Below are 70073 nucleotides of genomic sequence, written 5' to 3' on the forward strand. Positions count from 1 at the left end.
TCCTTGGTTTTCTTGGATAATGATTCCTCATTCAGATCTTACCTTTACGGTGTAGTGAAGAAGGAAGTACTGAGTTCTGCAAAAAATGAAGCTTGCCTGAAGGAATGCTTGGGTAGAAATAGGATTGGGGCTGGGTGTGGCTGAAGGAGAGCTGAAGGGGGCCTCTCATGGCATTGAGAAAGGCACTTGGGACTTCAAACATGATGCAGGTAGATTTAGATGGTCAGAGTTGCTACTGCAAATCAAGTGGGATGGAGGAAATAAGACTGGAGACAGGAGGACCACTGCGATGCTGGAGTGCTCTGGTGTGAGTGGCTGGTTGCTCACCAGATGGAGACGAGACTGATATGTGGTCCAAGCTACAGCCTTACATGGTCTTGAATGGGGAAGGAGAGGAACTCATCGTTGATTGTCTAGTTTAAGTTGATAGGTGGGTGAGCCCCGTTATTTAAAGGCAAACCATAGCCTCAAGGGCCCTGAATGTAGGCACTGAGTTGACTATTCTGTGTTAGCAACTTCTCACGTTTTGTTTTTTGTGTGTCGTATGCTTAAAAGCATACTATCAGCAAAAATGTTGCATGTGAAATGTTTGTTTAGAAGGAATATCTGTTAACTTTCATGGAATAATCATCACAGTTCCATGATAACAGCTCCATTTCTCTTACACTGAGGAATAATGAGTACTGGCATATGGTAGACTAATGGCAAAATCTTTGGGTATTGAAGTGATAGCAACATCAGCCTCTATCCTGGGCAGGTATCTGTCCCAGAAGGCAGGGAACCAGTCCTGCTTGAGTTATTTTGAGGTGGGTCCTGACAGTGCTCTTAAGAGCCTGTTCTAGTGCTTTGTGTCCAGTATTGTCCTTACTTGGTACACATTGTTGAAGAACACCGCTGTCTTTCTGACCATGTACTTTGAAATGTGGCCACTTCTCCTGGAAGTCCTTCCATACTATTTTCAGTGTTTGTTGAATTTATAGTGGGAATGCTCTCCTGACTTTGATCAGAACTAAGATATCTGTAGACTTTGCTTTGTATTCTGAGGTTCTCCATGTCTCTGAAAGCATGGAGAATAAGTGGAAGTTTCTCTGCAGTTTTTTTTGGGGGGGTGTCCGGTTGTGGCGCCTGAACTCTGGGCCTGGGCGCTGGACCCCAGCTCTTCAGCTCAAGGCTAGTGCTCTACCACTTGAGCCACAGCGCCACTTCTGGCTTTTTTTGCTTATGTGGTGCTGAGGAATTGAACCGAGGGTCTCAGGCATGCAAGGCAAGAGCTGTACCACTGAGCCACCTTCCCAGCCCTCTGCATTTCTTATAAAGTCTCTTCTATGTGTTTCTGACCTAAAGCTTGTGTCTAATGTAAGCTCTGAAAGTCATCTTCAAAGGTAAATTCACATGTGGATTTTCCATGATGATAACTCCAGGAAGAGTGTTCTTCACAGCAGCCTTGAGTCTATTAATTCTCCCTACTGAATACCTTGTTTTCTTCTGTGTTGTTCATAGTCTGCAGGACTTGTGATTAAGACAACTTTGGTTTTAAGTTTGCTTCATGTCCAATAGGGACTTGTGACCTTGAATGCACTAAGGCTTCTGTTGGGCTCTTTCATATCTTTATTTAAAAAGATAATCTGATATCTTTATTTAAAAAGATAATCTGATATCTTTATTTAAAAAGATAATCTCTAGAATTCAGCCATAGTTGTATGCTGCACAACGAGAAAGAGTTCTGGTGGCACTCTGGCTGTGAGTCCACCAGCCACAGTCTGAGCTTCCTGGAAATGCTCCATTAGGGTGTAGGTATTCCTTGTGGAAGTGGGGTCCTTCTGGGATATGACAACCATTTGCTGTTTGAGATGGCTGTGGCGTGAACCTGTACTTCTTGCCTGGCCAATGTCAGAGTTGTCTTCTGCTATGTGAGGGGCTCAAGGTAGGAGACTGTGTTATAGGGTGTGCCTCTGGAATGAAGACAAACTTATCCTCATCATCCTGTTGAGGACTATGATCATTTTACGAATGTTTAAGATCACTTTATGAATGTTTACAGGTGTGTGGGCATTGGGATGCCTCTATATCAAGACATATCTAAATGCAATGCTTTATATCCTGGGATTCTCTCTGAATAGGAAGGTGACTATTGATATGAGGGACATCAGGAAGGGAGGGCCATGCTCTTTCCATCATCCTTGAAAATGGACTGTGCTCAGCTAAAGGCTCTTGAAGTTACTTTGTGCTCTATGGTCTGCCTGAGCAGACCTGGGGAGGTTCCCTCGGCCTGCTGGGGTGAGGTGAGCCCTTTCTTCCTATGTGGTTCCCTTATCACTTCTGAACAAATCTTCCTGGATCCCTGAGATTTCTAAGAAGTCACCGTTGATTGCTTTTCCTTACATAACTTGATGCATAAGCCCTTCTGAATATGAGTACTCTGGTAGAATTGTGTAAAGTGAAAGGAAAGGAGGGCAGTCCAGGTGGCCTATGGATAGTAATTTGAATGTAGAACACCCCCCACACACCCTGCCACAGGTCTCTAGCTTAACACCCAGATTTCTGCAGTCACATGCTGGCATGATTTAGACAGTCTTCTGTATTGCTTATAAGTTCACATACTAATCTGACTGTCCTAAGAACTTGTAGTTGGACAAAACTTGAGTTCAACTTGAAGATTCATGAGCTTAGCTTCATCAAGGTGATCTATGGTAATCCAGGTCTCCTCTGCACTTCCAGTAGTGGGATTATGATTGAAGAATAAATCACGAAATCCCTTCAGCTTAGATGTATGAGGCCTTTCAGCTCCGCGACCTTTAACAAAAGCTTTCTCCAAATCTCACCTGAATAACCTGGTTGGTGTATTCAGGGATAGTGGGAAATTTTCTATGATAAGCAGATGCTTTGTTTCTGGTAGGCTCAGTGGCCTTTGAAGATAAACATCCTCCAATCAGGGGTGTTGGTGCCAGATCATCAAGCCACTCTACTCACAGGAGTCATCCAGAAGGGACCTGCAAGCCCTGCTCAACGTGATGGCTGGGTACTTGTATGGCAAGGCAAGCACCCATGGCAAAGACGACGCACCTTTCTAGAGAAGGGGTTTCATGATCTCAGCATGTCTCATCTGCATGTATGCATACATGATGGGGGTGGTTCTTTGTATTTCCCCACTTTACTAGAAGTGTGGGCTCTAAGCTATGTAGACTAAACCAGTGGCAAGGAAGGATATATAGCTGGTACAATGAACATTCCCAGGTGTATTTTTGAAGCTGAGTAGCTGTTGAGTGGTCTAGGATGGCACTTGAGAGGAAGCTGTTGCCAGGTCTGGTGGTGCCGGACCTTCTGGAGAATTGTCTTCTGTGGAGTGTGCCATTTCAGGTACAAATTCTGCATTCAGTTTTGCATCTTCCCGTTCAAAACTAGTAACTTAATGTCTTCCAGCAGAAAGCCCAGGCAGTCTCATGGAGTGTGCACTGGGACCAGGTGGCTCCCATGATCTCTGTGGGGTGGGTTGTAAGATTTCAGAATGACATGATCCCTATGAGAGCACTGTGTTGCAATCTACTCCATATTTTTGTGTACATTAAACATACAGACAGTTGTGAGCCACACTGGTGTCTTACATGGACTCTTGGAACATGAGGATACATGGACATATAAACACTTGATTTTAGGCTGAGGACACGAGGAAACCATCTGAAGAAGTGGCTTTGGTTTGTCTTCAAAGACTGTCTTACAATGGGTGTTTTCCATATCAGTGACTCCTTGCTCCTTACAGCTCTAATCTTATACAATGATTGTTCCTCAAATCACAACTTGGCAAGAGAGTTGCCTCGAGAGGGGGCAGCCCTGTGTGCAGCGGGCCCAAGGCTCATTTCTCTTGACTGCCATGGGAGGGCCTTGCCTAGCTCAAGGGACCCTGGTGATCTGTTACTAAGAGGCTCTGCTTTCAGAGGTTGAGGCCTGGCTGATGCAATGGTACTCCAGTTACTTCCTTCTAATGAGGTGCTGTCTGTGCCCCTCTGCTGGGGAGACTGAGTTGTAAAAGAGCTTTGAAGTTGAATTTCCACTAGATGCCATAGGCTTTTCTAGATTGGTATGTGTTGATGCATAATACAGCTCTTGGCTCAAAGAGTTTGTTAGCCAGATAGGAGTGCTTATAGCCAGGGAACATGGATTTCAGGTTACCCTGGAAATGTTCCAGCGTAGAAGAGATGAAATTTCAGGACAAAGTCATAAATACAGTGATGGAGGCATCAAGTAGGTGAGTTTAATAGCAGAGGAAAAATCTCTTCTATAGATTTCACATGGTACGCTAGACTAGCTTTTAGGTTTCAAAAGTGGCTTCACCTACAGACATTAGATCAGATAGAGGTCTGGTGGTAAAGTAGCTGTTACAGTGCATGTAGATGAGTCAAGATGACTTTGGCTGCTAGATCTGTAACATTCCACCAGGAAGTTCTACTGTCCACAGGATCTTCATGGGGAAGAAATGCAAACTTCTAAGGGTTTCCAGTCTCCATTTTTGCGGCTGTTTTACCTCATGGCCACTAAGTGGCACCAAAGAACTCCTTTGAGCTAAATGCCAACCGGAAAAGGAAGGAATGGGCTAAGTGCTCTGGAGGGGTAGGGGGAAGAACGATCTTTTTGGATGGATTTGAGGATGGCAGTGTTTGATATTTCAAACACAGTTCCTTCTTCTAGGAGAGTCTTCATCCCGTGTGAACTACTGTATTACTAAGCTCAGATCCTTTAGAAACACAGGTGATTCTGTCTCCTGGTGGAGATATGGCTAATGAGCAGGATGGCATACTCACAGAAACCTGGGCACATCACTTGGCCTTCTCTCTGCCCTGCCCCCTCTATTTGGTGGTGCACACTAAGCAGATAAACTTCTTTACTCTGAGTGGACATTTTGTGTTGGATGTTAGTTGTGACCTTAAGAGCAACTTGATCTTTATTGAGAATTTTAAGTATTGTAAATTCAAAGTTTGGCTTGGGAACTACATTTAAAAAATCTCAACTGGGCAAAGGTAAATTAAGCAAAGGGAGGATGTGATGCTATAGAATACACTCTTAAGAATGGTAAATGCCTATATGGTAAATTATAGTAAATCCATCAAGCAGCAATCACAACAGTATATTGGTCCTAAGCGTAAGTCTTATAAAGTGTTGGGAGATGCTGTATAACAATGAAGTGCATACAGATGAGGAGGTAATAGACAAATGCTGGCAATTGCCTGTAATGATGTGAACTGGAGCTGAAACCTTTTTACTGATGTCTTACAAATATAAAACACTGGCTAGCCACACTCAATGGTCTAGACCTATACTCAGTGCATGATGGCAGTTGGCTAGGGGTGGAGTGTTCGCTTTTCATCTGAATCGGTGACTGGCTCTTCTGTCTTTGAGGGCTGGAACAAAGAGTGCCACATCCACAGAAAGCTACCTTTTAGCCCTGGGTTCTGGAAGTATACCCTGGCTGCTAAAGTTTTGCTGCTACATTCTTTTTTTTTTTGGTCCGGTTGTGGGGCCTGAACTCTGGGCCTGAGCACTGTCCCTCAGCCCTTCAGCTCAAGGCTAGTGCTCTACCACTTGAGCCACAGCGCCACTTCCGGCTTTTTTCTTTTTGCTTATGTGGTGCTGAGGAATTGAACCCAGGGCCTCAGGCATGCAAGGCAAGCGCTCTACCACTGAGCCAACTTCCCAGCCCCTGCTGCTACATTCTTGCATCTCCTTGCTTAGATGATTTTGGGAAAGACAGATCCAAGTGGTGGGGCTGTTGTCTCCAGACTTCAATCCTTTTGGGTGACATCACTAAGTAGATTTGAATGATGTGGAAACTTCAGATCTTGTTCTTAAATGCAATTGTATTACTGATTATGTCCTGATAAACACAGAGGGCCTACTCTATACATTTGAAGAACAAGATTTCCCTGATTGCAGGTCTCATTTGTATTATGGGACTAAAATAGTAGGCATGTGAACAGCCACTAGTGAGTAATTCGGGTTTCTTACAGGCAGACGGGGACATGACAACTCACAGGTGTTAGGCGAGTGCATGGAGACAGGAAGATTATAGCAAGCTTGTGGAGTGGGAGTCAAACCTTATTTTGCCATTCTCACAGCGAGCTGTGTATCTGTGGCAAAAATCCTGGAGTGAATATTCAAACACAAAAATAAGCATTCTGCTGCTGAATGGTATTTTACTAGCTTAATAATTTGGGCTTGCCCTTGGCATTGAGAAGCTTGAGCACTAGTCACGAGATTTTCGTTCACAAGTGGAGAACTTTTATTTTTAAAAAATGAATTTAGAGAAAGGGCTTCTCTGGGCCTGCAGTGTCAGTAGGCTTCTCTTCACGGGTGATGGGAATGGTGTGTCCAGGGCCAGAGGTCTGTTTCCTTGGCCCATTCAGAGTGAGGATCCCATCAGAGGGACAGGGTCATTGCCGTCGTCGTCGTCGGGGGTGGGATGAGAGGGTCCATTTCAGCTGGGATCCAGTATTTCATGTAGCTCCGTGGAGATAAAGCCAGGCCCCTCCTTGTCCCGAAGGCTTTTGGATGGGGGGTGGAGTCATGAGATGGCAAAGTCTCCTGCCTGGCGTTCTTCATGCTTGCCAGGTACCACAATCACATCTCCTAGCACCTTGATCTTGAGTTTCTCTGGAGAAAACTCCTTTCCATCCAGCTTGACAGAGAACCTATCTTTCTCCATGGTATCTACTCAGTTGGGAATGTTCTGCTGGTATTGCTTGTTCTTCCTGAAAGCTCCATCCTGGAAAAATGCAAAGGAACCAAAACATATCTGACTAGGCTCAACATATTGCTGAACTGGACTCTTAATTCCAAGGCCACATCCTTCCTATGAAAGGTAACAAGCTGGAGGAAGGGGGCTTCTAGGGGGCCACCTCCATTTGCACCACTGGGCAGAATTCGCAGCAAGAAGAGTAAGGAGGTGAACAGACTGAAGCAGATATGGAAGGGGAAGGGCCTTTGCAATGCCTTGAGCCTTCCATCCTGTTTGTTCATACTCTTAACTGTCCTTGCTAGTGTAAAAACTTGCTCTCTATCTCTGAGGCTTACATCCAACTTCAATACTCACCTTCAGTTTCCAATGAAAATCTGATTCTTCACACTTAAAAACCCAGACCACTCAAACAGCCAAATCCCAGGAAATCATCTTGGCTCATAATGAACTCGCTGTTTGTCTGGCAACTACACTTCACTGGATTGTAGTCGTTAAGTGGAGAAATGCTTATCCTGCTTGCCTTCTTGTTTTACAATTATCCAGAACCCTCCAGTCTTATCTACAGAAATTTTGGGAAACACTATCTTGATCTTGGGAATGCCTTGGTAATTTGGGAGACTGACATCATTGAGAATGATGTTTCCCTCATTTTGAGGCTAGCCATCAGGAAGGCTGTGTCCACATTCTGGGCTCAGGCTAGAAGGAGTTGGTTGTCATGGTGGACAGGAAAGGCAGCCCTGGTGATTGCTTTTGAAACACTGTGCCATAGTATTTTCAGGACACCATCATGGGGGTAGGCAACAGGTAGGCCACACTATTGGTGTCAGGACCTATTGTTTCATTGAATTTGTCCTGTACAATTAATATTTCATATGGCAGTTGTCACCAAAGCTAAGTTCTGTGATTTCATGGGCATCTCCGAATTCAGACTCTAAGCTGTGTAATCCTGACCTGGATCTGCCTTAAGTACTTCTCTCCTGCCTGTATTCTTTCCAGTAATATAGCAGACAAGCTCTGCCAAAGGCTAAGCATTTGGTGGATTCAGAATCTAAGCTTCAGTGTGTTTCCCACCAACTGGACAGACAACTGTAAGTGATGGAAAGTTGCACCTAAGTAGGTACTGCCTAGACAAAAGCCATCTTGCTTCTGGAGCCAAAAGTGTTCAAGAATCAGAATTTCATTGGAAACCGAAGATGGGTAGTGTTTAATGCTTGAGATTTGATCATAATACCAGGGAGGTTCAGGATGTTGATAGGCTTCAGCTCGCATGATAGTGAATACGGGCAGATGATCAGAAAGGATAGGCTCTCTCAGAAAATGCCTACAAATGGACTACAGGATTTTGGACACGGAATACTATGTCTCTACAGACTTGGAATTATTGAAGGAAGAGCTGGTGAATCTAGGGAAGCTGACTTGGAGGCCAGATATTGATTGCTGTATTTGAGCAAGTGATATGTTTTGTCCTAAAATGGGACACTGGGTATGAGGAATGAGACTGAACCCATGAGGCCCATCTCTGGTCAAGCAGTTTCTGTGGAGACAAATGGATTTAGGCCTTGTTAAGGTCTGGGTTTTCTGTGCTTGCTGTCCTGCAGTGTTCTTCCTGTCATCTTGAGCTGGAAAACAGGTTTTATGTCCATTCTCTTCTGATTAGAAAGGGTAGGCCGCTGCATACCTTGGGAATGGAAGAGGCCAAGCTGGAAACGAGACTCGTTATCTACAAAACTGTTTCTCCATAACATAGTATCTAGACCTTCATAGGATCTAGGAAATAGCTGGGTGGTTTGGGAGATTGCTGATATCATTGGAGCATAATCACCCCTAAATCCATCAAAGCTGAAAGCCAACCCACTTGTGTGTTATTGTTCTTCTGATTTGTCTGATAAATTTTTGCCTCCTTTTTGTACTCAGAAGTAGAGGCAAGAATCCAGAGAATGTGGCTGGATACTTTAACTCCTTATTTTCCCCCGACTTTTTAACTAGAGATAAATTGGGGGTAACTTTCTGGAGTTATTTAGTATTTTCCTTTCACTTTCTTCATGATGGGAGATATGGCTACTATTTTTGCTGTAGGGCACTTAGGAGTTTGTACGAAACTTCTTACCTGCAGATGTGAAACTACTTACCTAATGATGTGGCTCTTCTGACCTCATGTTAGGCAACCTTTGTCCATTTGGGATGATATATTGAGTGGCAACTTGCTATAGCATTTTCAGGATTGCAAAGATGGCTTGCATGATTCTAAGATCAGGACCCAGGAATACCTTAGTTATCCCACAGGGAACAAGTTTTCTCACCCTTTGCACAGAAGTTGCCTTCAATAACAATGATGGGTTCTTGGGACTACTGAGGAATAGACTCTGACTTCATACTGTAAAGTTGTTTCCTATGCTGGTCTGCTTATTTTCAAAGGAAATGCATGTAGTATATGGAAACTAAGCAGAACAAAGTGTATTTGGCAGAACCACAGGGTGGCACTATGGGAGCTGACATCTGGTCAAGTGGAGTAGGTTCCCCAGGTTGTTTGCAAGACGTTGAAATGTGGCTGCTCTGGAAAGTGGGAAATAGACACCTTCACACTGTTACCTTCATATATGTATGAACTATGGAAAGTAGCATTGCTCAGCAGAGGACAGGTGTTGAGCAAATTTAGCAGGAATTTAGCTGAGTCATCTCTGGGATGCTGCAGTCCCTAAGGTAGCAATTGTCTTTTTTTTTTTCTTCAATAACTTATTGTCATAAAGTAAAATGAACAGAATAAGCAACTTCATCAGGAAGTGGCCATTTCTATAGAACCATCCAGGAAACAAGGATTCCCTCTTGTTCCTCCCAGGCTGAATCCACTCCAGATTCCTTTGTTGAGACCATTGTTCCTAGCATTGAAACTAGAAAGCAGAGGAAACTGTCCTCTTTTCTTTATCCTTGGGGATTGGCATGGGGTTTGTGACCATTCTAGAAGGTACAGTGTCCTAAAGAGCACACTCACGTTCATTTCCAAGGGACCACAGGAAATGACATGGACTATTGACATGCACAAACCTACATTGTCTAATCTCCCTTGAAAAGGGATATATATTCCTCTGTGATTGCCCAGTTAGCACTGGGTGCAAGGTTGTAGAATTGGCACTCATTACAGCTCTTAAAGGAGTGCAGATCTGGACCTTAGGGTCTGGCTGTATGTCCCTCAGGATCTGCTTCAAGCTCACAGAAACCTGAGAAAATCTCTCCTTTTTTACTTCACACCGATACAGACATGGGTGGTCATAAATCTCCAGAAGGGTTGGATACAACCCTTGGCTTAACCGGCTTAGTCTGGCTGTGTGGCTCGGCAGGTTCTGCAGGGAGGCCCTGGAGATGCGGTTCCCATAGAAACTGAACAAACTGAGCTGGGAGCACTGGCTTAGGGTGGGCAGGATGGCAGAGAACTGGGCCTCAGTGACCCCACAGTGCTCTAAAGCCAGGGTCTCCAGGGTGCCAGCCACTTCCTCCAGCAGAGCTCGGAGGAGCTCAGGACTGAAGTGATCCATGCATGCCCTGCTGAGATGCCACTGCTTGAGCTGACTGGTGCAGGGACACTGGGACAGATACCTCAAGTCTGCACCATTCAGTGGGCATGAGCTCAAAGTCATCAAGGGCTTCAGAGTCCTGAACACCTTAGGCAGCTCTCCATAAAGGAAGACATGTGTATGAAGTTGGGAGATTTTTGTGCTGCAGTAGTTGGATGAAGAAGGAATCGAATCCAGAAGTATGATGTTTGCACTCATTTTGGAGAGAGAGAGGATGGAGAGGTTTGTCCAGATTAAGGACCATGTTTTCCATTGTTAATCCCACAAATCGCCCATGTCCATCTCCAGGATGGAGTCCAGATGAAGCACACTCAGAATGCTTTGTATTTTAGAGGTGCAGTTTGACAGACTCTGCAGCTTCTTGGAGCATAGCTGAACTTGGACTTTTCTTGTCTTGACCCACCGGAGCAAGTGGGCTAGGACAGACACAACCCCGTATCGTCTTTGACAACATCTATGAATATCCCAAAGAGCGGCTCCCCCATTTCTGTACACTGAACTACTGCTTGTTGGGGCCATCGCTGAGCAGGCTAGAGACCCCACTATGTATCCTGAGGTCCAGATGGCCAGGGACATATTCCACAGATCTATCACCTGCTTTTTGCATTTACTGGGCCACACTCTCTGCTCAAGCAGCCTATCGAGCCCCTCCAAGGTGACTTGTAAGATCTCCAGGTCAGTCTGCCATCATGTGCCCCAGGGGGAGGCAGGCAAAGGGCCAGGTCTGCACCCTGGCCTTCAGTACCTCCATATGTCTCTGACAACCACTGCCCCTGAACAAGGTAGAAAAGAGATCCAAGGTTAGGACATCCAGAGCAGAGATGGCCAAGGCCCGGTCCTCTTAGCAGGCTCTGCTACAGTGTGGGCGGGGACATGGTGGTCAATGTGGTGGACCAGGTAAGAGAGGCTTTCGGAAGGCAGCAGGCTCAGGCAGTGACTTGCCAGGATTCCAGCAGTTACCTCTTGTCTGTCTGTCTGGCATACAATCTGAAAGATGGGTGGTAGTACATGTGAACCTGTGCATCTTACAAAGACTTCAGGGTGTTTCTCACTTGTTTATTGTCATCTAGAGTGTAAGAACTGATACTTGAGAGAGAGAGTGATTCATGATCATGAAGCAGGAGGCAGGGGGCTGTCTTGTGCACTCTTGACAATACTCCCCAACTGACGAGAAAAAATTTCTGCCATTACCATAACTTGAGAACCATTTTGATTTTACTTGAGCTCAGCTCCCACTAGTGCCTGATAGTCTTGTTTTTCCATGGTGTCATTATGGATGGAGTACTAAAAGCTTGTGTATTTTTTCTCAAAGTTGAAAGGAAGATATTTTAGAGAATACAACTCTAGAAATTTCGCCCCAGAAAGAATCCATTCCTCAATTTTTAGAAGCTAGGCCAGGTAGATCATTTACATAGCAAGATGGCAAGACTGTACTGGAGTCTTGTCATCAAACTCACAGCTCAGGGTTGAAATAATACTCGGGCACATCTCCATGTCTTACTCTTGGATCTGACTTTGACTGACCTTTTGGTCCTCTTGGGACTCACTCTGGGTCTTGATTAGGATGACACTAGTGGGTCTGTTGTCTGCATTGGCCTAGATAGCTATGGATGACATGAAGGGTATCCTTGAACTGTTTTCCTTGTGCTTTGAGAAGGCCTCTTGTACTCAAATGGCCCCAAATAGTCTGTTAGTTGAATGTCAACAACCAACTATGTATCCTATTTGAAACTGTTTCTAATACAAGACCTATAGATCAGCTCTGCTTCTTAGCTGATAGCAAAAGAGGACATTTTTAGCATTTCTGTGTTCTTTAGAGAACAGCATTTCTGGGGGACAGAGTCAGTGATAGTCCCTTCATCCTCTAGCTCTTTGGTTAGGGATATTACTGGGACTAAAAGGTATTTTAATACCACATGTAATATCAAGCCATCTGTAGGCTTTAGGGTCCAAGTAGGCTGGTGGTTGTACAGTATATCTGTTCAAGTAGCCTCTTGGTAGGGTTGGTACTTCACACCTTCAGCGCTCTCTCTGCTACAGAGAATAGCAGAAGCTCTAAGAATTGACTTCATGGTTCAGTGAAATGAAGATTGATAAGATAGTGGGGTGTTAGAAATTGAGCAAGCCTCTATTCTGTGCTGTTTGCTCCTGGGTATAAAGTTCATCAGGAAGTCAGAGGATTGCCAGGTTTGAGGTTGCTACGACACATCTCTCCTGGTGAGTGGACAGGGTGTGTTGTGTCTTACACAACACAGCAACTCTATGGTGATCCTTGGTGGCAGTGGCCGGATGACTCAGGGATTCAAGTAGCTGGAGAGATGGGAAGAAGCCAGATGCATCTTCAGACGTGAAATGTCTCCCCACAGGCTCCCATGTTATATATTTGGTTCCAGGGTGGTGGTGCTCTCTTGGGAATTCTGGACAGTTTAGGTGGTGTGGGAAATAGGTGGCTGGGGGGTTGGACCCTTTGTTTCTTGACGGCCACGATGTGAGTTGCTCTGTTTTCCCATGCCATCCTGACCCTTAAGTGCTAGTGGAGGTTTTATATCTATTGGGTACGTTGGTCCCAGGTATGAAGACTTTCCATGAGGTTCAAGTAGCTCACTTGATCCTTAGTGATGCTCTCATAACCTCCACACGTGTTGGGCAGTATAGCTATATGGTAGCACTTCAGTTGAGGCCTGCAGCCTACGCTCAGAATCGATAAGATAGCAGTCATGTGAAATCAGCAGAGATAACTCCTGACACAGAAAGGATATGGCCCAGTGCTGTTTTTGATGCTGACCTGAATGCAGGAAAACGTTTTCGTTGTCACTTACAAGTGGAGGCTGAGACCAGTTGGTACAGGCCTTTTAACTGCCTATGTACATTCCTTTGAAGGCAGAAATGCATGGTATAGGAAGGGATTTTAGGGGGAAGTTTTGAGGAGATGAGCTAAAGATGCTTTATCGCTTTTCTTCTGGGTACCAACAGTTGAGTTGGTTCTTGTTCATCTTCCAGCTCCTGGAGAAACTGCAAAATGTATGATATTCTCTCCTGAAAGAAGATTCTTGTCTAAGCTCAATACTATTGATGTTAAAAAGTAGGTCACGTCTTTGTAGGGTTGTGCTGTGTACTGTAGGAGTATCGGCATCCCAGACTGAATGCTATTAGCATCCATCTGTGGAGGCTGTGGCCACTGATGCATTCGTGCATGGTGCAGACTGGGGTGGATTGCCAGTGGAAGCCAGCAATGTTCTTGCCTTTCGTAGCATTTCTTCCAAAGGACAGACAGTAGGAAAAGGCTAGATGATGGAATAAGTTTTCTATTGATTCCAGAAACTGGCCAGTTTGGTCTCTTTTATTTGTTGTTGGAAGCCATATGTTTCCCAAGAGAACAGGATCTCGAGCTTCTTGCATTTTTCCTTAAAACTCTAGTAATTCTTTCTCTACTATTGTGTTTTGGAAGCTCCTTAACCTGTTTTTCAAACAATTTGGAGTTTAAATGATATCTTCATGTTTCTTTACTCAGTACGGATTTAGAATTGGGATTCATTTCCTCATAGAGGCTGCTGTCATGTCCTAGCTGGTCTGAGTAAATGCAGCATGGGAGAAATACACGTGTCTTGTGCTGTAATTTGGTTATCTTAAGCGACAGACTCTGCTTTCTAGCTGTTGCAGAGACAATAGCCATCCTGGGCTAGTGGCTGACCACCCCCAGGAACTTGATAGATCATCTCTGAGGACAGTTGTACAATTTTTTTCTTTCAACATTGGTCACAGTCTAGCCATTCCTAGCAGAATGATAGAAGTTCCTATTCTTAGTCCATACTTGCCTGGATGCTTTTGCTCATGGAAGAAGGCTTACTGAGAATAGAAAACGAATGTTGGGAAACATGGTAGTTGGGTATTCCTACCCATAGAGATGTGTTCTAAGCCAAGGGTAGATCAGATGTACTGAAATGTCCCAGAGGCTATTCAGTGTGAGGTGAGTGTAGAGGAGGGGGATATGACCTTATTAAAATAGGTCAAAGAGCTGCCTGGTCACTGGGCAGATGATTCAAGTGTTTGAAGAGCTAAGGAGAAGAAATCTTTAGTTGTCTTTGGATCACTTGGGCCTGACATGAGCCGATGAATCATTGCTCAGTGCAACGTGAATGATTGTTGGCAAGTTCATGATAAGATAAAATTGTTGGAAAGAAGTTGGTGATCATAGCACAGGTGTGGTCGTAGAATGCTCTAAATGGAACCGTGACAAATGTTCTGCTTTCCCATCCCTTTTCTCTCTGTCTCTCAAGTGTCACCAGTCACCACTCCATCTGAGAGTACTCTAGTGCTAGGTTGCATAACGTTCAGGTAGATAACCCCCACACAGTTAAAATAAGGGCCTACTTGTTTCTCACACCTAATAGGAACCATGATCAAAACATGAATTCTGTGATTGTTGCAGTTGATCAATGTCTACTCCCTGACAAATGGAGAATAGTTGTCAGCTTGTGGAATACTTGGGATTCAAATATCCAGCCATCTCTCTGCGTTTTCCTTTATTCCCTCACACCGTGTCCCTCCATGAATATAGGACTACTAACTTTATTTTAAAAAGCCTAGGTGACATCTCATAGGTTTTGACCTCTGTTAAGAGACTTAGCTGGATCTAGAACCAAAGGATTCAGAGATATGGAATCATTCTGTGATGATGGCAGAGCACGGGAGTGGCCCCTATCACCAAGCAGCTGGTATAGAAAGCAATCAGCTTACTCTGACAGTGGAGGGGGCAGGTATGTGACTGGAGACTTTCAGCTCAAAATGCTTGCTTTAGGGCAAGTAGTGGGGTGTTGGGACTTCGAACCTGATCTTCTTATCTTCCCTGATCCGTGGGGGACTTGAATTACTTATTCTGACATTTAAAGGTAACTTCTACCATGAGCTTTCAAGACAGGAGCTTTCAGAAGGTGGTAGTTGTGTCTGTAAGTGCAAATTTTGGGCAGACCCTTTGTTAGTATGCCTGGGCTTTGGGAAGGTAGGGTATTAATGCACTTGAAGTACATCTGACTGCAGTCTGGATTCAGATAATCCTTACCTGAGCTCTGCAGTGAGTTAGCGATCACTTGTTTATGATGGGATTTGTCTTGTGAACCAGACAATGGCCTGTTGAATGTGAGGGGTGATGGACTTGGACTCTGTACTCACCAGGAGAGACCTCTGTGCTTTTACATGTGCAACATGACTGGTTTTGAGCTTCAGACACTGGTTCCTTTTCTATGTCTTCATGGCCAGTATAGCTTGAGCTCTATTTCCAACAGCTATGGCTCTTGGTGGGCTTGTGTGTAGGGTAGACTTGAGGTGTTTGCAGGTGATTCTGAACCCCAGAACAAAGATCAGTTATATATAACTCCAAGGAGGCATCGAGACTGCCCTTCAGAGTAGGAGATACTTGTAGGAGATATGTATCTCAGTTCCCATAGTGAGGTCCTGGGGACCTCATCTAGCATAAAAACATTGCAGGCCTGAACTTGGGGGGGAAGAGAGCATGATGGACATAGATAAGATACCACTCTGTGGTCACCATCATCAGCATGCCTAGCAGGAAATGGAAAACACAACATGTTTAGTATACCTCAGTCTGTACCCAGATTCTCCAGGTTATAGGCCATGGCAGAGAGGAAACAGTGAATAGCGGGTGCTTGTCTCTAGACGAAGGCTTCTACAGGGGCTCCCTTGTGAACTGCTTTACTGTGCAGAGTTGTTAGAAATATTCAAGCACTAACTTTTTTTTTGCCCCTGTATGATGCCAGAGTCTTGAAATGAGCATGCTTATCTGTGTCAAAACTGCAAACTAGCTCACAAGTATTTAAGTTCTTGAATGACTTTGAGCTGGAAGATTCTTCATTGTTACAGATGCCCCTGGCATGATGGGAAGTTCCAAAGTCCCCCTTCACTATGGCACTGTGTTTGTCGGAATCCCCCGCCTCCCCAGCATGAAGTGGGAAATTTTCTTCTCACGTGGTTATATTTTTACTGGCTTGCAAATTATAGCCAGGCCGATAATACTACCTATAGGTTTCCCAAGGAATACCTGTTTGGTATTTTTATCTCATGGTGCCTTCACTAAATGGGTGCTTGAAACGTGTGCAACTTTCCCCCCATGATCTGAGGCAGGAAAATAGAAATTTTGAAGAGTCGTTAGTTCAATACCTCCACAAAAAGTTACTTCTGTAACTTATGGAAATGTCCCCTAAATTAGGGCACTGGGAGTTTACTTTGTGTTCCCCTTCAGACCAATATTGCTCATGGCTGATGTGATGAAAATGTTCTCATGTCTCCACTGTATGTGTCACACATTCTGGATGTCTTACAGCAAGGGTATAGATGGTGTCCCACGGGAAATGATCTAGGTAATTCCCATTCTGCTTGTATTGTCAGGTGCACGCTGAGTGAGAAAAGTGTATCCCCATGATACTTTGCTATGTCTGAATCTATGTCTGAATCTTTGGTGGGTGACCAAAGGAAATTGACTTGCTACAGGCCTCACATGGCCGAATTATAGGCCTTATTATCCTCATGTGGATTTGGGCTGGGGGCTCATTCAAAATTACTTGATGGGGTTTCAGGGGTCCTTGGGAAGGCATGGGCTGGGACTCTTTGGAGGTAAATGTGGAATCTCTCCACCAGCATTACAGGCAGGTCTTCAGGAAAGACTTGTCTCTGCTTTTCAGGCCCCTCAACTGATTGAATTGGGCCCCTCAATGCTAAAATGATCTTTCCAAAAAATCAACTGATAGATGACACTGATCACTTCTCCAGGTACTAATCCACCGTAGACCAGTGTTTGGTTAGAGTTTGGGAACTGTATCCACAACCAACAAATAAAATTGGTCATCATGGAAATACAGTGATCTCTTTTCTGGAGAACCTAGTTTCTGAAGGGAAGACAGATCTGTTTTACGGTGTGACTCTTCTGTATAGCTGCATTTCGAACTCTCCAGTTATTTAGTTACCAGGACACTGTGACCAGAGCAGAAGTTAAAAATCCCAGTAGGTCTCTGACCTCTCTAGCAGCATCTCAGAATACTTGAACAGAATGAACTAGCTTCTGGTATCTAGGTGTGTGTACAGTGTATATTTCCAGTTGTCCTGTGAATTATCCCGTATTGCTATAGCCAATGCCATTTCTGGAGGCATCTATGGATCTAGACCTATAGATGATACAGTAAAGTTTCAGTGGTAGATATTTAACTTATCTAGCATACTGTTGGGCATCTTTACTTTTTTATATGATTAGTAGTTGTCTAGCTCTTAGGTGGTTAATGTTATATGGCCTTGGTAGTTACCATGTGAGTAATTTCAGAACCAAGGAAGTAGGTTCTGTGCCTCCCTAGTGATCATATCTGGTTTGTATACTTCAGCCAGTCTTCTGTACCTTGCACATGTCTCTGGTCTACAGAAGTTAGCTGTTAACTGTAGGCAGACCATTAAGAGTTCTGGAATCACCTCTTCAAAGATGAAGACTGACCAGGGGTGAACCCTGGGCATGTGTGAAGATAGATCCAAGCACCAGCTTGGCCCAGGGATGAATCTTTCCTTCCCATTGCAATTATTTTTGGAGTACTGGTGAAATGCAATGGGTTTAAACATTCTGCTCAACTAATGTGGGGTTTCTTGCTGGTCTCCTGTACCTGTGCCTGACCTCTTGCCAGAGTGGGAAGTTCTCTAGTCACTTCCCTCTGGGAGATACAGCTAGTCATTCTCAGTGCAAAACCTAGGTGAGCTGTGTTAGGCCTTGGTGACATGGACTTCTTTCTGGGCGAATCCTATTCTTCTGTGTGTCTCCAGGAAATGTTGGCTTGAAAAGTATTTTTGTAATCTTACCCATGGCCATTCTGTGTCCTGCTGGTTCCACTCCTGAGATAGAAACAGAGTGAGGCTTGCTGGATCTATTTCCTATCCTTTTAGGAATGTCTATAAGGTGAATTGCAGTTTCCTGGCCAAATATGAAGCAGTAATTGCAGGCTAGCTTTGATAAGTACTGATTGATGTTGCTGATTATTAGGGCATACTGTTCAATTTGTTGTGCTCCCAGTAGGCAGAGGAAACAACTTGAACTATCCAAGAATGCACTAGTGACCTTCTCTTCGGTATCAAAAGACAGGAGTAGGCCCAGAGAGGCCGGTCTGTATTCAGGCAGTCTGTAGACATGGGTGGTGTCTATAGATGGTCTCATATCTGATTTTACTTAAGGTGTGGTCTTGCTGTTATTGGCATCATAGAACCTTCTCTCTGTCCAAAAATACCTTCTAGATGAGATTCTTATCCCATGACTGAAGAATAGACCACTGTAGCTGGAGGAAGTGTGTGCGTGGGGGGGGGGGGGGGGGGGGTAGATGCATGCCTAAGCTGGCTGTGATGTCAGCTTCTAGGGATAGGTCATGTAGATGTTAAAATGTGGGCCATTTGATACATTCCTTTTCAGTGGTAGGGCTGGGAGAGGCCCAGGGCCTGCTAGGGTGACATAGCCTGGGTGGGATCTGTGTCTTAAGTGCTTGTAGATCTCTCTGAAAGAATGAAGATCTCTTCTGTCTCAGGATGGTTGGTATACTCTACTCTGTCCCTGGAAGGGTGACTTGTATGGTGGTTTCGTCTTCCAAATACCTAGATTATACATAAACAGTGTACACCATAAGCTATGAGGGAGGAGATGTCTACTAAGAATAAATATCTACCACAGCATTGAAAAACACTTCTCCTGGTTTGAAGGTCAGATGCAATCGCCATTCCAGTGAGAGGCAGTTGAATGATCTCAGTGTGGTACCTTATGGAGAGTTTGGAGTCTGTGTCATTTGCTGACAGGACCAGAGTGGGAAGTCTGAGTATGGACTCATTGGGTGCCCAAATGCAAAGCTGTCTGAGTGCTAGGCAAGTCGTCACCCTGTCTACTTGACAGTAAGTACGTCCCAGGTTCTGGCCTTGGCACACCCTACTTTAAGTTACGATAATCCCGTAATTCCCTCTGTCTCTTCAGACTTACTTGTGTTTCATCTTCTAGGCTCTGACAAGCCAGCCAATCCAATGGCTATTAGTATACATGATTGACTATCCTTATGTTAGACTGTTTCTCTTAACAAAAGATGAAGTATATCTTTGCTCATTGGGTGGACTTTGAATAACTGTTTTGGGTGCCTTCTAAAAAGCCACAATATCATAGCAGCTCATTTTTGGTTCTATTTTACACTGAGCCAATCTATGTAACAGGACTCTTCCTCCTTGTCATAGAAATATCACCATGAGTCCGAAGGTGCAGACTGAGATCTGATATCCGGGTCATTGGGAATCTGAGCTGCCTGTTCTTGAAAGTTAAATGACAGATTTGCTACTTATAGTAGTTGTATTCATTGGAGCTCCCAATAGTCAGGAAAAGAGAGAATGGTTTTTCAGGTATACCTTTCCTACTGATTCCTGCATGGACCTCCTTCCAGTATCGTCCCCTTTACTCTGTCAAACCCCATGAGAGTTAGGGCAGAAAGTAAAGGTAAAAGACCAGTTATCTTTTGCTCCTTCAGACTGACCCCTAGTTTCTGAGCTCACTCGAAGATGTCTTCGAGCAGTATTCCAAAATGTCATGTGTGCTATAAATATCTTCAAAACTGGAGGGTCCTTTGACTTTGTGGTAAAGGAAGAAAATGCATCCTTGTTACTTAGGTGGAAGTCAGAAGTGATATTTCTGTGTACCTTAGGCGTCTAAAACCATCACTAAAGATAATAGGGCTCCAAGGCTTTCCTTGTAGCTCTATCTCCCATAATGTAGTATCTAGGTGCTTTTCAGAGCACTTGCTACTTCCTCATCCTAAAATCTAACTGCTGCAGTGTCAGTAACATGTTCTGTGGTATATTAATGATCAGTGATTTTTTCTGTTGACCATGTTGGGACAGGGAACAAGAGAGCTGGGTGAAACTGAGGGCCTCACCTAAGGCCTGTTGGCCTTCCCATAAAAACACCAAAGTAACACAGTCACTGAGGAATAAGAGAAGGTATTGTCCATATTTATTGATATGTACTAAAAGGCAGGGAGGATGGTAGTTCTCAAGGTTTCTTGGGCATGACAGCTATGAAAGCTTAATATGGGCTAGTATCTGCCTTTCAGCAAGAGACTCCATATTCTGAACTGGAAAAAACCTGGTAAAATGCCAAGGGGGACTTCCCTTCTGCACTTAGCTTCTTTTTGTGCATCTCTTCCAATAGTTACCTTGAACCACCTTTTAAATGAACTTCCTCGTTCTAGATGGCCATAAAGGAAATGCACGTCATGACAATATTAAAATTCCCTTTTGCTTCAGTCAGAATGACAAGAATATGAATCTGATTTGGGGTGTGTATAGGGAGGAATTTGGTAATAGTGGGAATGTAAATTAGTATGACCACTATAGAAGACAGTATGAGATTCCCCAAATTAAGAACAGAACCATTGCAAATCAGGATATAGTAAAGGCACCTGCCCACACGTTCGTTGCAGTACTCACAATAGCCAAGTTATAGAAGCAGCCCAGGTGCAAAAGGATCAAGAAAATATGTGTGTATATTTATATATCTTTATATAGATTGCCACTGACCCCCTTGACTGCACTTGTGCTTATTACCTTGTGCCTCCTCAGATTGAAAGCTTGATCTACATTTCATCTGGTGCAAAGCGTTTCCTGGACTAAATTGGGCTTGAAATATATGGAATATACTAAGCCTGTTCCTGAGGGGATTTTGCATTGTACAAGCTGACACATACTGTGAATGTGAGAGAAATTCTTCAACTACAGTCCCTACACTCACAATGGAAGGAGTGACCTTATGGTTAACATCAGCTTCTTAAATTTCCCGAAGCAGACTGGGTACTTCCTGCAGTCATCCCGTGGCTCATGACTAGTTTGGGTGAAGGGCAGACTCAAGTTGAGAAAGGCATCTCTCAATTGACGAAGATAAACTGTCTCCCCTTAGGAAGGAATCTTGAATGCCCTTCTGGGTGGGCAACTTTCTTCACCATGGGTCAAATTGCCCCTGCTCTAATTTTCCTGTGCCTATTTTGAACTACCTGAGTCTTGAACAGAATTATCTTTAAGTAGTTGTACAAAGGGGTTTCAATTCCACTTGTAAGTTTGAGTACAATGCTTCTTGGACAATTAGTCCCCTTCATCACTCTCCTCCATCTCTCCCTCCCACTCCTTTCTGTGCTAGTGAAAGAATGCCTGTGTGTAGCATTGGTTTTGTTCAGGAAGTACCACACTTGGTCGAGTCCTTTAACTTTACTGATGTTCTCACAATCTCCACTGATGTTCTCACAATCTCCACAGGAGTTTTCACTCCTATGTTATCCCAGAATCAGAGTGGATATTACCTAAAGTGCCACATGGGATGAGGCTAAACCAAACCATAGCAAGTCAAACATTGGTGCCTCTTCAGGTATGTCCTATACCTAATTTCAGACATTGGAAGCTCCAGGTCAACGGTAGATTACAATGCTGTTTTCATGGTAGCTGCCTTCCATTTTCTTCAGGAAATTTTTAATCTTTTGCCAGGCTGTAAAAATTGCCTGGGAGGCAAATTGGCAGGATCTACCGATAACCTGCTATTGATGCTGCCATTTGCAGACTTGAGGAATGTCTTTTCTCTGAATAGTCTGGTTGGTATTAAGCTGGGGCAGAATCTGGTATCTATGGCTATGGAGATTTTAATTCTGAGTAATCCTGGTAACATTAAACACACTGCAGCCCGACTTCTGTATAACAAGTGAGTGTTTTTGATACCATGAGTCATTCTGTAGGAAACCAGAGCTGTCAGCCTGAGGTGCTCCTTTCTGAGAGGCTGGCAAAGAGCACTTCGGATACAGACAGCCAATAATTGGGTCCCTCCTCCTCACTTTGGAGTGACATGCCATTTGGTCAGTCACGACCATAAATGGTAAGAGGACTCCCTCAAGGTAGCTGACCTTGTTTGGTCAGCAGCAGCTACATGGTGGAAATGACAGGTCCCTTATCTACCATTTGGGCAGCTACCAAAATCTCAGCCACCATAATGAAGTCCTCTGCTCATATGGCTGCATGAATTTGCCCACATCTAGCATCTCCAGATGGTAAAAATCACCCCAGACAAAGACAGGTGAGAGAATTAGCCTTGTCTGTGTCCTTGTGGGTTTCTGGGCTGGTACTTTCCAAAGCTACTTTATTAAGAACAGATGTGCAATCTCCAGCTCAATGTATGATACATTAGCTGCTGTGTCAGTGACTTAGACACTGGTTCCTACCTGTATAATAAACTGACCTGGGCTTCACTCATAACAGAATATGGACTAGTTGCTCCATAGTGGTGTGCTGCTGGGGTCTTGAATTCTAGGATGTCTACTTTTCTCCTGTGGATTTCTGGATTACTTCATAGATCCTTAGTTCCTCTGTCACTCAAGACTCTGGGAATATACCAGACAAACGGCCTGAGTGATCTTGAAATATCATTCCAAGTGGGTGCTTGACTATGCATTGGGGTAAAGATTTTTTTGTCATTATGGATAAGAACAGAAGACTAAGGTAGCCTTGAAGGACAACTCACAGTTCCTTATGGGGCTAGGTATAGCTTCAACAGCAAATGAACTGCAGGTCATTGACAAAGCCTTTTTATTCTATTGAGATTACATGTATTTTCTACTGAAAAGGGGCCTCATCTTGGCTTGGGGTCTATTAGAATATGGGCCATCCTTGGAAGAGCTGCCTATCATCGCAGTACTCATCCAGATACCAGGAAAGAAGGATCTTTTTTTCCAGAGGAAACAATGTGCAGTGTCCATGGATGAAAGCTTGATAGTTCTCTGGCTGTGTCTTCCAGTATTTGGTGAGAAGTGTAGGCATGCCACTGCTTTGAGGACTGAGCACATTTCTTTCCAGGATTTCCAGAGTGTGTGTCTATATCCTTGTTTTAACCTGTCTTCCTGATTTGCACAGGGAAATGCCTTGTGTTGCATCTAAAGGAAAAGCAGACAGGAAGTGGGCAGAGATTCTCTGGCTGTCTTGATCTAGTTCCTTGTTTGTCTAGAAGTAAGTTGTGTGGTTAGGTCAAACTGTTGACCTTTCTGAACTCTCTTGTCCTTTTGGCTTGATAGCAGACATTATCCCTGAATTTTAATTGCGAAGGGGACACCACGTTGATCAGTGAAGTTTCACTTGGGCACCAGGAGTTGTTGAATGATTCTGGGTCACAACGTTTTTAGGACACCTTCCTGGGTATAGGTTGTTGACATGACACTGTCAGTGACCAGATGTGGTGGGTCATTGAATCTATCCTAAAGATTTGTGATCCTGACTAGAGGCTTTCGATACAAGTGCGTAGGTCCCTTCTGTATTCCTCTTAGCAATATGTAGCAGATCATCTTGGCCAAAGTCAAAGCACTTCTGGGTTCAGAATCTAAGCTCCAGTAGTCCTAGACACCTGTGATATTGGGGAAAAAAGGGGGCACTTTGTGATAATTCTAAGAAAAAAGTGCTCAGAGCAAATAGTGGGAAAGAAACTCGCTTCTGCAGTTGTATGCTGTTCTCTCCATAGATACTTTTTTTGGAGGGGGGGTGTGATTCTTCCACATCAAGAAACTTAGAAATCCTAAGCTGTATTCCTATGCATCCTTCTGTTATATGGGAAACTGATTGTGAGATACACAGGACCCATGTTTTGAGAGGTTGAATTGTGAGTTTTTATTAGAAAGCCAGTAATGCAAATGGACCTGTGTCCTCCAAAGAACTTGCAGCCTCCAGTACATTTAATACTCTTGGGAAACTGAGATATGAGGGTATTGAGCTATGAAGGTACTAAAGAAAGAGCAGAAAACAATCTCCGCAGACCAGATGAACTCCAATGGAGTGTTGAAGCAGAGGTAGAGAGGCTTAACTAGGGTCACGGTTAGGGGGCAGTTTCCCAGGGAGGTTGAGAGTTCAGAGTCTTGCACGTTCATGGCACAGGTCTGGCAGGTTCCAGGACCTGTTGTCCAAGTCCCCCACCCCATCTGCCTCGAGGAATTCAAGTACCAATCACCCAGGGGTGAGGGCGGGGAAGTGGAACCCACCTCCAGAGTTTTTGGAAAGTCCACATCATCCACCAAGATGGCACTGAGGATGAGCTGGCAACACTGAACCCTGTCCATACTTCTAACATTGCAAAGTGTTTGAACTACAAGCTCAAACTACCAATTTGGTAGGATTCTTCAGCCTTTTTAATGCTGACATTTTGGGGCTGGATCTTTATCATGGTAGGTGTCCTCTGTGCACACTGTAGGGCATTTATCAGCAGCTATTGACTAAACTTCCTAAGGACTAGCAGTTTATACCTCCCTGGTATGGCAAAACGAGCTTCAGAAGTTGCAGGACTTGAGTGGTGTTTCAGAGGCCTGTTTGTCTCAGTCATTATCCTTTGGGATTTTATGACTGGCACTTTGGATTCTTTTACTCATGACGATTGAGTTCGAGGCAAGTAGCACATGCAAGATGGTTCTCTCCTCAGAGCTGTTGATCTTCCTTGGAGAGTTAGTTTAGTTTGGTTCATCCTCTAAGCTAGTGGTCCTTACTGGGGACTTTTTGCATACAGAGACAATGTGTACTCACTAGTCCTTCCACCAGTAACTAGCAGACTAGCTCACTCAAAGGCTAAGCACTGGCGGGTTCAGAATCTAAGCTTCAGTAGTGTGGTCGGTCTACCTGACTCATACTGAAGCTGTGGGCGTTATAGAGGCCACACCTGAATAGCTAGTACTCGGAGCAAGACATTTTTCTTCAGCCCAAATGGTTCGATCATTTCCTTGAAGTATGAGAAGACATAGGTGGAATTCTTCATTAGGATATTACCAGAGGACCAGGGATGTCAGGACATTTGTTGTAAGGACTGTCTTCATGTGATAGAGAAAGAGGCGGAGGCAGGTGATCGGATAACGGGTCAATTGCATTTATTTCTATAGAAAATGCCTATAAATTGCCTATTTTAGCCATAGAATATGAATTTGTGTTGACTTGCCTTGAAAGAGCTAGTAAACCCATAGCAGCTGGTTATCAGGAACTATCTGCCTTGTGTTAGAGCAAGTGGCATGTCTTGTCCTATGATAGGCTCAGTGGCTTTGAGTTGAGACTGAACCCCGAGACTCATCTCAGATTGGATCAAGTAGATTCTATGTAGATACAGATGACTCCAGACATTGTCCTTAAAAATCTGTTTTCTTGATAGCTGTCATATGGTATTCCCCTTATGTTGAGCTGATGTGCAGGTTTTATATGTCCATCCTAGGTCAATGAGTACCATTGGGAATAACAGGAGAGGCCAGCCTGGCTAGATGTCTATAACATTGTCTTAGTATCTAGACCCTCATTTGATCTAGAAAAATATGGATGTTTTGGGGGTACTGCTGGTATTATTGGAGCATTATCACACCTAAAATGCTCAAAGCTCAAAGTCTACGCAAGCACCAAAGAGCTCTGTGGGCTTCACTTGCTGTTAAGAAATAATCCTATAGGCTCTTGTCTCATGAAGCCATCCCTATGTGCAGCCCCAGTGGCTCTCACACATGGCCTGACCTCTATTCTTTGGTGTCGCAGGATGTCCCTGTCATCCTGAAGCTGGCTGGAAGGAGGGCTTATGTCCGCTTTGTGTCCTGTCTAGGAGTTGTCCATTGGAAAGATGGACATGCTGATTGCCATGGCTCTGTGGTGGTGGGAGTTCAAGTACTGGCTCTTGGGTCTGCCCAATGCTGTGGTTTTGGTCAGGAAATCTTTTCTGTGATATGTCTCTGATCTTGAGTGACTGCTAGGAGAACTTTGGGATGTGGTGCTTTGTAAAGGTCGTTGTTCCTTTTCAGTTACTTCAGTAAGGCTGAGTATCTGGAAATTTCCTCATGTACTTGGGCTGAATTACCTATGATGATTTCCATAGGAAGGTCAAGCAGGTTCTCACTAGCAAGAAGGTCAGACTAGTATTCATGTGCTGGACAGAATTAACCACATTTTTCCCTTGCTTGTAATGAACAAACTGTGCATCTCTGTCTGATGTTGCACAAAGGGAGTATTGTGAACAGCTTATGGGTTTCTTGGGTTCATGAAGAGTATCCTGTTGGTGGAACTGAGTCTCTTCAGAGAAGTGTCCCCTAGAGTTGTTCATGCTCTTACAGTGAGCAAATCCTCATGATGATGAGCTGCATTACAAGTGCCTTCTGCACTCTGAGGGCCCTACATCCACTGTGAAATGCTTACATGGGGGAAGACATCCAGTTTCCATAAAGGACTTGCTATTTCTCCATAGTCAAAGATGCGGCTGTTGACAGTCTGTTTTGTTTGGATTTTAACAAAGGTAACAGAAGTATCTTTTCAGCTTCCTGATTCCATGCAGGTGGCGAACCTGCTCTTCAGGGTCTAATGACCTCAGCTCATGTTAGCTGGCAGCAGCCTGGCTATTGTATTTTCAGGACATTATCAAGCATGTATTCTGTAATGTGCTACATTGCCAATCTTGTAACCATGTCAGCATCTTGAATTCTGCGTGAAGCGAAAGAATCATTTCACTTGCAAAGTGCCATTGAAGTATTCCTTAATTTCCTGAATGCTTGAACTATGAAAGGCAGAAGTGACCTTACTGTTCAGAAGCTCTTGAACTAAGATGTCCTACTGATTGTTGGATAAAACAGATTTGCAGAGAAAAGGCCGTTGGTTAAGACTGCAGAGCTTGCATTCCTGGGGTCTAAGACTTGTCCTAACACTAAGGAGTAGCCCAGATGGAAAGCATGATGGGAAATGGTCCCTCATCATAGCTTGTAAAGACATCACTGTTTGGTCACTGCATTGTACACATTCCTAGAAGAACACAGAACACTAAGCTCACAATTATGTGCAGTGTCCAGAGGACAGCACTCTATAGCTGAGGGAACTGTTGAATAACAGTTCAAGGAAAATGAGCAAAAGTTGCTTCATCTCTCAACCCCAGAAGCATAAGCCTCAGCAAACTGAGTGGGGCTGTGTTACCTTTGTGAACTCCCTTAATGCCTCCTATTCATGCAAAGTAGCACGGCTTCAAGGAAATAACAAAAGCTGTTGCTCTGAATGACCATGGCTTAGGAACAGATTCAAGTTAGGAATGATAGTCTTCCTTGGCAAAGGGTACTTGAGCTTTTGAAGTCATAAAAAAGTAGGTGGGCACGCCAAAGAGGGATTCTGATAATTGCCTTTACAAGGCCCGAAAATCTATAGGACTTAACAGATTTTGTCTTTACAGGGTGAAGAAATCGTTTACCTAAGTTGGATGTTCTTCAGTAGAAGATCTGGCTTTTTCCCCAGAGAACTCTGCTCACAATACTGGTAATCAGAGTTTGAAGGAGCTGCCTGTGGTCCTATGCAGCAAAGACCTCAGAGTATTTGGCCTTTCTGTGTGAAAACTGACAGCTATGTCAGGACCCTTCTACCTCATTAGTGCTGGGCTACCCTTTACCATTGGGACCTGTCCTAAGCATTAGTTTAATTCACATCTTCTGGATAATGGAGGTATATTCCATTGTGACAAAATGTCTATAGACATCTAACTGGTGGAGGGGTGAGTGTTTGCAGAGAACTGAGTGAGATACTTCTGGAGCACCTCTGTGGTAAGACATGCTGCACAGCTCTCGTATGGTGCTAGATGAGGTACTAGAATGTAAGCATTTCCTCTATAAATTAGGAAGGAAAGTCTAATATTCTAGAGAGGATGTGTCAGTTTCTCCACTGAAAATAATTTAGACCCCCTTGGAAATACTTTCTCTAGTTGGGCCTGAGAGTTATTTCCTCTTCCAGTTTCCCATTCACTGCTAATTCTTGTGGAACTTGTTACTCATGTCATGTTTTCTGGACTGGGCTATGCACAAATATACCTACTAAGGGATCTGAATGGCCATGAACTTCATAGCCTTGTGTGGGCTACTTTTGCTCATATCATCTGCCTACAGGATCTAGATAAGAGGTGCTGGGCCTTATTAATGTTTTTCTCTGCCTGAGTGACATGAGAACTGCTTCTTAACTACCTTGCCCAAGCCAGCTTCACAGTTTTTCACTCCTCTCGAGTCGTGGTGCTACTTCTGTATTGTGCCAGAGGAGCAAACATCAGGCAACTTGCTTCAGGGAGCTGTTTGATAGTTGTGGGGGCTTCTTAGCACATGTTTGACATACTGGGACTGGGGGGCATTCCTTGCTGGAAAGGGCTTAATTATTGCAGTAGCTTCCCCCCTTCCCCTTACAAGATATCTGTGGCCTGAATCGATTTATTTGGACCTCAGAGTATGAGAATGAACCATGAAGTTCTAGTGTTATGAAGAGTTCCCTTCAGGTAGAGACGGATGTCTTTGGACCTGTGCCTCATTGTGAGAAGGTCGAGCATACATTCTTGGTTTGTTGTATGCCTGTAAGTGTTCCCTTGAACATTCTGGTTGGAAGAATTCCATCCTGTCTCTCACCAGGACAGGCTACTGTGGCCGGTGATAACAGAAATAGGTAACAAACTGGTTGTGTGTAGATGTGAGCTTGGGTGCATTTGTCAGACTCCTTGACTGAAATGGCACATCTCTCTAGGGTAGGATGTTTCCCTGCCCTGTAACTTCCAGAACATGGCCCAGGTGAGGGCTGCCCTGTGAGAAGGTTTGGGATTCCATGCTCCTTTTTCCACTGCCGCCTTGGTTGATTGCTATGGAGCTGAAATGTCTTCCTGTGCTAGGCTTGCTATATGTGCTGTGCTATTTTGAAGGAGAATGTCTTTTGTCAGGCATGTGATGATTTTTTAAATAAGTTTTTTTATTGTGAAAATACTGTACAGAAGGTTTACAGTTACATTAGAAGGTAATGAGTACATTTCTTATCAAGGATTTTTGCCTCCTCCTTTGTTTTTTCCCCTACCATCCTTTCCCTCCCACCTCCACAACTTGTGATGTTTTTATATTAATGCTGCTAGGTGCCTCTTGAGTTTCCTATCACAGGATTAGGGCTTCACGTGCTCATCAGGTTGTGTTGCTTTGTGAAACCATTCTCCTGTGCTCCAGTGTATCCAAACAGAACATGACTCATTCTTGGTGCTGGAAACCCAGCTTTGTATTAAGGACATCTTTTGGAGTCCTCCTTTTGCCATTCAGTATGACAGATCTGGTTCCAGGTTTGATGAAACTTGGAACTCAGTATTCTCTCTTTTAGGATGTGTCTGATTTTTGAGCACATGGCCAGTTCAGGCTCCATTGATCTCACTCCAGCCCTCTAGACGCAGGCTTTATTTGAAACAGGGAGTAGTATAGCCAGATCGATTATCAGGCCAGCTACTTCCACCAACACAATTAGCCAGGGGGATCTATGGTCTCTGCTTGGGTGTTGTCACCTCAGCTGTGACCCTCCAAAGTCAGACTTCGCATGATGTGGATGCTACTCCAGACTTTTAGCTTCGTTGATACTTCAGGCACACGTGATGTTGTAATGGTATTGAGAGAATAAAACACAAAATGGCAACAGCCATTTTGAAGGATGGAGGACTGCTGAGGTTAGAAACTGAGGAGCCTTTTGTTCTGGGTGTTTCTAGGACCTGATCATCTACATCAAGGAAAGGGAAGACTTGGTCAGGCTTGAGGTTGTTGCTAAAGACAGCTTCTAGTGAGTACATGGGATATTTAGTGTCTTCCATACTGATCTGTTACCACTGCTATTCAAAGGGTTATGATTTACTGCATGGTAGGAGACAATTGCAGCTTCTGGAGGTGGCCCATTCAGTTCAGCTTGGCATAAAATGGTTTGAACCTTATCAGAATGAGGAGGATATTGTCACCTGACTTTGTAATTTTTGACCAATGTTGGCCAGTGAAGTTGGCCGATTGAGGCCATTTCATCTGTGCCGTCCAGCACATCTATAGGATTTGCAGGATGGCAGCTATAGAGAGGCATAAAAGATCTCTCCTTCCACCAACGTAGCAAGACCCAGTACTGCATTTGATGTTACCTTGCATGAAAGAGAATGATTTTCCAATTACAGTGGAGCATTGTGAAAACTGCAGAAGTACCCTGGTCTACTGAAGCTTAGAATTTGAATCGCCCTTAAAGAAGCCATGGTTGGAAGTGGCACTGTGGCTCAAAGCGTTAGAGTGCAAGTTTTGAGCAAAAAGAGCTCAGGGGCAGTGGACAGGTATAAGCGCTATGACTGACAAAAAAAATGCCTTGGTCAGTACCTGTCTGCCTCCAGTTGGGGAAGAGAGACAATAAACACAAATCTCAGCACAGAAAGGGCACCTGATTGGGTCTGGGTCTAGCCTGTGGTGGATGAGTGACTTGGTCCCCTTTGATTTCTAGATGGCATAGAGGTCTCTATAGGCTGAAGAGGGTAGCAGGGAGCACAGTTTTCATGATCAACTCTGATTTGTTTGTCAATTGTTGAAGGCGGCAGTGGATAGCACAGAAGAGTCTTCAAACTTGGTGTAGAGATAGGCAGCAGGCCTTATCTTGCTGCTCTGACCAAAACCGGTTTCGGCATTTGGTTGTAGAATTCTCTATATTACTCTCCTGATTTTTAAGTAATATTTCAAAAATCGAAAGGTTTTCTTGGTCTCTGGACAGACTGAAAAGTTGGAATTGTTTAGATTTTCTCTTAAAGAACCAGTTTGTCTATCCCACTACTGAGCTGCTCGGCCTGCCCAGTCTTGTCTTTTAGGCTCTATGGTTTATCTGTGGAGATGTTACAAATGACAGGATTTTTAGCAACATGGTCCTCTTCTTCCTGATGCCATTATGTAGATGTTGTACTAAAACAATATCCCTCTGGAATCAAGACAGTCTGTGCAGTGGAGTTGATGTCAGTGCATTGTTTTAAAAGGCCATGTCGGGGCTGAGAAGGTGGCTCAGTGGTTAAAGCGCTTGCCTTGCATGCCTGAGGCCCTGGGTTCGATTCCTCAGCACCACATAAGCAAAAAGAAAAAAGCCAGAAGTGGCGCTGTGGCTCCAGTGGTAGAGCGCTAGCCTTGAGCTGAAGAGCTGAGGGACCGCGCCCAGGCCCAGAGTTCAGGCCCCACGACCGGACCCAAAAAAAAAAAAAAAAAAAAAAAGGCCATGTCATGGGCAGAAGCTGGATAGAAATTTCCAATAATTTCTAGTAATGAGAAAGTCCATGTAGCTTTGGTCAGATGCCAGGGGAGTTCCCCAAGACAACAGGTTCTCCATCTCCTTTGCTGGTTTACCTAAATGTCTAAGGGCTGATTTTTCTCCCCCTTCTCAATTTGAGGGAAATCTCTGAAGCTGTTGAATGTGACTAACAACTGGAAGTCCTTATCCTCCTGCAGGTGACTTGTGCATGGTTTAAGTGCCCTGGTTTCCTTTGTTTGCATGCATATGTTCAGACACATTCGGATATCTCAGTGGCTATGTGACTCCCAGTTGGCTTTTGAGCAGAACAGATGCAAGTGTTTTCATGCAAGTCAGAACAAAGGAGTAATGGGGCTATCCTTTGTCATTGTTTAAGCATTTTGGTATACCCCTTCCCCAAATGAGATAAACGTATATACAAGACAGAGTACCGAAATCAAAGACTGATTGCCAGGGATAAGCCAATGGAAAAAGAAAAATGAAATAAAATTTAAAAAAAAAAAAACTAGATACAGCACGCTGGTTACAAGTTCAACCAAATAAAGACAAAGGAGTGGGTAACAATGTTTGACAAGAAGTATCTTACTCATGCAACTTCATGTAACCGTAACCCTTTCTTAGCACATATTTCCAATTAAAAAGAAAAAGTGAAGGAACATCAAGCACTGAACAACTTGAGTTGAGCAGGGTTTTTTCCTTCTGGTGTTCAGATGGCATCTTTTGTTCAAAGGGAGACAAGAAATGGGAAAGGGCACATGAATCGTCTCATGAATCTTTCAGCTTTTACAAACAATTACTCTAGATCATTCCTCGGGTCATCTAGCAAACCCTTGGCTGATTCTAGATTGTTCTAGTTGGTTTCCATTTTGAGAGGATGTGACCAAACTATCCAGAGTTCCTGAGCATCTTCAAGTCCAACTCCACTTGACTCACTGAGGATGTCAGGTTGTCTAGAGAAGCAAGTTTGGCCAGGATCTCCTGAGGAGGCAGACAGGCGGCCTGGGCCGGGTCCTGGCCAAGCAGTGTGTACGCCGCGCAGGGGTCTTTAAAGGCAGAAAAGCTTAGTTGTTGCCAGGTAGGTACTGACCAACCAGGGAGATACGTACTGACTAACCAAGGAGATACGTGAGGCAGTAGGGAACTGACCAGGCCGGGGAGGTGGTGGTCTTTTCTTTAACTCCAGATGGACATTATCATGGCCCTTTTTTGTGAAACTGCAATCAGTCTCCTAGAATGGAGTCAGTCCTGTTTGGCATTTCAGAAGGCGGAGAAAAGTAATGTTTTTTTGCCTTAAGATTAAAGTGAACTTTATCTCAGGGTGAAGGGTGATTGGGGTTGTCTACTAAACGTGAGACTGCTTTCTCACTGATTCTATTTGTTTGAGGTTTTGGTCCTAATATAATATCAAATCTGCACTTTGTGCCCTCGGATGTGTGATGAGCAAGTTATGTCCTTGTCATAGCTCATAAGGTGACATTCTGGCTACTGTACCAGTAAACCCCATGGGAGGAGAGAGTACATATCTGTCATGATACCCCAATGTCTAGGGCCTCAGTAAACTGAGGAAATGAAGGGTACTTCTCTCTGGATATTGCCTCAGTAGCCAGGGTGGGGTTGCTGTGTCTTTGTGTGCTGCTTCAGCTTGAAAGGAAGTACTTCAGAATTTTTCCCATGCTGCTGGAATGCTCTAGAACCTTCAAATTCTGTGTACACCCTGTGTCTTTGTAGCCACCTAGCTCGTGAGTACTCATCTTTATCGGCTAATGATGCAAGAATTGCATTATTGGAAAATTAGCAGCCTCCCTTGACTATTGAACAAGACATTTAAAGAACTCTTCAGTTTTCGAAGGGAAACATCGTCTGTGAGGAGCCAAATATCTCCTGGTGGAGAAGCAATCCGAGGTTCTCAAGGAAGATCTATCTTGTTCCTGCATCCCCGTAGTGCCTTCACGGATAGAATGGTAGAAACTTGTCAATTTTCTTGATACCTAGAAAGTTGGAAGGGCAGACTATTTTTGAGAGGATATATCAGTACCTCCCACATGTAATACCCTTCTCTGGAAACTGTTGAGCTCCTCAGTACTTATTTCCCATTCTATGTGGTCTGGATGTGAGGAATCATTTTTTCCACTGACCCCTGTGGTGAAATGCAGCTCAAATCTGTCTCAACTGGGTATCTTTAAGCTTTACTGTTTGACACCAGGGTCAGAATCTGAATGACCTTGGTATATTGCTGTAGGATACCTTGAGGATTCTGGGTTGGTGCCAAGGAAAAGACCACTGAGGATGGAGGTACTGCAACTTCAACACTATGTGCTTGCCACTGTGGGGTTTTCTAGCAAACTCTTTGAAACCGCTGGTGAACTTGGGTGTCCAATGGAAAGAGCACCAGGAGTCTGCCTCATGTTCCCATTTGGCCTATGCTAAGTAAACCGTTAACTCTTCTTTGTGATATTTGTGAGGTTGTGCTCTGTTGGTAGGGGATACGGTATCAAGATGGAAAAAGAGACCCTGCTAAAGGTTCAAAGACTAAAATCTGAAAAGAGGTTAGAAATTAGGATTAGGCAGAAGATGTCAGATCAGAGTGAACTTGGGAGGGAGCTTCAGATAGAGCAGCAACCACTGGAATTGTCGCATGCCAGGGTGGCTAGGATTTCTATGGTAGCTCAGCTTGTAACTCACTGTGGTCTGCTTGTGGACAGACTGTTTTATGTGCCAAACACAAGGCTCTGTCTTGTGAAGGATTTGTCTCATGCATTTTCGCTTCTTTCATAAGTACACCATTTTGCACTTCAGTTGTAGGCACTCTCCCGACTGATACTTTGCTTGGCATTTAAGATGTAGCAATATTGTCAGGCCTGCATGATGTATAATAGGAGTCTGTCTGCTTCCATTGTCTCACTATAGTATGGGGTGCATGTTCCAGGTGAGTTGTATGGGATTTTTTGTAGTAAATGAGCTATTGTGAAAATGGTGGGATAATGATGTTGCCATAGACATTTAGGTATGAGAAATGTAAACTCCTATGCAGAATACATATCAGTCATGGTAGGATGAATGAGTCCTTCTCCAGGGTGGAAGGTGAGATGTAATTGCCTTGTCAACCAGAGGTGATTTGGTCTAAGTAATGGCATTTCATGGAGAGCTTAGCTTGCTTCTGGTGATGGGTCAGGACTATAATGTGGAGAATATGGTTAGGTTAACTGCTAAATGCAGATGCTGTCTCCTTCCAGAGAAGCCATCCTGCCAACTTGATGTTACAGTGCATTCTTTGCACTGAGTGCATCATGCTAAGTACTGAATGAGGTACATCTCGCTTTAGTCACTCCTATTCTGTAGAGCCCTCTTGGCATATCTTACTCAGATTTCCTTGACACTCATGTAATCTTTAGTCTCTGACAAGACAGTGAATCATTTGCTAATTCACATGATTGCATGCACTCCTCTTGCACGCCTTTCTCCCCTTAACAAATGAGTGACAATGAAGTGTATTGGTTTATTGAACTTTTGTCCCTGGGGACTTTTCCCTTAGAAGTCATAAGGATGTCTCCAAGGACCCATGCTGTGATATTAGTCTATTTTAGTTTGGTTTTATATATGGAGTCATATGTAAACTCATGCATGAGTCATAGATGAAGCAAAGAATTTTTTCCTAGCTTCTCACTGAACTCAAGCTGAAGTGAGTTGACAGGTCTTAGAGGTACAAGGGATTTGGAACCAAGGAGCCATCTAACCTTGTAACTGGAGTCCTCTTCACAATGCACAGGTCTTTGAATTCATGGAATGGAGGAATATTTACCTGAATGATGAATGTTTCTCAAAATCTAGAGACTGCCAAATTTATACTTCATTTCAGAAGAGAAACAATGTTGCCATCTGTCCTTTAATCTGAGAGTTGGAAGTTTTTGGATGCCTTTAGATAGGCACTGTGAAGAGCAACCTTCAACAGCTAGGTGAGAATCCTTTTTGTTTCTCCTGCCTGAAGAATTTTAGAAATCTTAGAGGAACTTCTATTTGTATCCTCTTAAGATTTCCAAATAGTTGGACTTCAACAGTTGGTTAGGGCTCTTCCACGTTTTCAGTGTTGACATTCAGGGTTGGATGATCATCACAGTGGTAGAATGTTCTGTGCATTTTATGGTGCTTATTCCTTGACTCCTATGTACTGGAAGTCTGTACTCCAGTACAATATGACCAATGAGTTGCACTTTCTAGGCAAGTCCAAAGAAACTATCTCTAACCCCACAGGTTGTGGCTTGGCTTAATGGTACTCAAAAAAATGAAGTGTTTTGAGATAATCCTCCCTTAGGCTTTTATGGATGGTATGCTAGATACTTAATACTTTTTGTCCATAACCTTATCATTCTGAGAAAGTATATTTTCTAAGTTCTGGTTGGTGTTCTCAATCTGTCCCTCCTGGGGAAAGCTCCCTTAGTTTGGTTCCTGGGTCTCAGGACTTGATTTTTTTGTGTGTTCTTTTTTTCCTAAGGAATTCTTTGACCGTTGGACTTTTGTCATGAAACTTGTAGGTCTGATGTCTTCATTGTGCACATTCAAGCCCACACCAGTTACTATTTGGGGCTCTGTACCTGAATGACTGTGGTCTCCATTTGTGTGACCCATTCTGGGACTTACATAGTTTGGGCAGATGCCAAGTGGAGAACTGTGCTGCCTCTGACTAAAACTGTGGCTGACATAAAGACAGCTCCTGAAGTAGTATTGTATGCAAAGCTCTTGAAATCAAGAAACTACATGTCCTCAAATGTTTCCTGTACAACTAAAAATGTGCCATATACCTATCACGAAGCAAAGTTCAATTTCATTGGAAAGTATTACAGATTGGAGGGCCTTGCTCAGTGGTACTCAAGGAGCTGTGACTCTTACAACCATTCTGCCTTGGGCTTTTATGGCTAATGTGCTGAATGCTTTTAAAGTATATATTTAGCATATTCAGAATTGCTCATCAAAGCTGACTTTCCTTGGAGTCACCTTTAGTTTGGCTTAGGGTGTATGATCTTGACTAGGTGTTATCTTAGTACAAAGATGTTCTCTTGGTGTTCCTCAGAATCTAACCTTCAGTTATGCTGTGTATGTATGGAATGTTTAAGTTGTGATTGTAAGTGTGGTAGCTGAATAAGTTTATAAACCAAAGACATTCTTGTTGAGCCCATAACAGCTTCCCTGTGTATCTGAAGCTGGAAAGGCATTAGCAGAGCTTTTGATCACTTAGGATCACACAGAAGAACAGACATGTCAGGGCATTCATTGCAAGGATTGACCTGACATGATTTGACTGAAAGGGTAGGCCGGATCAAGGTTTTCTCTATACAAGATGCCTATAAATTGATTGCCTACTGAACACTAAATCTCTGCAGACTCGGCTTGTTGGAGGGGCTAGTGAACCCTGGTAGTTAGTTACTAAGGATTATCTGCCTTCAAGACATGTCCATTTGAGTAAATCAGGTTGATTTTCACAATGTAGTCTCAGTGGCCTTGACTTGGTCATAGGAGGTCTGAAACAACCATAAAGACATATCTCTTGACCCATTGTAACAATGAAATGTACAAGACACTATATTGAAAATGAACTTTACAACTTTGGTGGGGTGGGGAGGGTTGTGGAGCTGGGGAGGTGGGGAGGAAGGGAGGGTAGGGGAAAAACAAAGGAGATGGGAAATGTACTTATTACCTTACTCATGTAACTGTAACCCCTCTGTACCGTATTTTAACAATAAAAAATTTTTAAAAAGATCCATCTCTCTTGAAGCAGTCCATCTTCAAATGAAATCTACATTTTCATGTTACTGTCATGTGACTGTCCGTATCGCCTTGAGCTGGCATGTAAGTTGTATATGTCCGTTCTGTCCTCTGGTTAGGTCGTTGGGTGTCATTGGGGATAATTAGAAACTTGGCTAGCTGCGACTAGATGTCAACTTGATATTACCACAGAATCTTCTGAAATCCAGTATAATCATTGGGTTCTCTCCTTTCAGATATCCTGTGACTTCTTGGAAATCATAGCCTGGGAGAATACTTCCATTGGCTATGATTGCCTTTCCACTATTTAAAGCCATGATTCTTGAGGATCATCACTTACTAGGCTCTGCTCTAGGTAGCTGTGCTATTTCTAGAAAGGTCTCTCTGAGGGGAAGATCCTAACTATGGACTGTAGTCCTTCTAGATTGGTCATTGGTGTGGCCTTATGTCTTTGATTTCTTCATAGACTTGTAGGATTTTTCTCCAGTAGATCAGGTTGCTTCATCAATGTCTTCTATTCTCCCATGGCCCCAGTATTGTGCATTTGTGGAATGTCTATGGTTAACTATGATTTCTTTTAGGAGTCTCCTCAAATACATGTGCCTGGCTTGCTCCTGAGCTAGGGAACAGTTGACCATGAATGGTCACTTGGAGTGGTGGCAAGTGAGCTACTTCTGCCTTTGTCCCTTGGTGCCAGATACTCTGTTGAATTGTGACTGTGCTACTTAAATATACTTGAATGACAATGTGTGCTACTTCTTGGAGTGCAAATGTTGAATGCATAATTGAGAACCATTTTAACTCTTGAGCTTTACAGCTGATCATACAATTGTTGGCTACTCATGTAACTTTTCCAGCAAAGTGTATGCCCCGATTTGTGGGCCATCATTATTTACAGGTTGAATAGAATGCTTAGGGAACAAATCTGGTTAAGTACTTATGGGTAGGGAATTAATCTACTGGGAATGTATCTGTGTTGAAACCATATAACTGGCTTTTCTAGGACTGCAGAATCCCACTGCAGCTAATCTAAGCAGCCAGTAGTTTAGCTACCATGAATAGAGCTATTGTTGGAGTGTGTCACTGATCATTTGAGCTGGAAGGTGCAGAGGTGGTAGTAGGTAGATGAGTGTTCACAAATGGAAGTTCTTTCTACTGAAGCCATGTCCAGCTTTCATCTGAAACTGTGGCTGTTTTGCCTTCAACCACTCTAAGCTGACTTGATGGCTATATTAATGCATATCAACTGGTAAAATCAGTTTGTCTTAATTGGTCATGCATTCTTCCCAGAGGTAGATGTTCTCACTAGAGAGCAAATAGTGTAATCTTTTCATGCCCTTACCCAAAATAGAAATTCATAGCCTAACTTTGGACCCCTCCCTGGGGTCCTCTCGCCTCCAGGAGGGCTGCGGTAGTGACCGGAGGAGCCTCCTGGGACCCTCCAGGGAGGGGTCCGAGAGCCCCACTGGGCTGACCCCCCCCCCTTCTCAGGAGCCACAGCTTCGACCGTGGGATCTGAAGCTAGGGCGGCTGAACCTGCCCTCAGCCATGCCAGTTCCAAGAAACAGAAACCCAGCTCAAAGACCAAAGTGGGAAGGCGACGCCATGCAAATCAAAACCACAGCCCAGGGCCTCGCCTGTGAGGACAGCCAGCAGTACAAAGCAAAACAACAAGCAGGGGTGAGGCTGTGGAGGGGCCCTGGGGAAACGGAGCCTGAGGGCTGGCCCCTGGTGGAGATGCACCCTGTGGGCTGAGCACTGGGGTGCAGCCGCTATGGAAGGCAGGAGCAGAGCAGATCCTCAGGAAAACCATGACCACGTGACCCAGAAATGCCACGGCAGGGGTACTGGGACTGAGACAGAAGTTCACGGGGGGGGGGGGGGGGGGGCCAGGGGTAGGGGTGGGGGGACACACAAGTATCCATCAAGGAGTCCATCCTTACATAGGAAGCCAGGCTCAGTAGCTCATGCCTATAATCCTAGCTACTCAAGAGGCAGAGATTAGGAAGAGGAGTTGGAAGCCCATCTGGGACAAAAACAAAGTTAAACAAGCCTTCATCTCAACCATGTCTACTGTCTCAGCTACACAGGAAGCATAAATAGGAAGCTGTCGATCCAAGCTAGCCCAGGCAAGAAGCAAGACCATATTTGAAAAATAAGCAAAAGTGGGCTGGGAAGGTGGCTCAGTGGTAGAGCGCTTGCCTTGCATGCACGAGGCCCTGGGTTCAGCTCCTCAGCACCACATAAGCAGAAAAAGCCGGAAGTGACGTTGTAGTTCAAGTGGTAGAGCGCTAGCCTTGAGCTTTTGAAGAGCTGAGGGACAGCGCCCAGGCCCAGAGTTCAGGCCCCAAGACCGACAAAAAAGAAAAAAGAAAATAAGCAAAAGCAAAGAGGGTCCAGGTAGTGGCTCAGGTAGAAGAGTATCTGTGTAGCAAGCACAAGGTCCTGAGTTCAAACCCCAGTACTACACAAAGAAAAGAGAGAAAAAAAAAAAAAAGGAAAGAAACAACAACACACCCGGCATAACATGGAAAACTTATTCTGCCAACATCAGCCAGCGGCTATAGGGCGGATTCTGTGCGATGCCTCTTCTATGGGTCAGAGAGAGGGACAGCAGCAGGAAAATCAGCCAGCGGCTATAGGGCGGATTCTGTGCGATGCCTCTTCTATGGGTCAGAGAGAGGGACAGCAGCAGGAAAGCCACTGGGAGTGGAGAATTCTAGGGACTCGGCTACACTTGGGGAAGATGGAAAAAGTCGAGGAGACACAGGGTGGTTGTTGCACAATGCCAGTTACTCAACGCCCCTGGGTTGTCAACTTACGCTCGGTTAATATGGCAGATTTGTTATGCATGTTTTGCCACAATGGAAAGTTTTGAAAGTATGGGGATTAAAAAGGACAGACTAGACAAATACGGGAAGGCATTAATAATTGTGGGGTCCGGGCGATGTCCCGCAGGGATTCCTCACGCTCTTGCTCTGCCTGTTGAAAAGCGTTTTCCTAATGAAAATTAAAAACCAGAAAGAGAGGCTGGGATCCTACCCTGCCTCTTCACTCTTTTTTTTTTTTTGGTCCGGTCATGGGGCCTGAACTCTGGGCCTGGGCGCTGTCCCTCAGCTCTTCAGCTCAAGGCTAGCGCTCTACCACTTGAGCCACAGCACCACTTCTGGCTTTTTTTCTTTTTGCTTATGTGGTGCTGGGGAATCAAACCCAGGGCCTCAGGCATGCAAGGCAAGCGCTCTACCACTGAGCCACCTTCCCAGCCCTCTTCACTCTCTTGTAGGATAATTACACATTCCAACTCTTGCCTTTGGAGCAGAGCTTTGACCAAGTGCTGGGCTTGGAATCTGCTTTGTGCAATGAGCTGGCTTCCTCACGCTCCTCAAACAGCTCCTGAAGGACGATTCACTTGTAGAAAGCATAGCGGTCCAAGAAGGATGGGAGATCTGTGGCACAAACCTGGGCCCAGCTTCTAACCGAGAGCCAAGCCAGCATGGCAGACCCACAGGTATGGGAACAGAAAATAAATACCTCCCGTTGAATGTCACTGAGATGACTGAGCTGCTTGTTACGCAGCCTAAAGACAGGAACCACTGACTGATACAGAGCGTGGAACCGAAGGGAAGTCTCCCATCAGCACTTGCAAATGACAGGGGCTCTATCTAGTAAACTGAGGCAGAGGAAATACTTTAGTGGGTACTGACTAGCATGAACGTCACAGATGGACTCTTGTCTGACCTCAGAACAGTCCCAAATGACTGAGTTAGTCTTTGTTTTGGTGCTAGAGACTGGACCCAGGGCCCTACAAATGCTAAGTATGTGCTACTGAACTGCACCCCCAGTCCCTAAATTATTCCTCCACAGTCTATGACTCAGAGTCAAGCAGAAGCATCTGATGAGTCTCTGGTCGTGTGTTCCCACAAGCCCCGTCTCCCAGCTATCTTGGTCCCTTCTTCTGTGTGTCCCGGTGGGGTACGTGGAGACATACAATGTAAACCTGGGGCCTGAGTGCTGTCCCTGAGCTCTTTGGCTCAAGGATGGTGCTTGAGCCACAGCTCCACTTTCCACATATTGCCAGTGAATTGGAGATCAGAGTCTCATGGGCTTTCCATGGGATGGCTTCTAATGGCAGATCTCGGCCTCCAGAGTTGCTAGCTAAGATTCCAGGCGTGAGCCATGGGTGCCCAGCTCTGGGTCCCTTCCAAGCAGAGAGGTTATATGGACACGCTAAGCATCCTGAAGGACAAGTGATCACTGTGGATGAGAACAAAGATCTACAGAGCCAGAGGCCTCAGCTCTGTCCTGTGTGCAGGGCCAGATTCCTCCTTTCTTCCTGTCCAGTGCTTTTGGCACGGATGCCCGGGTTCTACCGTCTGGAGGGAGATGACTTCCCCTACTCTACTCCTCATTTCTGAAGCCAGTCAGAAGACCAAGGAGGAAGTGCCAGTCTGTTCCCATCCCTGCAGCTGTCACCGGTCAGCTGGAGGAAGCAGTTCCCAGGAGTGAGAGAAAGCAGGGGCAGACAAGCATCTTTCTGCTTCAACGTGGGTTCAAGTCTTTCCTTTGACATTGACCAACAATTGGTGGCTCAAGGCTGGTGCTCCACCACTTGAGCCACAGCTCCACTTTCGGCTTTTTCTCTGGCTCATTGGGAATGAGTCTCTTGGGCGTTTCCTGGCTTGGGACTGGATCGATCCTCAGCTCTCAGCCTCCTGAGGAGCTAAGATTACAGGTGTGAGCCATTAGCGCCCGATACCCGGTGCCAACTCATGTCTGCCCCTTCATCGCCAGACCTGCCAGTCACTCGGTTCCACTGTCTCGGCCCCTCCCTGTATCTCCGAACAGTCCCGCGCTCCACCGCCGGTTCATTAGGTCTCAGCTCAGCCCCTGTCTGAGCTCATTCTATACCAATGGTCCCCAAGTAGCTTCCCTGCACCCAGACCTGTTCCAGGTCTCTGTGCCAGTTGGTGCCTGTCCTGATTCATGGCTGGCACCTTCCTCACACACACACACACACACACACACACACACACACACACACACACACACACACACAGCTAGAGAGGTTCCCACCTCCCAGTATTCCTGCACTCCTGTGTGGCTGTCTGCACCCTACCCTACCTCTTCCATAATTGCTGTTCTGGGGGTAACCCTGGGCTCTCCACCTTCACTCCTTCCTTCATTCATGCCAGGTGCTGCCCCAGGCTCTGCAGCCTCGGGAACATTCCCGCACACCCCTGGTGGTGTGAAGAGGGTCTGTATGGGGTCAGTGGAAGTTTAGAACTGGGGGGGGGGGGGGGAATCTAGGTAGGAGAGTTCCCAGCACCCATCCATCAAGGCAACGTTTCCAGCCACGCCCTCCAGCCCTGTCCACGCGCTGCTCAGCCCCAGATGCAGGGATGTTTACTGGGCTGACCTCCTCCTGGAGGGCAGGCACAAAAGCTTGCTTCTTTTCCTGTCACTCCCAAGTTCCCGAAAGTGGCCAGGCTGTGACTAGGCTGGATTGATGGAGCCCAGGCCCCGCCCAGCAGCTCCCCCCACCCCCACCCCATTGTGAGGGTGCCTCTCCCCGAGGGCCGAGGACTCTGTGCAGAGTTTGCCCTCTGCGCTCGAGCCTCACCTTGGCAGAGGAAGCTCCGTCCTGCCTTTGGGAAGATGGATGGCACTGAGAGGTGCTCTCTGTCCATACCAGAAGTCAGGGTGTGAGGGTGGGGTTTAAGGGGGCCAGATCCCAGGCCAAGGCTGGGCCCCAGCAATTGGAGGAGCGGAGTGTGAATGAAATGCCCAGGTTGCCCCAGCTGGTCCTGCGCAAGCGGCCGGCCTTCCTTCATCATTTGTAGCGAGCATTTACAGTCAATAAGCAGCCTAATTAATTCTCTTCAAAGACCTCTCAATTATTCATCCGGGCTACAGAGAGACAATTAGAGCTCATACCACCACCCCCTCCGGCTCAGCGCTCCCTGGAAGTGAGGCCTGCCGGCCCGTGCGGCTGAGCCACCCCGGAGCCCAGCGCCTGGCCTCTCCTGAGCCCCCCTCCTTCCCAGAGGCCTGGTGGCCTGCTCCTTGGGGCCTGAACTCTTCCCTAGACTTGGAGAGCGGCTGGGACCACCACCCCCACTTCGCGAGTGGGACAGCAGTGGTTTCTGGGGTGCAGCAGCCACCAGGGCAGCTAGGTAGTTGCAAGGCGCCAGGCTCCTGGCCGGGGAGCCCTCTCCACCTCCAGCCAAGGGTTAATGCCCAGCCAGGCAGGGGCTGTTCCACAGGCCAAGCTGGCAGCGCCTCCTGCCCCACTAACTGCAGCTGGCCTTGCTCCTGGAGGCTGCAGCCGGGTCCCAGGGGCCCCAGCAAGGCCTCCTCAGAGGCCCAGGAGTGGGAGGCTAAATCAGAGCCAGCCTCGCTTCCAAACTCAACTTCCTGGAGTCGCTCAAGTCCGTCACTGGTCGGGGCCTTGAGAGATGGGCCAGGCAGCTCTGGCCCGGGGGTCCCCCATCTCCCTTTATCTGCCCAGAGTCCCCCGCTGCGGACTTCTGCTCCACCCCCCCCCCCACGGTGTCCCCTGAACTGTAGCCCCCGGCATGCACAGGGTTAACCCGCAGCCGCTCCCAGGCGCGCAGATGGGGGTGGGGGCCGGGGCGGGCCTGTCGGGAAGTATGGATTTCTGCAGTGGTTTTACTGGAAAAGCTGTAGCTGAAGGTAGGAGGGGGTCACCATGGCAACTTCTGGCTGTGGGAACAGGTTGGCCGGTGGGAACCGATTCTTCCAGGGGCCCTGGGCACCGGGGGGGGGGGGGGGGGGGGGGGGGGGGGGGGTCCCTGTGGTCCCGGGTCCTCCGCGACTGGGGGGCGACATCCGCGGCTCTCCCCCCTCCCCCAGCCCACCCCACCTGGCTCCCCGGCTCCCCACCTCCCTGCGGTGAGCTCTCCCGGCCGGGCCCCGCCGGCCCCGCCGGCCCCGCCCCGCCCCGCCCCGCCCCCGGCCGAGCTGTTAGCCGCGGAGCCGGTTTCCAGGTGGCCGCCGCGGAGATCGAGGCCTGGAGGAGTTGGGTTGAGCTTGGGGCCCGGGGCGAGGCGGAGGGGACCCCCTGCCAGGGCCCCGGGAGGAAGACTCCGGCCCCAGCGGGGCGGGCGGCGGGCGGGGGGCGGGGGGCGGGGGGGGGGCGGAGCCTCAGGTGCGGCCCAGGTCCGCCGCCCCGGCCGACCCCTGCCCCTGGGGGCGCGACCCCGGCCGCGCCCCCGCGCCCCCACCCCGGCCGCGCCCCCACCCCGGCCGCGCCCCCGCGCCCCCACCCCGCGCCGCGCCCCCACCCCGCGCCGCGCCCCCACCCCGCGCCGCGCCCCCACCCCGCGCCGCGCCCCCCGCGCCCCCACCCCGGCCGCGCCCCCACCCCGGCCGCGCCCCCACCCCGGCCGCGCCCCCACCCCGGCCGCGCCCCCACCCCGGCCGCGCCCCCACCCCGCGCCGCGCCCCCCACCCCGCGCCGCGCCCCCGCGCCCCCACCCCGCGCCGCGCCCCCGCGCCCCCACCCCGCGCCGCGCCCCCGCGCCCGGCCGCCGGCCGCGGCTTGCAGAGCCCAGCGCACTGGGGCTGGGAGGGGCCGATCCCCGCGCTGCTGGAGGTCCCTGGGCCCGTAACGCCCGCAGCCTCAGTTTCCCCATCTGTAACATGGGTGCGGGAAGGCCCCTCCCGACTCCACGAAGTGGTGAGCCCTGCCAGGGAACCCGGCCCCTCCCAAGGCCTCCCGGGTCCCCGCTGACCCCCGAGGCTCCCGGCCCCGCCAGGCGCGGGCTGCGGCGCCCCCCGCCGGCCGGGCCCCGCAGGCCCAGGAGGCGGCTCCAGGTGAACCTGCCGTCGGGCGGGTCGCCGCCCGCCGACGGGAGCCCTCCGGTCCCCGGCCGCCCAGGCTTCCGGGACCCCCGCGCCCGGCCCCCCGCCCTGGGATCCACCGAATCTCGATAAGACATTCGGGGCAGATAAGTGCTGCCTATAAATAATTAAGACCGCTTGCACAGTCGCCAACAATAAAAAAAAGTTTAACCCCCATTCCGGGAACCGCGGCTGCCGAGCCCACCCCACCGGGCGCGGCGGCCCGGGCGCTGCCCTCCGCAGCCGGCTGGTCCCCGTGAGCATCATCGGATTCGTGGAGCAATGAGCGCCAGGTTGCAAAGGAGTGTTTGTCCTGAGCGCTGGCCTGGCCAGAGCGCACAGCCCCGGCCGCGGGGGAAGGCTGAAGCTTCTGGGATGGTCCTCCCTCCCTGGAAGGGTCGGCCTGGGCCTGGCTCGGCAAAGCCAGACTAGGTCTGCCACACCCCTGCTCAAGGACCTGCCAGGGCTCTGTGCTGACAGTCTTTGCTAGAGCTGTCCCCTGAGTTCAAGTCCCAGTCAATACTGGCACACACACACACATCCAGCCCTCCACACACACACACACACACACACACACACACACACACACACCCCACAGGTAAACAGCAGGTGTAGACGTGGAAGGGCAGTTTATCTCAGGAGTGAGGTCATCATGGAGGCTCCCAGGAGAAAGAGATTGGAAGACAGACTGGACCAGTGCAGAAGAGGAGGAAGGCTGGACAGAGCCTCCTGTCACACACCGCGGGCAAGCACGACCGGTGGGGACAGGGAGGGGGACGCAGAGACCTTGAGGCAGGGGCTTCGACCTGGCTGTGCTACTGGCGAGTTATTGCACCTTCTTTCCTGCCCTACTTCCTCACCCGAGATACGAGGCCCCCCGCGTGCAGCGCCTCTGGCTGTGGATGGAGCAGAGGCCCAATCTGCATGGGAGACAGAGCACCCAGGCACACTCCACGGCCAGTCTGAAGCACCCCCTCCCCCTCCCAGCCGTTGGATCTGCATCCACGTCCAGGAGCAAGCTGGATGCCTAACATGTCCCTTCCATCTCTCCAGGATGGCCAAGGAAAGAGGACACCGTCCTGGCTGTGGATGGAGCAGGGGACAGGAACAGGCCCTGGGGGTACAACGTAACAGAAGAGTTGTGGGGAGAGGTCCTTCTAGAACAGAACTTCCTCCGCAGGGTGTGGAATGTGGATGCTGATCAGCCCTAGGTAAGCAAGGTTTGCATCTTGGCTTGGCAAACGATGGAGTGGAGAGCTGGCAGCTATAGTGCACAGTAGGTTTTCAGCACTGAATAGGTATGAACTACACAGAACACATAGGAAGTATTCGGTGCATGGGAGGTGCTTGACACATAGTAGGAATGCAGCACACACTAAGTGTTAGCACATGGGTAGTGTCTAGTACACAGTAGGTTTGACGCACGTTAGAGGTATTCAAGGCACAATAGGTCTTCAGCACCCAGTAGGAGAGTAGCATACAGTAGGTGTTCAGCACATAGAAAGTGTTCAGTGAATAACAAGTATGTAGCACACAGTAGGTGATCAGCACACAGTGGGTATTGGCTTATGATAGGTGATCGGTGCACAGTGGGTATCGGCATACAGCAGGTGTTTGTCACTGAGCAGCCATCACGGATGCTACTTGATGCCCAGTAGGTTACAGTAAGCACCATGAACTGAAAACAAAGTGAAGCATGCCCTTAATCCAGGACAGTGCATCTAGAGGGAGCTGGTTGGGAGCCACTTCCCTTCACGTCCCTTCAGGGCTGACCACAGCCCACCATCTTGGGAGAGCACTGGGTTACATATCACCAGTCTAGGCATAGATCAACCACAGAGTGCTGTTTCTATTGCGTGCACGTCGCTTTCTCACCAGTACAAACCAGCCAGAGTGGAGCGGGGCCATCAGGGGTGGCGGCCATTCCTGCCCATGACCCCCATGCCTCTGAGATGCCAAGATTCTGCAGGACGAGTTGGGGAGACCCACGCGGGGTGGACAGGGTGGACAAGTCCTGGAACTCTGCTTCTCCAGGGCCCAGACCCAAAGCCATGGCTTCTGTCCCTGGCACCCCCAGACCTTCCTGTCCTTTCCTGAGGGCGGGTCTCCATCATCCCTCAGCAGACAGGCGGGGTGAAGGCTAGACCCTGAGCTCCGGGGCAGGGGGTATAGAGTCTGCCTATGCTTGGGTCACATCATCTGTACAGACAGACCCACCCCAGGTGGCCACGGTGACCCCTCCATCCTCCTGCCTGGCCGGCCACGGAAGCAGGACAGGGGCCCCACAATGGCTGACCCTGGTGCCTCAGTCCAGGCCCAGTAACAGGAAGTGAGCGGCCTATTGCCGGTAAACGCGATCTGAGAGATTAGAGGTCTTGCTGCCTAATCAGAAGCCTCCTGAAGTTAGAGAAGTTACTGGAAGGAGGAGGAAGCTGCAGCGGTAAATTATGTCAGAGACTAACCCGTGCAGCTGTCGGCCTGGGCTGGAGCAGGTGAGGGGAAGGGTGCAAAGGCCTAGCTGGGTCACTTGAGAAGCAGGGCGGGGGGGGGGGGGGGGGGGGAAGCAGGCCTGAGGCACAGCTGGCAAGGGAAGGCAGGGAGGGGGGTCTCTTGAGCTCTGCAGGGGACCCCTGGGACTCAAGTCCCCTGTACCCCAGCGCCCATGCATGGCTCCAGGTCTCCCAGGGAGGCCCTTGAAGTGGGGCGCCGGCCCTGTGTGTCCTCCGGTTCCCACTGGCAGTGCTGGGGTTCCTGGAAGGCTGGCTGCTTCCTGCTTGCCCACCTCCAGAACCCAGGGGCAGCTGTCCCCAGGGGTCCCGGGACCCCAGTGGCACGGCCAGCCATACTATGAAACACGTGGACCCAGAAAGACTCCACACTTAACCTCCCAGACCCCCAAGTTTCCTGGGAAGCCCTTAGCGCCTGTGTCCCCCACCACACTGAACCCCAAAATGTGGGTGTCCAGTGAACCACCTCCAACACCCCTCCCCCACATGGAAGCTCGGCTTGCACAGCCCGGGGAGGGGCTTCCAGACAATCCAACCCAGCCAGAGGGTGAGGGGGGCGAGGGGAGGGTCTGTTATATCCCAGGCTTCGTGAAACCCGGGGCGCAAGGCTCACAGGCTGGCCAAGACTGCCTCTGATTCCCTTGGGCTGGCATGGCATCCTGGGGACCCTCAGCCCCCCTATCCACCCCCTTGAAGCCCCCCTCACCTGCTGTTTCTTCAAGACCTGCCACCTTCAAGTCCCAGCTTGACCCTGCAGGGGAATTGAGTGGAGGTTCCCTAGGGAGAGACCCCCCCGCTGTGCTGCCCAAGTCCTCTAAAGCCAGGCAGGCATAGGGAAATGGCAAACACACGCACACACTTACACGCACAGGACACAGTTCTCCAGCGGAGACAGGTGCCATTGAGTAAAGAAGTGGAGGACCTCCGTCCGTCACAAGACGGGGCAAGTGAAAAGACACGTCACGGGCCGAGGGGGCTCTGATTCCAGGACGCACTTATAAACAAATCTCAGAGCCAGCGGCCACGCGCGGCTCACGCCCATCATCCTAGCGACTCAGGAGGCTGAGATCTGAGGATCACAGCTCAAAGCCAGCCCAGGGAAGAAAAATCTCATGAGCCTCTTACTTCCAGTGAATCAGCAAAAAGCCAGAAGTAGAGCTGTGGCTCAAGTGGTAGAGCATTAGCCTTGAGAAAAAAAAAAAAAAAGTCCCTGAGTTCAAGCCCCAGTACTGCACAAAAATAAAACAAAAGCCTTCAGTCTGGTTGGTCAACAAGAAAAGACACAGACAGGCTCTTGATCAAAGAAAAATCCAAATGCAAGAAAGGCCTGGTGGTTGGAAACGATATTTCATGCCTGCTGGAGGCAGGAACTAAAATCTCAGGATGAAAGAGTGGAGGAGCCGGGTGCTGCTGGCTCACACCTGTCATCCTAGATACTCAGGAGGCTGAGATCTGAGGATCACAGTTCAAAGCCAGCCCGGGCAGGAAAGTCTGTGAGACTCTTATCTCCAATAAACCACTGTTTAGCACTGTGGCTCAAGTGGTAGAGCACTCTCCTTGAGCTGAAGAGCTGAGGGACAGCGCCCAGGCCCAGAGTTCAAGTCCCACAACTGACCAAAAAAAAAAAAAAAAAAGCAAGGAAGCCCAGGGCTGGGGACATAGCTCAGCTGTACAGAACTTGCTCAGCATCCCTAAAGCCTTGGGTTCCATTCCCCAGCACTGCAACAAAAAGAAAATGGCTTGGGATCCAGCCATGCACAGCTCTCCCCCTGTCCAGTCCCAGGACGTCCACCATGAGCCACCACCATGTAGATGGGTGCTTTCAGCAGGGCAGCCCCTGCAGCCCCCGGAACTGGAAGCGCACTGTGGCCGGTCAGCCCAGCCCCCTGCTCCTCACCTGCCCGAAGGAGTGTGGCCCATTGGCCTTCACTCTCCCTTCCCCCATTCTCTCCCCTTCTCCCCTGGGACTCCCACTCTGGGTTTCACGAGCTGTTTCAGGGCGAACCCTTTGCTGTGCCGTCAGAGGAGTGGCCTTGAGTTGGGGGTGATTCCCACCTGGGCCCATGCACGTCCACTGCCATGCCCAGCACGGCCCCCAGGCCCTGCCCCTTCCCTTTTACTGCTGTGACAGGCCAGGAATGACCACGATGGTACGCATGGCTGTCTCCTGACGCCCAGGGCTCAGGCCAGCAGATGGGATGGGAAAGACCCCTCCCCCCCCACTGCACACACGTGTTTACTGAGACCCACCGCTATCTGCAGCTGCGATCTGCTGAGTCCCTTTCTCTGGCAGGGCCAGCGCGGGTTTCCAGCAACTGCTACCCGCTACTCACTTCCTGCCAGCAGCCCGGCCTTACAGGAATGTGCACACTGAACTCACCCAGCACGCGAGTGAGTGTGTGTGTGTGTGTGTGTACCCACGGCCCAGAACCCACGCCTGCCTGGGCAGGTGCCAGGGGGCCAGCGAGAGCGAAACAACCCACTCACGCTCCTATCCTGAGACTCCAGCCTGCACAGTCCCTCCCCACTGCCCAGGGCTCGCCACGTTAAAGAGGGCAGAGTGGGGGCCAGCCTGAGGACCCCGGACTGTCCTCCGAGGCAGGGCCAACACCTGTTCTCCATCCGTGCTGCTGAGGAGACTTGAGGTCATAGCATGGTGCACCATGGGGCCTTCTTGGAATGTGCTAGGCCATTCAGGAGGTATTTATGAGCCCCGGGCCAGGCGCTGCTAGCCAGCCAGAAGGACCAGACCCAAGGAATGAATGAGGCAGAAACTGTATGGAGAGACCCAGCCAGGGTGGCCAGAGCATCAAGGGCTGAGGCAGTGGCCAGTACAGTGGACTGTTGTGAGCAGGGCGGCTCCAGAGGTCAGGAACCAGCCAAGCCAGGCAGGAGCCCAAAGAGCCGGGTCAGAGCACCAGCTGTGGTGAAAAAACCAGAATGTGGGCTGGGAAGGTGGCTCAGCGGTAGAGCGCTTGCCTTGCATGCCTGAGGCTCTGGGCTCCATTCCTCAGCACCACATAAGCAAAAAGAAAAAAGCAAGCCGGGCGCTGGTGGCTCACGCCTGTAATCCTAGCTACTCAGGAGGCTGAGATCTGAGGATCGCAGTTCAAAGCCAGCCCGGGCAGGAGAGACCGTGAGACTCCTATCTCCAATAAACCACCAGAAAATCGGAAGTGGCGCTGTAGCTCAAGTGGTAGAGCGCGCACTTTGAGCTGAAGAGCTGAGGGACAGCGCCCAGGCCCAGAGTTCAGGCCCCACGACCGGACCCCCCCCAAAAAAAATGAAAAAAAAAAAAAAAAAAGAAAAAACCAGAATGTGCTGGTGGCTCACGCCTGTAATCCTAGCTACTCAGAAGGCTGAGATCTGAGGATCGAGGTTCAAAGCCAGCCCAGGCAGGAAAGTCCATGAGACTCTTATCTCCAATAAACCACCAGAAAACTGGAAGTGGCACTGTGGCTCAAGTGGTAGAGCACTCGCCTTGAGCTGAAGAGCTGAGGGACAGCACCCAGGCCCTGAGTTCAAGCGCCATGACTGACAAAAACCAAGAGGCAGGCAGGAGGTGTAGCACCTCACACTCCCTCAGTAGAGAACGCAGGGACAGGTCAGCTCTGGGATCAGGGCGGGGCTGGCTCCATGGAAGGATTTTCACCCCAGCCCAGGAGCTCCGGCTTGTCCCCAGCTGCCACCAGCGTGACTCTGATCTTAGCATAGCTGGGAACATACACAACACATGGATGGATACACACATAATACCACCCTATACATGCGATCACACAGATGTGTAACACACATATATGAGCACACGTGACATATCTCATACCTATATACATAGCCAGCCACTCAAACACATCTGCGCAGTGTATGTAATCTATACTTCGTGCTTGTGTGCACACAGCTTCAACCAGATACACATACGCGCAGATATGCATGTACATACACAGGGGGTCCAGACAACCTCCCAGAGGCTGGGTCTTGGTTGGCCTCCTCCAGACACACCTCACTACGCTCACAGGTACCACCTTCTTTCAACCAGCCCCCTTGCTCCTACCCCCTCCCTGCTGCCAGGCCATGCCAAGCCAGGGCAGGGCTGGCACAAGTGCTGTGGGGACCGGGCAAGAGGATCCATCTGATGGACACTGTCTGTGCCCACTGCCCCCAGGGAGAGACTACCTCTCTGGGGAGACAGGTCTGCTTTGGAAGGACAAAGGCCCAGTGGATGATGGGTGGGCAGTATGGCCTGGTTGGGGGTTCCTAGACTCTAACCTCTCCCATTGCCCTGGGTCCCTGCCAACTGGGAGAGCCTGGAAACCTGGGAAGTGTGGGGGGGCGGCATTCTGTGGTTCTGCCATGACTGGGAGGTGCCCAGGATCTGCTCTTTTGTCCCCCCTGCCCTCTGCTCCCCTGTGAGTTCCTGGAGGCTCCCAGCCTATTCATCTCTCTTCCTTCCCAGAGCCTCCACTCCTCTCCCCCCCCCCATCCCGCCCCCCACTTCCCAGCAGCAGGGCTGGAGCCAGACAATGAGATAAGGGACTTGTTTTCTAAGGACTGGGGATTCAGGAATTTGGTGGCACTTAGGGGTCAGGGCCAGAGGCCCTGCTTTTGGGGAGGTCAATAAACCTTTCCATCAGAAGGAGGGTCCCTGGGGCCCACAGACCTATAGGGACTTGTGATCATCCTTGTGTCTGGATGGGCCCGCCAGGTGCAAGGGGGGAAGGGGAAAGGCATGCTAGCTGGCCCTGGCCCTGGGGTGGAGTTTGAGCTCCATCACTGTGCGAATCTCTTTCCCAGCTACACTGGAGTCCCTTCAAGGCCTCAGCCTCAACCACAGCTGCCTAGCTAAGCTGCCACCCACTCTGTCCCCTGCTCTAGACGCTCTTCCTCTGGGTTTGGCTGATCAGCATGGTGCCCTGTCTTCAATGATCACCCTCTTAGGCAGCCACAGCCTCTCCTGACTGGTACTCCTCCATCCTGGCAACCTGGACGGGTGGGTCGGCTGATACAGGGGAGGTACAGCCAGCATCTGATCTGAGGGTCTTGGAGCCCCCAGCGGTAACCCATATCAACAATGATAGAAACACCTCACGGACATGCAAAGAGCTGACCAGCAAGCAGCAGGTACTGGAATCAGCACTAAACCCATACCGTTTCTCGTCCTCACCACAGCGCATTTTTTTTCAGTGGAAGAAACGGAGGCATGACTTGTCTTAGGGCCACACAGGAGTAGGGCAGATACTTTTTAATGTCTTTTTTTTTTAAATGGAACTGGGAACCAAACCCAGGGACACACATGCTAAGCAAGCGATCTATGAACTGAGCTCCCCCGCCAGGCCTAAGTGGAAGATTTGAACTTTGAAGACATCAAGGCAGCAGCCATGCCTCCACCAACGTCCCCACCCCGCCAAGGGCTCTCTAGGCACCTTTTTCTTTTTGTCCCCATTATGTCCTCTACTGCTGTATAGTTGGTCCCAGCTGCAGCTACCCTTGTGTCCTCCTGCCCCCTCCCAAGCCTGGCACCTAACAAGACAGTGCCTGGCAACAATAGATGTTCAGTAAAACTATATTAGGAAAAAGTAACTGATGAACGTATATGTTCATCATATGCCCCTTTAAGGGCAACATAGCACCATGGTTCGGAGCTGGGCTCCCTGTTGAGGCAGCTGACTGCGGGACCGGCCCAATTTCTACTCAAGTGACCTTAGCAACATTTATTAGCGCTGGACTCTTTGCTTAACTGGACTAAATTTGTCCTATCTGTTTGCTCCATAAAAGCTTCGTGGGCCCCAGTTTCCCCTTCAGAATCCCATGCTGGGGCAGTGTGGACTACATCTCCCAGCATGCTGTGCTGCCCACCGGGACTCTCAAGTGACAGATCTTGGACTACAACTCCTAGCATGCCACACTGACCCGCCCAAGCGACCCAGCGCGGACTACAGTTCCCAGTGTGCCCCGGGCCCCGCCCCGCCCAGGTCCTGCCGGAGACCCCGAGTCGGGGCAGGGTGGCTGCGAGGACCGCGCGCTCCGAGCCGCGCTCGCGGGAAGCAGGCTCCGCCGGTCCTCCGCCATGTTCCGCGGGCCGGGCCGGGCCGTGGGCCCGGTCCTCCGGGCGTGCTGGGCGCGGGGGTCCGGGAGCCGGGCAGGGGTCCCGGCCCGCGTGGTGGACCTGCGCAGCGACACGGTGACCAGGCCCGGGCCCGCCATGAGGCGCGCCATGGCCGAGGCGGCCGTGGGGGACGACGACTACGGCGAGGACCCCTCCGTCCGCGGTGAGCCCGGCGAGCGGGCCACGCGGGCCCCGGCGCGGCGACCCCCGGGCGCTGTCCGTGGTGCTGGCGGGAGGGCGGCCAGGGCGGGCGGTGTCCGGGCCGGGGCGGGCGGTGTCCGGGCCGGGCTGGGCCCTGCGGCCGGGCGGGTCGGTGTCCGGGCCGGGCTGGGCCCTGCGGCCGGGCGGGTCGGTGTCCGGGCCGGGGCGGGCGGTGTCCGGGCCGGGGCGGGCGGTGTCCGGGCCGGGGCGGGCGGTGTCCGGGCCGGGGCGGGCGGTGTCCGGGCCGGGCTGGGCCCTGCGGCCGGGCCGGCTGTGCTGACCGCGCGTTTGCTGCCCCTCTGACCCGTTGTTAATGCGAGTTTCGGGTACCACCCTGGGCAGGCTGAGCCAGAACCCGCGTGTTAACAGGATCACCTCGGGTCCCCGGGCAGCCTCGCCCAGCCGCCCCGAGGTCCGGGTGCCGGCCAGTCAGTCCCCTAGACCAGTAGATGGCAGAAAAAACAGGGTTGGAACCTAGATCTCCTAACTCCAAAACCTGTAACTACCCTCTGCTCTCCACCAGGAAGATGAAAGTAATAAGAATTAGAACCATCTAGAAGTGGGGCTCCCCAGGAGTGGATTCTGGTATTCTAGAGACGATTTAAAGAGACGGCAACCCACAGCTTACCACAGTTTGAGCCAGTGCTGTAGGGAACCACCGGTACTGCTGAGGCTGCGCAGCCCTCCTGTGGGGCTGAGACTAGCCGTGGGACCACCAAAGTGCCCAGGGCCAGAGTAGATTAAGGGGGCTGGGAAGGTGGCTCAGTGGTAGAGCATTTGCCTTGCATGCCTGAGGCCCTGGGTTCGATTCCTCAGCACCACATAAGAAAAAAGCCGGAAGTGGTGCTGTGGCTCAAGTGGTAGAGCGCTAGCCTTGAGCTAAGGAGCTGAGGGACAGCGCCCAGGCCCAGAGTTCAGGCCCCACGACCGGACCCAAAAAAAAAAAATAAACAGAGTAGATTAAGGCTGTGCACTGAGTGATGAACCTCAGAGACACAGAGTCTCTGCTCAGCAGGCAGCTGATGGATACCAGGCGGCATGTGGGACAGGGAATTGTACCTGTGTGGACTGGAGTCTGCAGAGGGTTTGTTGAGACCTAGGGAGCTGGGGAGGGGGACCTCTCAGAGGAACTCCCCACCTAAGGATGAGTGTGGGGGGGAGGAGGGGACAGGGAGAATGTGGAGTCACCTAGCAGGGCAGCTCCAGAAGCATAAGGCTTCAGGACAGCAGTGGGGAGCGTGGCTGGAGTGTTGGGTTCAGAAGAGCCCCTCTGTCGTGGGTGACGGAGGCCAGATCATGCCAGCCTTGAATGTTACGTCAGGACTTTCCGTTCAGTGCCACACAAATAGGAAACACTGTGGACCTAAAGCAGGAGTCCCACCCACCGTCCAGGGCCTCGGCACTGGGGCTGCTGGGAAAGGAAGTAAAATAGGTGTGAGGTCCAGGCAGGACAGGAGATTCAAACCACAAGAGAAGTTTGGTGGCCTGGGGGTGGACATGGTCTGGGAGGTGGGCTCAGAGTTGACCAAGGGGCCTCCGGGCTTGGACCTGCCATCACCCTGACCACAGACAGGCTCCAGCGTCCCATTCCCCCCCCTCCCACCCCTGGACTTCTAGGCTTCTCAGCAGAGTTCCAGGGCAAGGGGCTGCCATTGAACAAATGAACTTTGTGCCCTGTGTAAGGCTGGCACGCAGAGGCTCTTGAGTGCATTTGTTGATAAAGCCTTTCTTGCCCCACCTCCTCCTCCTCAGAGCTGCAGGAAAAGACTGCAGAGCTGCTTGGGGTGGAGTGGACTCTGTTTGTGCCCACGAACACCATGGCCAACCTCATCTCTGGTGAGTTTGCCCCCTTGCTCCCAGGGCCTCAGTGGGCACTCGCTCTCCTCTGTTGAGTGTGATCGTAGGTGTCCTGCAAGATTGGGCCAAGGAAAGTGAGATCAGCAAGAATCTCCTCTTCCTCCCAGGGCCTTGGCTCTGGGCTCCCTGGACATCTCACCACTGGAGCAGTCCTGAGACTTGCCCCTGCCTGCTCCTCCTCTACACTGTGCTTTATTAAACACCCTCACCGGGTTCCTCCCGCCAGGCCTGACAGTGGCTGGCACTGTGGGGACAGCCCTGTGGCCCTTCCATGGGGGACCCTGTGCTGGGGCCTGCAGGGTCCTAGGGTACAGGCTGTGTGGCCCGGCATTCCCGGCATACATGTCCCACCATTGTGGGTTTCATGCGATCGATTTCTGTCACATAGCAGGAAGGGGTACCATTTTCTAATTGGCGTAGATACTGGCAGGCTCTCTGGCTCAGCCTGGCAAGCTGAGCAGGGGCAGAGGCCCCCCTGAACTCAGTGCCAAGTCCTCCCCTCCTCCCATCTGTCTCAGTGATGGGTCACTGCCGGCGCCGGGGCTCCCAGCTCCTCCTTGGGCAGGAAAGCCACCTCCACGTCTATGAGCAGGGCCTAGTGGCTCAGGTAAGGACGAAGCCTAGCTCTGCTGGGCCCCTGGGCATCTTCCAGCCAGCCAGCCTCAAGCAGAAGGGAGTACTGCCCCCCCCCTACCCCCCCAGCTGGAACCTACAGAGGGAGAGAGCGAGCCACAGAGAATCTGGCAGGGGAGGTGGCTTTGCCACATGGGGGCAGTGTTGGGCAGCCTCTGGGGGGGGCGCCCCCCCCCAACATCGGTTGGCTGACTTCTTGGTGTCTTGCTGCCCCCTAATGGGCACTTGCAACATTGGCACTCAGAAGGAAGCCAGGCCTCTGAGCCGAACACCAGCAAGGACCCGCTCCTGCCCATCCTAGAGGAGATGCCGCTGTGCACTGGCTCAGGGAAAGGCCCCAGGCCCAGAGCTGAGGAGGGGCCGGCTGGGGATTGGGGAATCTGGTTCCTCCCCCTGCCGCCAGGGCATGCTGCTGGACCCCCAGCACCTACCTGGCCCTGTGCCCCCTCCACCCGCAGATTGCTGGGGTGCATTCCCACCCCCTCCCAGACCTGCCCCATGGCACCCTGGACCTGGACGAGCTGGAGCGGGCCCTCACCCGTGGCCTGGGGAGCCCATACCACCCCGTCTGTGAGCTCGTGTGCCTGGAGAACACGCATAACAGCGCAGGGGGCCGGGTCCTCCCCATCGACCACCTCCGCCAGGTAGGCCCGCTGCTGCATCCCTCCACAGCCCCTGGACTACCCGCTTCCTGGACTCAGGCTTCTGACGTAGGCCAGGGGCCCTCTGTGGCTACCCTGTCATGGCAGGCTATGAGGCCCTAACACGATGATGACAAGGGACATGGCCACCCCAGAGCCGGGCTGCAGCCCCCTCCAGCCCCGGAACTGGTGTCCTGTGCACACACCCTCCTTGCTCAGAGTCAGCACTGGGCACTGGCCTGGCCTCAGGCAAGGCTGGGGAAGAGCGCGTGCTGAGTGAGTGGCTCAGCTCCAGCTCCCCTGATTCTCAACCCTCACATGCACGGTGAGAGGCCACTGTGCTGAGTGAGAGCTTAGCCTGAGCTTGGGTTCCAGACCTTGTTCCCCTCAGCTCTGCAGGAGCAGAGGCCCCTCACGGAGCCACCGTGCAGCTGAAAGGACACAAAGCATTTACCCTTGGCCCGGCCCGCAGCGTTGCTGCGTGGTGGTGCTCAATAAGGAAATGAGGGGGCTGTCGCTCTGTGGTAGAGCATGACGGCGCCAGCTACGCACACACACACACACACACAGAGTTGTGTGTTAGTATGGTTGCCATCAGCCTCTTCGCCACAGCAGAGCCACACACACACACATACACACACACACACACACACACACAGAGTTGTGTGTTAGTATGGTTGCTATCAGCCTCTTCGCCACAGCAGAGCCAAGGCTTACTTAGCACAGTACGCATATCCAGAACCAGCCAGGCTGCTGACACCAGACCTCTCCTTCAAGGGGCCACACCCAGGAGCCTCCCTCCAGCCTGGCCCCTGTGACCTCTGCCTGCCTCTTGTCCCCAGGTGCACCGCCTGGCCCGGACACATGGGGCCCGGGTCCACTTGGATGGCGCCTGGCTGATGAACGCAGCCGTGGCCCTGCGTGTGCCCCCTGCCTGCATCGTGGAGCACTGCGACTCTGTGTCCTTCTGCTTCTCCAAGGTAAGGAAGCTCCCGGCTGGCCTGGCACAGGCAGGGGTGGCAGTGCCATGGAAGGCCGAGCTGGGCCCAGAGCCGCTGGCCCTGCAGCCGGCCCCGGGCTGTGTCTGCCTCCCCCAGCCAGAGGACAGGCGTGCACAGATGGATGCCGGGAGCCTCTCCTCTTTCCCCAGGGCCTGGGCGCACCTGTGGAGGCTGTGCTGGGGGGGCCCAAGGACTTCATTGAAGAAGCCTGGCGACTCCGGAAGACCCTGGGCGGGGGCATGCACCAGACCGGGGTGCTGGCTGCGGCTGCCCTGGTGGGCCTGGCCGGTGTGGAGGAGGTGTTGCGGAGGGACCATAGCAACGCCCAGAGGTTCGCCCAAGGTGCCTGCCCTGCCCCTCCCCACCCCTTTGCTTCTTTCCACTTGGGCCCTGCATGGCTCTGGGATGCTGAGGGTTAGCTGCTGAACCTCAGGGCAGGGGGGGGGGAGAGGGGGGAGGTCTGCTCCCCTCCCCAGCCCCTGGTGCACTCTGCAGAACACTCCAGAGAACCTCCAACATGGCTCTTTTACCCATTAATTGAATCCTCACCACCCAACGATGCCCCCACTTCACAGGTGAAACTGAGGCCAGAGAGGTCAGCTGATTTGTCCCACAGTTAAAGTAGCAGAGTCGAAGTCTGCATGGCCCCGAAGGCCATGTGGGGACGCAGGCTCCTCTCCTCCCACGACAGTGGCCCCCTCCCTGCCGTCCTGGGCACGCTCCTTGGTGCTGGGGGGGAGGGGGGGGGCTGGGCTCTCTGCTCACCATCGAATCTGGCTCAGGACTCCAGGAACTGGCATCGCCCATTTGCTCTGTGGACCCTGCTGCTGTGGAGACGAACATCGTGCTGGTGAGAGTGGACGGGCTGCGGCCCGACGACCTGTGCCAGCGCCTGGAGAACGTGAGTGCTGAGGAGGTGGCCCAGACCGGCCAGGCCGTGCGCGTGCTGCTGTTTCCCTGGACAGAACGGGCCGTGCGCGCCGTGTGGCACCGCGACGTCTCCACACAGGACACTGATCTGGCACTGCGGAAGTGGGAGTTTGTGCTGCGGCAGGTGGGGTCCTGAGGACAGGACCAGGAAGCCGGTGCCCTGGCTGGGACAGAGTGGGGGTGGAGGCCCTGGCCTAGTGGCCTGCCAGGGGTAAAGCTAAGCTGGTGCTTCCTGGGGAGAGTGTGTATGCAATGTCCCGTTCCCCCCCCCCCCCTGCATTCAGCCAGAAGGGGGATGGGACAAGAGGTTACCAGGTTGGATGCTGGTGGCTCACGCCTGTCATTCTAGCTACTCAGGAGGTTGAGATCTAAGGATCATGGTTCAAAGCCAGCCCAGGCAGGAAAGTCCATGAGACTCTTATCTCCAATTAACCATCAAAACACCTGAAGTGGAGCTGTGCCTCAATGTTAGAGTGCTAGCCTTCCTTAAGGGAAAACTCAGCAACAGTGCCTAGGCCCTGAGTGTAAGCCCTAGGACCGACACACACAAAAAGAACAAAAAAGAAACAGTTCCAAAGATGGTCATGATTGTGGATTTATTAGACGTGGATTTTAAAGTATTTAAGGAATTACAAGGCAAGATCAAAATTTGATCAAGACCCTGAAATTATAAGGATCACATGGAGATTTTTTTTTTTGGGGGGGGGGTCCGGTTGTGGGGCCTGAACTCTGGGCCTAGGCACTGTCCCTCAGCTCTTCAGCTCAAGGCTAGCAGTCTACCACTGGAGCCACAGCACCACTTCCGGCTTTTTTCTTTTTTGCTTATGTGGTGCTGAGAAATCGAACCCAGGGCCTCAGGCATGCAAGGCAAGTGCTCTACCACTGAGCCACCTTCCCAGCCCTCACATGGAGATTCTGAAACTGAAAAACAATGAACTAAGAACTCAGTGATCTGATTGATGAGACACTGCTTAAGAGAGAATTGGTGAAGAGGAAGGTGAGTCAGGAAAATGTCTGTCTAGAGACTCAAAGGTGATTCCATGAAGAGTAATAGATAAACTCCTGGTGGGCTGATTAAGAAACTACAGTTAGTTTCTGGTAATACCAAGAGAATAAAATTAAAAGTGCCTCCTCTGTGTCTATCACCCAATAATCGCCAGTTTGTGTATGTTCCTTTCTGGATGTGTCCATGTATGCGTCTGATTCCATATGTGTGTCAGCTCTCCATCACTGTAACAGTTCCCTGAGTAATGAAGACAAGGGTCCCCTTAGTCTGCTTTGGGCCTGTGTTGAGGCAGTGCGTTGTGGTGGGAGTGTAACCACAGGGGTCTTCAGGGCACATGATAGCCAGACAGTAGCCCTGTGCAGTACGTGACGGTGGCCCAGGGAAGCTGGGGAAAGCGATGTCAGCGTAAGAGCACGGAGGTGCCAGGGCACCAAGCCATCTCTGCAGCCTGGCGTTCGGATGCCTAAGGCCCTGGTGAGGGAGTTGGGAAGGGAGCAAGTCTGTAGTGCGAGAACTGTGGCCTGGGCTGAGGTGCGCCCTGGGGACACTGGTGGCATCTGAGGGTGTGACCAGAGGCAGCATCGGGAGGGCGGGAGCTGGCATTACCAGCAGGGCTTTGCTGCTGCTGTGAGCTGTGTGGGGGTGGGGCCTCCTAGACAGCACCCGCAGGAACAAGGGGTGGGCTGAGGTGCTCCCCCAGATTTGCTGTCAGTCTGGCACTGGGTGAGCCTAATGTCTGTCCTCAAGCCTGAACTGCACTGTCTCCTTCCGGCAGCATGTCTCCCTTTAACCTTTAAGATGAAACTTGAACTGTGCAGAGGGTGAGGTGTCACTGTGTGGCTAATCTCTCTCTCACACGCACGCACGCATACGCACCAGCCACCAAAGTGCTGGCCCAGAGCCCAAGGCCATCTACAGTCAGATCTGGGCTTAAACCCACCGCTCAACTTCCCAGCGACCCCAGAACCTCCTGGCAGACACTAGGCTGAGGACAGAGGAGAAAGACCTGAATCCTTCCTCCCGGGAGACAACCCAGACCTGGCTGGAAGCCCAGGACCACTCGGCCCCTGTCCAGTGAAGGGGCAGGCTTGTGTCTGCAGAGGACATCAGTGGACGCCACAGACAGGACATGTGTGAAGCACACGAGTGCGTGAGTGGGCACACACACATGATGGATAGTCACATGCACGCAGGGCATCGGTGACAGGTACACACATTTGGTAACACACTTGGCTACTTTGGACATGGGTATGTGCTGCCTGTTTTGGAAAATTTTACGTCAGGTGTGGGGCATGGGTCTGTCATCCCGACCGTCATGAGTTCCAGGCCAGCCTGGGCTGTATACAGCCAGACCCTGTACTGCCACTCCTCAAAAACAAAATGAAAATGGAAAAAGGCTAACGGGACTCACAAGTCAATTTACATGAAGAAGCAGAGGTGAAAACTGCAGTAGGCCGAAGTCCCTAAGTGCCCTGCCCACACCCTGCCAAGCCCCTGGGTCCCGGAACCTCCTACCTCGGCCGCAGTGAGGGCACCTGGGAGGCGGGAGACACGCCATCTTCTCTGGCACATCCTGCAACTCAGCCTAAGATCCCTGCATGGACAAGAGCAGCTTCATAGCTCCAGCTACACAGCTGCCCCAGTCTGTGTGGCTCAACACCACTCTGGTGCGAGCCGCCACCCGGTTCTTACCACGTGAGCCTTGGGCCAGCAGCCTCTGTGTCTGAACTAAGCGAACCAGAACCCAGCTGGGCTTCTGCCATGTTCTGCAGACAGAACTTCCCCTGGCCCCCGGCCCCTCTGGCTTCCATGTTCTTCCATCCAGGCCACTGTGGAGAAAGCCAGGTGTGACCCTGACCGGCCTCCCATGTCATGGGACCCCCTCCAGCCCTTCTGGGGCGTCCACACCTACCACCCAGGCTGTTCCCAGGACTCTGGTAGTCTCAGGCTCCCCCAGGTTGCTGCAGAGGTGAAGGTCAAAGCAGAGGACTGGACAGGACAAAGGCCCAGGGGCATACACACCACCTTGGCTCAAAAACCCTCCCCCCAAGCCAGGCACCAGTGGCTCATACCTATAATCGAAGCTACCCAGGAGGCTGACATCTGAAGACTGTAGTTTAAAGCCAGCCTGGGCAGGAAAGTGAGACTTATCTCCAGTTAACCACTCAAAACCCAGAAGTGGAGCTGTGCAGCTCAAGTGGGAGAGTGCTAGCCATGAGCACAGGAAGTTTAGAAACAGCGCCCAGGCCCTGCCTGTGTTCAAGACCCAGGGCCCTCTGCAAAAATCCTCTACCTCTCCCCCCCCCCCCCCCCAAGAATAAGAATCAGGAAGGTACTCCCTCCTCTCCAGGACTCAGAGGTGGTGTTGCACAGAGGTGAGCAATCCTCTCTGGAGAAGGGGTTGATCAGGGGTGAGGGTGGGTGCAGCTATGCTCCCTGGAAAGCAAAGTGCAAAGTAAGCACCCAGCACTCTGGGTGCCCAGTGGGCAGACTGGCCAGACACACCACGGCCTCAGCCGTGGGGCTTTTCTCTGCCAGACCCCCCTCTGAATCAGGGTCATAGCTCCAAATAAGACTCAGGCGGGGACCTCTCATTTGGCTTGTTCTCATGGACATTTCATAGGGTGTTTTACGTCTCGCTGTCTAGGCACCAGTGGCTCACATCTGTAATCAGGAGGCTGAGATCTGAAGATCACAGTTGAAAACCAGCCCAGGCCGTCAAGTCCCTGAGACTCACTTCCAATTAACCTAACCACAAAAAAGCTGGAAGTGAAGCTATGGCTCACGTAGTAGAGCACCAGCCTTGAGCAAAATAGCTAAAGGCATAGCTCAAGTGGTAGAGCACTTAAGGAAAATAATCAAAGCAATAACACCCCCCACCCCCACCCCCCCACAAAAAAAACAACTAATATTGGCCAGTAGAAAAAGAATGAACATTGCTTCATTTGGGTGCAAGCCTCCTTGGGCGTAAGATGTGCGTTAACTTTTTGAGGAGCTAGAAGCTGCTTCTTCCCAGTGTGACATCTTCAGCTCTCACTCCACCTAAAGCAGGTATCAGGGTCAGTGACGGGCCCATCCCAGGCCAGTGCTACCTGAGGGAGGCTTAGCAAAGAACAGCTGTTCTCTTCGTGCTGCAGGGCTGGGAGATGGCGGTGCGGCTCTGCCTTCAAGCCTGGGCTGTGTTCAAAAACCACTTGTGCAGACAGTCACAGAGGGATTTGGGCTGAATTCTGATGCATTCTGGCAGGGTACTTCCCTTGAGATGGACCCAAATTACTCCATAGCCCATCTGAAGAGGTACTGCTTTAGAATGACCCATTACTCTTCATTATTCATCCTCTTTCCATCAGCTTGTAGCCCGGCCTGGGCAGATACAAAGCCTGTCTCCTGGCTGTCAGGAGCTCTTCAAAGCTGGCCTCAGAAGACCACTGGTGAAATCAGAGCCTGGAGAGGCCTTTCTAAGGGACATTGCAATCTGCAGTGACAAAAAACAAGGCTGCATCCAAGCCTGTCCTCTTACTAGCCCCTGTGTAAGTAGCCTCTGTCAGCAGCTGAAGGAGAGCATGGCTGGCCCCCGCACAGGCAGACGAGCCTCCTGCTTCAGGCTGATGACATGACTCCGCTGTCAACCAAAACTGGGGAAGCAGCTCAAACTGTTGGTTTAATTACCCTCCGAGCAGCTTGGCAGCCGCTAGCCAACAGCTAATTTCCCCGTACTTGGCCAGCATCCTCCGACAACAGAAAATGAACCACACATCTGCTCAGTACATTGTGAAGCTGGCTTGAGGCGCCGTTCTAGTCAAACCCAACATTCTAAAGCTTTCTGAAATGGCAGCCATCCTAGATTGGGAACTTTTTTATCCTGAGATGCGGCTGGGACCAGGAAGCAATTAAGTCTCATTCCCATGTGAACTCACAGGCCTGCTCAGCTGCTGCCACCTGCCAGGGTTCACAGGGAAGCAGGTGGAAGCCCTTGGCCCCATGCCCCTCCCCACACACAGCTGGAGTGCACCAGTAATGCCTGGCACACACGCCGCTCCTGCCATGCATCCATCCCACCCCATCCTTCTGGCCATCTTGCTGGGGCTTGGACAAGGCTCTGAGATTCTGCCGGCTGCCACTGAGGCAGTGAACTGTCCTTTCCTCTGTGCTCCTGCCCGTACCACCTAGCTGGGCACTGCTGCTGCTCATTCAGACAAGGAGAGACCCTGTGGGCTGCATTGCAGGAGGCAGTGCTCTGAGGTCCAGTTCCTGTGGACAGCAGTGGGGCTTCAGTGGGTGCTCTGATAAATAGGCAGCACCACCTTGGGAGTCGGAGAAAAACAACCCTGAGGCCATGGCCATTTGGTCCCACCTGGCTGAAATCACCAAGTCCTGTTATGCGGAGCCCAGAGGCAGAAATCCTGTGTCACAGCTGGCACTCAGTTTTGTCCAGTTGGGACAGGAAGTCCTTTGTGGGGGCTGCCCGGCTGCTCGTCCTCTTCTCATTTGGACTTTAGATCTGATGATTTCTCTAAGTAGGAACAACCTGCAGGACAGTCAGCAGCCGGGATGCCACATGCAGGCGACAGGAGCTCCCGCACCATACTTCCCGTGTCAGCCCACCCCAGCCAGGCCAGGGCTGCGCTTCTCACCACACCCTGTGGCCTCCAATCACTGGAGATGGCAGAGGGCTGAATCCTAGGCTAGCCCGTGGGGCTGTGACCAGCTGTTAGAATCCACCACCAGTCCACATCAGCCTTCCCGGCCACAGCCCACTGACACGCCTCTCCCCTTTGAAATTAAAACAAGACATCCTGAGGTTAGGGCCTTCCTTTCTTCCCTTCCTCCTCCAGACAAGGTCTCAACACGTAGGCCAAGCTGGTTTCAAATTAATGATCCTCTTGCCTGACCTTCCTGCTGCTGAGATTACACATGTGCACCACCATCCTTGGCTCAAGGCTTGATTAACTGCTGTCAATTAAGCCCTCAGATATTGTTGCCTAACAGAGGGAGTGTGGTGGTCAGATGGCCAGCTGCAACTCACCGGGATGGATGGAAGCAGAGACTGACATTACTGACCATGAGCAAAGGAACGGGTTCCACAAAGCATTCCTCAGGACCAGTTATTAGATCATCCTTATGGAAAACAAGCAGCTTGGGGGAGGGCTGAGCTAGGAATGCTTTTTTCTTGCGAACAAAAATCTCTGTATTGCCGGGCACAGGTGGCTTACGCCTGTAACACTAGCTATTTAGGAGGCTGAGATCTGAGGATTGTGGTTCAAAGCCAGCCCGGGCAGGGCAGGAAAGTCCATGAGACTCTTATCTCCAATAAAAACCACCAGAAAACTGGAAGTGGGGCTGTGGCTCAAGTAGTAGAGTGCTCGCCTTGAGCTGAAGAGCTGAGGGAGAGTGCTCAGGCCCAGTGCCCCAGGACCGACAAAAAAAAATCCCTATATTGTTCAGCGCACATCCCTGCATCCCTGACTGAGACAGCACTGGGCATGGAGGGCTGGGCTGGGCTGGGCTGCAGTAACTGTTAGGGAAGCTAGGGCTGCCTGGGCCTAGAGAAGCAGCTGAACAGGCTTTACTGCCACAGCAGCCAGCTAGGCCTGAGCTCTAAACTGGGCCTCTACCCTCCGTCTCTCGCAGGAACCACAGGGATCACCCTAGGGCTTGCTCAGCCAGGAAGGAACGCAGCTATTTGGGAACAAGCTCCTCTGGAGATCTCCTGCTGCCTGACCTCTCTGGAGCCACATGAAGAAACCCCACTAGCTTACTACTCCCAGCTTAGGATGAAATTACACTTATTTCCCACAGCACCTGGTACTGTTCTGAAAAACAGCACTGCAAACAAGAAAACCACACTGAAAGCCATTCGGAAAAAATGATGAAGGCTTTGTCTGGATGCCCTACCTTGGCAGACAAATCCACATACCTATCAAAAGAAGAAAAAAAATGCACAAGGATGTGGGGGCAGACAAGGAGACAGTGGTTCTGGATGCCCAGCCACGCCACAGGCAAGCATCCTGATGAGGGGGAGGGGGCTCCAAGCCAAGAGCGGGGGTCCCAAGCAGCCTTTTTATGACTGTCCAAGCCCTACTTACTCTGTGCTGGGGCTGAAGCTAAAACTCACTGGATTTATGACCTTGTAAAACAGCAGAAAATAGGAACAAAGTTATTTAAAAAAAAAACAAACGAAACCAATTTCCTCAAAAGAGAAAGGGTTTCCAGGCCACTTTTTAAAGATTAATTTATTCCGTTGCCCTCCTTAGGAAAATTCACATTAGAAAGTCAAGTGAGTGAGCGGCTAACCCCACCACCCAGGCTCACAGAACAGGCGTATTGGAAACAAATGCTAAGACCAGAAACTCCTTCTGTGGGCACCCCTCCCCCTGCCTCCAGCCACAGGACACTGCCCTCTTCCTCACCTGCTAACCCAGCACCCAGCAAAGCCACAGAGCACAAGGGAAGTGGACAGGGCAGCCAAGAGCCTGGCTTCCGGGCAGAGGCGCTGGCACCACTTCCCAGCAAAAGCAAAACTAAAGAGATAATGTCCAGTTTCATAATGCTGCCATCCTCCTGGCCTTCGGTGTCATGGAAAAGGAATAGGCCTGGACATGGCGTGTCGCTGTGTGGGGTCAGGTGGTGTGGCAGGCACTCACTCCAAGGCATTCATCTGCTCAATGGCGTTGCGGACTTTCTCCGCAGCTTCTCCAAATTCTTTTAGCTTGCTATTAGCTTCCTTGGCCTGAAAATAATGAGGAGTCTTTCAGGCCCAGAGTGGGGCTCTCAGAAGGAGGGCTCTTGTTTAGCAGTGGGACCCCTTGGGTCTGCCCAGGAATTGGCAATCAAAATATTCACATATTCACATGAAACAAGCAAGCACCCTGAGCGTACGAGCAGAAAACGGGATCCTCGAGTACCTAAGAGCCAGTGCACTGTGCTGGAGGAACGCACGGCCACAGGGAGCGAGTCTTGTCATTAAACTGCTTGCTAAGAATGGAAAGATGGAAAAAGCACAGAAGGTTTCCCTCTCCCCTCCCCTGAGCTGCTGCTGCTCTCACCCTGCCCCACTGCAGGGGACTCAGCTTTAATGATATGTACAGATGATCGCGGCGACGCAGGTGTAGGCCCACACCTATTAACCCAGCACTCAGGAGGCCAAGGCAGGAGGACCATGAATTTGAGGCCAGCCTGGGCTTCCTTGTGAGACACTGTCTCGAGAACAAAAGGCAAGCCGGGCACCGGTGGCTCACGCCTGTAATCCTAGCTACTCAGGAGGCTGAGATCTGAGGATCACGGTTCAAAGCCAGATCAGGCAGGAAACTCCGTGAGATTCTTTTTTTCTTTTTTTTTTTTGGCGGAGGGGTCCAGTCGTGGGGCCTGAACTCTGGGCCTGGGCGCTGTCCCTCAGCTCTTCAGCTCAAGGCCAGCGCTCTACCACTTGAGCCACAGCGCCACTTCTGGCTTTTTTCTTTTTGCTTATGTGGTGCTAGGGAATCGAACCCAGGGCCTCATGCATGCAAGGCAAGCGCTCTACCACTGAGCCACCTTCCCAGACCCTCCGTGAGATTCTTATCTCCAATAAACCACTAGAAAACCGGAAGTGGTACTGTGGTTCAAGCGGTAGAGCACTTGCCTTGAGCTGAAGAGTGCATGGACAGCGCCCAAGCCAGAGTTCAAGCCCCACGACTGACAAAAAAAATAAAACAAAAACAGAAGGCAATACTGCACTGCTGGTCACACTCAGGCCTGCCGTCTCTGGCACTTTACGCAATCTTCCTCACAAGTTTCACAAACCGTTCAGGAAAAAGGCTCTGTGTATCTTCACAATAAGCTCATTCCCTAAGCTCATCTGCATTCCAATTGACTCTCCTATTTTGTTGCTTCAAAAACTAGAGGATCTTGGGCTGGGACCCCCCCAAAAAAAACAAAAACAAAACTAGAGGATCTGCATGGAAGCAGGACCTGAATCAGAGCTATGGCATGTTCTGTCTCCAGCCTCCCCAAGAGCCACGGGGCTGCCTATCTTAGCATTTACAAATATAGAGTCTGCCCCATTAGATGTGAACTTCAGACAAATGATTAATTTTTGGTAAATGCTCACACAAAATGTAAACTATGCTTCCACTCAAAAATTACTCCTCTTCTTCTCACACATGCTTCTTGGGGCCACCTCTCTGTGACTCAGAGTTACTTCCTTCTCCCAAACCACAGTGGATAAGGGGCAAAGCAGAGCTGCAGAAGTCCTCCAGGTCCGGCTGGACCTCTGCTTCTCCTTCCCTTCCTCAACATGGTCCTCCTTCTATATGGCCCCAAACCCTCTGTCTGTTCCAATGCCCCCACATAAGCACAGTCACATCAAGTCACTGAGGAAGAGGAGGGTGACCAAATGACAGCCGTTTCTCCACCAACCCAGGAGCACATACTGAATACCTTTCCCAAGAGCTCGGGTCTTCCTACGGCCAAACCCAAGACCACGCCAGGACAGCTGTGGCTCTGTCCTTTGGTCCCATGCACCCCCCTCGCCCTCCCTCGGGGCTCTGAGAACCAGTCCTCTGCATGAGTCCTTCTAGTGGATAGGGTTTGTATCCCAAGGATACATACAATTTTGTTCTTGGCTCTTTCTCTGTCCAGCTTCAAAAATTCACCCAGGGTTAATTCTTCAAACTGCTTCTTGACAGAAAGGAATGCACACCCAGATGAATGCTTCTTATGCTCCTCTCTAGAAAAACCAATACACACATATGTCAGCAAAACAGCAAGGGCAGCCGGGCGCCGGTGGCTCATGCCTGTAATCCTAGCGACTCAGGAGGCTGAGATCTGAGGACTGCGGTTCAAAGCCAGCCCGGGCAAGAAAGTCCGTGAGACTCTTATTGCCAATAAAACCAGAAGTGGCACTGTGGCTCAAGCAGCAGAGCACTTGCTTTGAGCTGAAGAGCGCAGGGACAGCACATAGGCCCAGAGTTCAAGCCCTGCAATCAACCAAAAACAAAAAACAGCAAGGGCTCATGACCAGATCCATTCCCATCACCCTCAGCCACCTCAGGGCTTGAAGAATAAGGTGCCAGGCACAGCCCCACACTCTGTTCTGTATGTGCTTCCTCAAACCCGGCAGCTAGACTCTTCTATCTAGAGTCTCTTAGCAAGTCAGAAAAGTATTGTATGATTCAAAACACAGAAGAATTATGACTTGAAACCTTCTAAAGTCCTCAAGGAACCATTGGAAATAACTTCACAGGGATGCCCATTGTGCACTGGCTCAGAGCAACGCTGAATTTAGCAGGTCACCCGAGGGTTTCCTCTCCTTCCTACCCCCTTTCTCTGCAAAAGGAATAGCCCTCGATAGCAGACATCACTGTAACCAGCTCAGAACTAGAAAGTGAAGGCAGCCACACAAGGTACAAAAGAACAGGCAACGTAACTACAGTGGAAAAATGTCATGATGCTAGGAAACAATACTGATGTTTCCCACTGATTTCTGGTGTAACCACCTGGCCATCTCATTCAATACCTGGTAACAATAGGGGAGAAACAACATTTCTGACGAGAGAAACAGTTTGGGGATTCCTCTGGTGTGTGTGTGTGTGTGTGTAGGGGGGAATTAATGCTGTGGAAGCAATCAATTTTAACAGGAAAAAAAAGCTGAGAAAACAATATAGAAAGAGAAACCAGCGCCAGGCACTAGTGGCTCATGCCTGTAATCTTAGCTACTCAGGAGGCTGAGATGTGAGGATCACAGTTCAAGGCCAGCCTGGGCAGGAAAGTCTGTGAGACACCTTACCTGCAATTAACCACCAGAAAACTGGAAGCGGCGCTATGGTTCAAAGTGCTTAGGGACAGGGCAGAGTTCAAGCCCCACAACCAAAAAGAGAGGGTGGGGGGGGGCTGGGAAGGTGGCTCAGTGGTAGAGCGCTTGCCTTGCATGCCTGAGGCCCTGGGTTCGATTCCTCAGCACCACATAAGCAAAAAGAAAAAAGCCAGAAGTGGCGCTGTGGCTCAAGTGGTAGAGCGCTAGCCTTGAGCTGAAGAGCTGAGGGACAGCGCCCAGGCCCAGAGTTCAGGCCCCACGACCGGACCCAAAAATAAAAAAACAAAAAATAAAAAAGAGAGGGTGGGGAAAAGGGGCAGGGGAGCCAGCCCATGCAGAAAACTCTGAGAGGCTCCAATTAACTTGAAAAATGCCAGCTTGGA

At 49.9% G+C, this 70073-nt stretch overlaps 2 protein-coding genes and 1 pseudogene across 2 annotated transcripts in view; 1 reads left to right on the plus strand and 2 right to left on the minus strand.

Annotated features, from left to right (window-relative positions):
- Nucleotides 1-6290: 6290 nt before the first annotated feature.
- On the minus strand, nucleotides 6291-6694 carry LOC122097897 (annotated as a pseudogene).
- A 4475-nt stretch (nucleotides 6695-11169) lies between these two features.
- On the plus strand, nucleotides 11170-59160 carry LOC122097898 (probable low-specificity L-threonine aldolase 2). The gene is made up of 9 exons (XM_042668479.1): nucleotides 11170-11193; nucleotides 52461-52643; nucleotides 53419-53791; nucleotides 55582-55665; nucleotides 56205-56293; nucleotides 56778-56963; nucleotides 57803-57940; nucleotides 58111-58303; nucleotides 58744-59160. Exons 1-9 carry the CDS (start codon nucleotides 11170-11172, stop codon nucleotides 59025-59027), a joined length of 1554 nt encoding a protein of 517 aa, XP_042524413.1. The 3' UTR covers nucleotides 59028-59160.
- A 6952-nt stretch (nucleotides 59161-66112) lies between these two features.
- Nucleotides 66113-70073, minus strand: part of LOC122097907 (baculoviral IAP repeat-containing protein 5) — a 5262-nt gene continuing 1301 nt past the window's right edge. Inside the window, exons 3-4 of the mRNA XM_042668486.1 lie at nucleotides 68487-68604; nucleotides 66113-66627 (exon numbers count right to left, since the gene is read on the minus strand). Of these exons, the coding sequence (XP_042524420.1) occupies nucleotides 66538-66627; nucleotides 68487-68604 (208 nt within the window). The 3' untranslated portion in view covers nucleotides 66113-66537. The remainder of the gene's footprint in view (nucleotides 66628-68486; nucleotides 68605-70073) is intronic.

Source organism: Dipodomys spectabilis, unplaced genomic scaffold (assembly GCF_019054845.1).
Source record: "Dipodomys spectabilis isolate Male_0828 unplaced genomic scaffold, ASM1905484v1 ptg000438l, whole genome shotgun sequence".
Classification (NCBI taxonomy): domain Eukaryota; kingdom Metazoa; phylum Chordata; class Mammalia; order Rodentia; family Heteromyidae; genus Dipodomys; species Dipodomys spectabilis.

Excerpts from the sequence above, each read along its gene's own strand:
- LOC122097898 (XM_042668479.1), top strand. The coding sequence starts at position 11,170 with ATGGTGGTCAATGTGGTGGACCAG. Across the intron at positions 11,194-52,460 it reads TGGTCAATGTGGTGGACCAG|GCAGCCACAGCCTCTCCTGA; the intron begins GTAAGAGAGGCT and ends TCACCCTCTTAG. Across the intron at positions 58,304-58,743 it reads CGCCCAGAGGTTCGCCCAAG|GACTCCAGGAACTGGCATCG; the intron begins GTGCCTGCCCTG and ends AATCTGGCTCAG.